Genomic DNA, 70,350 nt, shown 5'->3' on the forward strand with positions numbered 1-70,350 from the left:
GACCCAGGGGAGGGGCCTGGCACAGCCGCTGCTCGCTGTTATCCACCGTGTGCACATCGTCTGCCTCGGCAGGCTCGGGGTCTTGTTCAGCCGTGGACAATAACGACAGCCAGTGCCGTGGTCGCCCGGGCGGGACCGTGGGCTGAGTGCCTTACTTGAATCGCCTCCTTCAACCTCACATCGTGCGAAGCACGTGCAGGGATCTTTGGATCCAGCAGGAAACCCTGGCCGACTGAGCATGCGCTGTGGCCCACCCCACCCTGCCCCGCTCCCAGAGTCCCTCCCGAGATCCTGGCCAGGGTGCTGGGGGAGCAGCTGCAACACACCCACCTCGGGCCTGGGCTCCAGCTCTCTCAGTGACAGCAGCTGAATGAGGGCGGCCGCCTGGACAAAGGGCAAAGTGCGTGTTGGCCTTTAGAATCCTGCAGGTCCGTCCTGAGCAGGTCCAGGGGGGCGTCAATAGGGTTCAACGAGATCTAACTGTCCCCAGCAGGAGGCACCACCTGCACACCTGCCAGTCTCAGCGTGGGAGGACCATTCGCCAGGCTTCCCATCATGACCTCTCTGGAAAGTTCTTTTTCATTGTTTCACTGATTTCTCCCCTAACATTTTATTGTGAAAGTTGTCACACTTATGGCAAAGTTGAAAGACTTTTATAGAGAACATTTGTATACTTATCACCTAGATTCTTCTGTTAACCTTTTCCTATCCTTGCTTTATCACATTTCTATCCATCTATCTGTGCTCCATTGATTTTTGATAACCGAAAATCATTATAGAAAACAGTGCAAAAAAGTAAAAAATAAAAGTCCACCCCAACAGCTCTTCCCCTTTTCCCCTAAATCCTATTCTCAGGGTAACCACTGTTGCCATTTGGGAGCATATCCTGACAGACTTTTTCTACACACATATAAACATGGATAGATGGGAACATTCTAAACACACAGTCCCGCACCTTGTTTGCTCCTCTCAACGTCAGCACGCAGAGAACAACCCCATTCTTTTTAACAGCTGCATAGTGTTCTGCATTGTACGAACATAAGCTGACTTATTTTCCCAATTCCTTATCGATGACACCTAGATTTTTATTTTTCACTCTATAACAAGTGAGGCTGCAAAGACCTCTTGCACGTACATCCTTGCCCACTGCTGTAAGAATCTCTGCAGACGTAGAATTGCAGGGTTTACTTCCAGCTGTCTCAGAGCTGCCAACCTGTGTGGGATGGAGGGAAGGGCAGGGGGAGGCAGGAGACCTGGCTCCAGTCCTGATCCCGCCTGCTGGGGGACCTTGGGAAAGTCACTTTCCCTGTCTGGGCCTTGGTTTCCTCATGTGAAAAATGGAACAACTACATTAGATCTCTTCCAGATATGGATCTTAGGGTTTCACACTTCACCATTTACTGAGCACCACTGTGTGCCCTTCACAGAGTATACCATCCTTAGTCCCTGCCCTTGAAATGGTGGGATGGGGAACACGCAAAGTTAAATAAACAAACACACACTATACATACAGGTGTGAGTATGTTTATATATAACTTTACTCACACACATACGCACAGTGTGCTCAGTGTTCAGAAGGAAAAGAACAGAGAGAGAGGGAAGGCAGGGGTTGGGGGAGAGCTTTCTTTAGACATTTAGATGCGGTGGTCAAGGAGGGGCTCTCTCAGGAGGCGACATTTGCACTGAGACCAACAGAGGAGGGACAGCGTTTCAGGCAGAGAGACCTGCGTGTGCAAAGGCCCTGTGGTGGGGACCAGCCCCGCCTGTGAGGCTGGCGTGTAGTGGGTGAGGACGTGCGGCTGGAGAGGCGGCCAGGGCCAGATCACACAGGGCCCTGGGAGCTGCAGAGGAGACTGGACTTTGTTCCGAGTGCGGTGAGGAGCTGCTGGGGGCTTCTGAGCAGTGATGGGTCTGGGTCCCTCCCTCATCTGATCCCCTCGTCCACCTGGGACTTCCTCTTCTTGCAGACCTCAGTGTGTGCCTCCTTGTCACCAGTCAGGCCACCTCCTCAGAGATGTCTTGACTGACTGCAGCGTCCAGGGTAGCCCTCTCATCTCTGCCAGCCACTTACTGATCCATTGCTCTGCTTATTATAAGATGAATTACCTTATTTATCTGACTGTTTTCTTGTTCAGTTTCTATTCCCCCACTAGACTCTGAGCTCTGCAAGGGCAGGGACCCTGTGTGCACAGGGCCTGGCACACAGTGGGCCTTCAGTAAATACTTGCAGGGTAAATGAATGCAAGAATGAATGAAGGAAGAGAGGAATAACTGAGGAGCCTGGGTGTTCAGGGAAGCCCTCCCAGAGAAGGGGGACTTCTACACTGGGTTCTGAAGGCTGACTAGGAGTTCTCTAGGGGAGGTCCAGAGAGGGCAAGTGACTTACCTAGGCCCACTCAGAAAGCATGTCTGCCAGCTAGGCCTTGGTTTCTTCATGTGGAAAATAGAGCAATAAAGTTATGTGTCCCCTCCCTGCATCGCTCCCCTTCCTTGAGCACTCACTGTGGAGTCCTGGGGGTCCACGAGGTTCTCCTTGCTGGTGTAGAGGCAGGACAGGATGTCATTGTAGAGGAGGGGGTCTCGGGCAGGGCTAGGAAGGCCCAGACAGGCTGCGTAACTTGGAAGCTCAGAGAGGCTGCTTCCTTCTCGCCTGGTGTCTCTCTTCTCTCTCCTCACTTTCCTTTTCTGTTTTTCCCTCCTTCTTGCTTACTCTCTCTCTGACTTTCTCCTACAATTCTTTATTCCTTCTTGATTCTCCCTCTCTGCCTCTGTCTCTTTATTTCTCTCTCTGATAAAGATCTCTGGGAATATCAAGGAAGGAGAGATCACACCTGGCAGTGGAAGTCATGGCAGGCTTCCTGTAGGAGGTAGATTTTGTGCTGGGTAAATATAAGCATCGTAGATAGTGGCCACCTTATGTAGCGGGTTCTGTGCTAAGTGGGTCACATGGGTTGGCTCATCTCTTCTCCACAACCACCCCATGTTGGCTGCTTTCTGTGAACAATCCCATTGTACTGGTAAGGAAACTGAGGCTCCTAGACATCAAATAGCTTGGCCAGGGCCCCAGTGTTGGGAAGCAGTCAAGCTGAGATTTGACCTGGGTGGACGCATCATGCTCTTAGCCATGACGTTCAGCATGGAGGCTGGAGATGCTGGTGCGTGGTGTGTGCAGCTGTGGCCTGAGCCTTTCCCTGATGTCCTTGGTGACCGTAGACAGCGAGGCTGGGAGAGGCAGCCCCAGCCCTGCGTCTCAGCGAGGGGCTGAGCAGCCGCTGTGGGGCAGGAAGGCTGGGCACCTGCCTCTGCCCGGTGGGCGCACAGGAGTGGGCAGGTACTCACTTCTCCAGGACCTCGATGCTCAGGTTCCCTGGTGGGGTGTGGCAGTCGTTGAAGGCCACGCGGGTCTTGTTCCCTGTCTGTTCCAGCCGTACCCCGATGCGAATGTTCTTGATGACGCTGAACTGCAGGATCCTGCTAGGCCGCTCCAAGCCACAGCCCAAGGGTGAGGCCAGAAGTCACAGGCCGGTGGCCTGCGGTGGCATGGAGGGCTCAAGTGAGAAACTAGGAGAGTTCACTAAAAGTAGAGTTCACACTGTGGAAAACCTGAACCATCGGACAACACCGGGCCAGTGTCCTCACAGGTGGCAATCACCTGGGGCTGACGGTGACCTCGAGATGGGCCACAGGCTTAGTCTCAGCCCGGCACCTGCTCGGAGCAAATGCTTGTCTAGGTTTGGGTCCCCAGAAGCAGACCCTGAGACCAGGATCTGAGAGCGGGGAGCTGACTGGGGAGCTGATCCCAGGAGACGCTGGTAAGGGAGGGAAAGTGAGGCGGGGAAGGAGGAGCCCATAAAGGTGTGTCATCAAGCAAGTGGTCCCACAGGCACCTGGGGCTCAGGCCCGCTGGGGCGCTGTGGGAGCCAGTGTGGTGCTGTTTCCTGTCCCCGAGGGGGGAGAAGGCGGGGTTGTTTATTCAGCAACCTCCAGGAAGCCCCAGGACCTGGAAGCCGTGGCCGTAGCTGTTTTGGAGAAGAGCCCAGCTTGGCTGGTGTCGGAGCCACTTACCTCTGACAGCATCGTGTGGGCTGGGACAGAGATCCCTTCACTCGGGCAGGTGGGACCCAAGACCAGAGCCCCTGCCCCATCCTCCAGGCTCCTTGGAAGCCCCTTAGCCCCCAGCAGACCCTATATGACCCTAGGGAGCCAGAAGAGACCTCCCCAGACAAGATGGAGCTCGACGTTCTCATCTCCCTTGTGAGTGGGGGTCAAACTCAGATTTAATATGATTTAGAAAAGTCAAGGACTGTGATGTGTGGGACGCAGCCCACAGAGTGTGGCTGGGAGTCGAGGATACGTGGCCTGCACTGAGCAACTGCCCAGCAAGTGTTTGCGGGCCCTGGTGTAGGTGCCTCACTCAGGGTCCTGTCCTGGCCCCTCCGTGTCCCTCTCATCCCAGCCCGTGTCCTATAGATTGGGGAAGCTCATCCCACTGCCTTCCCAGGCCGCCAGCCGTTCTGACGCCTGTTTTTGCCCTGAAGTTGGGGAATGCCTTTTCCTGAAATGCCCACCCACCTCTTCCTGCAGCGCCCCTCGTGTAACTGAAGGGCTCTGTGTGGAGGCTGGAGAACAGGGGCCCTGTTGTCTGTCCTGAACCTGCTGGCATCAGAGAGGCCAGAGAGACAATGGCAGTCACACACTGTCCAAGTGGGAAGGGCCTTCAGTGATAAGGCCCAGCATCCCGGAGGCCAGGTAACAGCAGTGACGATGACGTCACCCACAGAGGACGTTGTCTGAGCACCTTCCATGTGCCAGGAGCCCTTCTCTCTCATTTCATCTTCACTGCAGCTGTCCAAGGTGGGGACATGATTCTCTCTATTTATAGAGAAGGAAACTGAGGCCCACAGAGGGGAAGCCACATCCCAGGGTCAACCAGCCATTGAGGGGCCAGGCCAGAACTCCAAGCCTGCCTCCAGAGTCACGCTGTTCAGAGCCCTCGACCCCCGACACCGCCAAGATCAACACAACGTGCATCCCCCGCCAACGAGGTTGTCCCACCATACGTGGTCTTGAGGCCAACACAGAGGGCACCACAGGCTTTCTTATTCCTGAAGCCCAGGGAGGTGGCCAAGACCCTGGACATTATCCACATGTGGTCTGATGTGGCCCACACAGAGCTCAGACATGGCTCCGACTGGCTCAGAGGGGCCTGAATGACCCAGATGTGGCTTGGATGTCCAGTCCCCAAGCCTGCTGGGGGCAAAAAGACTCCTGAGCTGGGACAAGGATGCACTCCAGACTACAGGAGTCACAGGCAAGTGTTTATTTTCCGCAGAGGGGCAGTCTACAGAGTTGGCTCCCACACTCCCACTGGGACCCAGCCCGCCCTGGATGGCCACCGTCCAAGTCTTCACTGGGAGAGAGGAGAGTGGTCCGGGGTTCTACGAGGAGGCTGGGGTGACCACGAGGGCATCCTGGAATCGGAGGAGAGAAGTCATTTGGAGATTTTTCCTCCTGCCTTATGGTTTATGCCCGTTGGTCTTCCACAAGGTGACCGCCGGCACTGGGGGTCATGATCCTAAACTCCCGCACACAGAACTCTGGGAAGGGTCAGAGGAGCAGGGTCTGCGCGTGAGCAGTGACACTCTGCCCGGGTCGGGGCACAGGCAGAGCGCCTGCACGCAGAGAGCGGGATTGTGCAGGGCTGTTGTCCCCAAGCCCGGCTGACCCCCAAATTCCTCTAGAAGTTGTGTAGAATGCAGACTCCTGGCGGATCCACTGGGACCCAGCAGCTAAAATGTTGACAACGGTCTGCCTCTTTTTTTTTTTGAAACTGAGTGTTATACAAGGAACTTAATCTATTAGATTTCCCCCAACGTTTTATTATAATTTCCAAACATACAGTACAGCTGAAAGAATTTGCAGTGAACACTTGCATACCCACCGCCTAGATTCTATTAACTTTTTAAACCATGCTTGCCTTATCTCCTGTCTATCCATTTATTCAGCCCTTTGACTCAATTTTAAAATATCATATTATTTAAACTATAGAAAGGAAATCAATATGCTGATAGCCCAAAACAAATGAAGAGAGCAAAACAGGAAATTTGGAAACAGATCCAAAGAGTGAAATGATACCTTCCCAACACAAACTGCACGTAATGGATTTTGTTACGCAGGTTGATTTTAAAAAGAGGAAAGTTGCGAAATGCCCCCCAAGGAGAGCTACAAGAAATGAACCAAGCTCCAGCCATCCAGTTTTGTGGACGCCACTTGTCCATCCAACAGGAATCCAGTGCAGTACGAGTCTGAGATAAACTGCTTACGTTATAATGGGACTATTGTAATGTCATCCATTAGTGCATGACCTGTGTTTTCGGACATCTGCTGGGTTTTATGGATGAGGAAACTGGGCTCAGAGAGGCCAAAGGACCAGCCTGAGGTCCATGGCTAGAGAGAGGCAAGGCTGGGATTTGAACCAGCCCTCTGGTCCCTGAGTCTAGACTCTCGGCCTCTGTACCATCCACAGTACCGTTCTCATTATTCTCCATCACAGCCAGCTGAATGGTGGACACGGTTTTTGAGGGTGGGCAGCTGATAATAAGTCAAATATTAATTTGCCTTTGAAGCTAGTTAACAAAACTTCCTACCCTCCCCCCAAATGTGACCCCATTGGGGGCATTTTTGAGACTTCCTTTCCTCTGTGGATTTCTCCAGAACTAAACAGCTCAGGGATTCAGTGGTACCAATCCACAGCTTTGGGAAAATCAGGACTAATGAGAGTTAAAGGTTTGGTCCCAAGTCCCCCTTGGCCTTGGGTTGGACACCTTGACCATGGAAGGGTGGGCAGTCACCTGTGGATTTTCGTACTTGTTGATGAATACAAACTCCAAGAGGGCTGGGGTTTCATCTGTTTTGTTCGCTGCTGTGATCACTGCCTGGCACACAGTAGGTGCTTAGTAACTGCCTGCTGGCTGGCTGACTGAGATGGCCCATCTCACCGTCATTGGCTCTTGCAGAGGTTGGGGCTCAAAGCAGGGGGTTCTCAGGACAGGTGCTAGGTGCCTGTCCCACTCTGCCACCTACTGGGGGTGTGACCTTGGAGATGGACTTGCCATCCTTGAGCCCCGGTTTGCCCATCTGTAAAATGGGGATTGTAACGGGATCCACCGCATAGGGTGGGTGTGAAGACTGTGCGAGATGCTGCCTATACCCCAGTGCCTGGTACAAAGTTACGGGCTGTTAATATTATTCATGATAATACTCAGGGGTTGGGGTGATGCTGCTACAGCTCCCCTCCCAGCAGCTGCCACGGAGAGTCATTTGCTCAGCAAGCATTTATTGAGCATCTACTGCATGCCAGGCCTTACTGAATGAATGAACAAATGAATGAATGAATGACAGGTAGGGTGGAAACAGCTGGAGGTGTATTTACCCCAGGCTAGGACAGTCGCACCCTTACACTTCCAGATGAGGAAGTGAGGCCCTGAGAGGAGAAAGGGACTTGCCCAAGGTCCCCCAGGAGTGATCAGTGGGGCGAGGATTGGAACACAGGCCCCACCTCCCTGCCCAGGTCTCTCCCAGCAACTCTGCCCTCCCTGGGGCAGGACATGGCTCTACTCACGTTGGTCAGAGAACATGAGGCTGCCTCGAATCCCAAGGCCTTCACCATTGACACTGAGATCCCGGAACTTAATTTGCCTGAAATAACAAATGTGGTCAGACACTGGTGGCCGGCGGTGGCATTGGGCAGCTGCGGGCAGGCTCACAGTTCCGAGAGGAGGTTTGGGACCTGGCACGCCTGATTCAGACCGTCCCTTCTGCCTCTGCTCACACATTCTCTGGCCCCAGCATCCCCCAGCCTCATCTCCCCACCCTTTGCCTCCAGCACTGGCTTCTGGCTGACTCCTCACATCCTCTCACGCTTCTGCTCCAGAGCCATCAGGAGCTCCCATTATCCACAGCAGAGGGATCTATGTTTTGACATTTCCCACTCAAATCAAATAAAGAAATGAAAAAGGCAGGGTTGGCCTAGGTTCCCAGTTCTCCCCATCCCCATGACCGGGGGCTTGATGAGAGTAATCCCACCTTTTCTCTTGGCTTCTACCCTAGTGACACAGATAACAATGTCAACATCAGCTGTGGCTAAGAAACATTGAGCACCGACTGCCTGGCACCCCTTTCTGCTCCCTGCAAAATCATCTTCTTTATGCCTCTGAGGAAGGTACTCTTATTTCTCATTTTACAGATGGAGCAAGTGAGGCTCAGGATGACAAGGCAGCTTGTCTAAGGCCAGGCAGCCAGCAGGAGGGGCGTCAGGACTTGAACCCAGGCCTGCCTGAGGCACATGGAATGTGCCCTGGTTGGCTGTTGACACTCTGTCTTCTCCTACTGTTGGCCTGTGAGGCCAGGCATTGCCTGATGCATCGTGGCATGCCTGGGCTCTGCCACGAGTAAAGGAGTGGGGCTGGGGAGTTGGAGATGGGAGAGGTCATTTCCAGCTGGATGACTGGGAAGGCTTCCTGGAGGAGACGGGATTTGAACCAGGCTCTGAGGCTGGACAGAAATGAATGCGAGGGACCCCACATGGAGAGGAGGGCAGCAGAAGGAAAGCATTGCCCGAGAAGCCCTGGGGAGCATGTGGTGGGACAGTAAAGGACGCACCATTTTCATTCGGCAGCAGGGCGGAGGTGAGCATCTCAGCGGTGATGTCTTTCAGAAGTTCAGGCTGTGAGAGAAAGAGCACCATCACCCTGACTGAATCTGGAGTCTTCCCAGCCATTCCATATCGAGGGCAGCCGGGGGAGATGCTGGGACCCAGATCCCCTGCTGGTCAGAGCTGCGAGGGCTCCCAGGGGACTGGAGAGGCTGGGGGTGGCACAAACTCAGCAGGCCCTGGGCCTGGGGGTGGGGGATTGGGGCACATTAGAGAGATGCCCCCACAGTCCCACACTCAGGGGCTCCATGGCTCTGCTCTGTTCTGTTCCACTGCTCTGTTAGGCTCTCAGTGAATGCCTGAGCCAGGAGGCTGGACTTTGTGGCTGATAATGGGGAAGCCAGCAAGCCCATCACGGGGCTGCCTGTGGGGGCCTCGTTCAAAGCAGATCCTGAGCAATATATCTTTTTGAAATGGCCCATCCTGGGCTATCCTCCGTGTCTCCAGGGACCGTCTGTTAATACTCACGTTGAACAGGCCAATGCCGGAGTTCATCAGGTGGATTCGATCGGTGCTGCAACAGAAGACGCCTGTGAGAATGGCCCCTCAGAGTCCATTCGTTTATTCACTTCACAACTATGTATCAGGAACCTACCCCAGACATGGTGCAGGCTCTGGAAATATGGCCGTGGACCAAATAAAATCCTTGCCTCATGGAGCTTACATTGTAGTGGGGTGGCAGGGCAAAGAGAGGAAACAAATAGTGGCTAAAAGAACAGAAAAATCACCCCCGGGAGTGAGGACCAAGGTGAACTGGGGAGCTCAGGCTCCTTCTAAGGGGCCCCTTGTTCCCAGTTCAGCTGTTTGCTGCCAGGTAGGAATGCAGACCCACGGTGGCTAGATATTCTGATTTTTATAAGTTGATAACTAGCTTATATTTAAAAAAACCTAACCCTATGCGGGCTGATCAAAACATATCTGTGGGCTCGACTGGTCCCAGGAGGCTCCAGTTTGCAGCCCCTGAACTCCCTCTGGGGTGGCAGGGGGACAGTGGGGCAGGGGAGAAGGTGGTCAGGCAGCTGGAGCCTGCGCTGCTGGCCTGGGCTCCATGGGGCTCAGCGTCTGAGCATGGCTGTAGCTGCCTCTGTCTTGGAGGCATCCAGAATGGGCGCCCAAGTCCAAGAAGATGGTGCTGGGCAGGCCGTTCCCATGGTCGGGGTCAGCCTGCCCCATGGCTGCTGCAAGGCCACCTCCCTTTCCTTCCCTTTCTCTCATTCAGTGCCCAACAGCAGGACAGTCCAGGAGGGGCCGCCTCCCTGCGCATCCTGGAGCAACTTTCCCTGGAGGCCCACAAGCCAGAGGCTGGAAGCACTGGGCATTTAAAGAACCTGATGGTCATGAGGCGAGACTCGTTCTCATCCCCAGAATCTTCATAATGATTCACCTATTTACCTGATTTGATTAAGGTTGAGCATAAGTCGGTCACCTTTGGTGTAAAACCATGCTTCCGAGCTGGCTTCCTGCAACAAGAGAAGCCCAGGCCCCGTTTCTTTTAGGAATATGCAGCAGGTGTGGGGTGCAGGGTTCTGCAAGGAGGCTCTGGGGTCAAGCTGGCACGTCTGAATCTCAGCTACTGGCTCTGTGCCCTTGGGAAAGGGCTGGACCTCTCTGGGCCTCACTCTCCTCATCTGTTAAATGGGACAGTACCTCCACCCTCTCCCCATTGACAGATGACCGCATAGGACTGTTGTGAGGAACGAGGATGAAGATGATGATGACAGCAGGCAATATGCATGGAGCCCTCACTGTGTGTCGGGCAGGGTTTTAAGAGCTTTATATGGTCATCTCCTTTGATCCTCACAACCTATGCAGAGGCTCCTATTATTACCCCATTGTAGAGGTGGGGAAACTGAGGGACAAAGATCAGTAAGCCTCTAGTAAATGTTAACCATTATTATCATGGGAAAGGTCAGAAGCTAAGCCAGGTCTCAAATGCGGGTGCCAAAGATAGACATCAACTTGACCTCGGGCTGCGGTGAGCCTGAGGGCAGAGGGCCAGGCTCCAGCTCCAGGCCAGCTGCACGCAGAGAACAAACTTCTGCAGGTTGCCCTGGGTGGCCTTTTGAAAAGTGCCTGCCGGTGGCCACAGAAGGGCCAGGTCACCAGGGAGTGGGGCTGGCCCGGCAGTCCACTCCCACTGCTGGTCCGGCGATAGGAGTATCCTTCAAAGCAGGAAGCCAGGGCATCGAGCATCCTGTAGTCTTGGTGAGTGGCACCCCTGAAATTGTGTGTGGACAACCCGCACAGCTGTACACGGTAACCCTGCTGTAAGGAGAGTGTCAACATGAGCCTCCTTCTGCCCACCAGGTGCCGCCCAGACTCCTTGGTTAGGCACGGTCCTGGCACCCAGCCATGAACCCTGCCTCGTCTCTCTCTACCCTTCGCTCTCAGTAGTGGATACAGTGGGTGCCCCGCTCAGACCCCTCCGTAGGACGGGGCATCCATTGCTCAGCTGCTGAGTGCTGCTGCTAACAGCTCACCGCTGTCCCTTCCCTGGAGAGCGGCCCTCACTACATGGAGCTGCCCTGCTGGGAGGTCAAGTTCCTCCTACCCCGGGGCTGTTGGTGGCCAATGACTGACTCAGAAGGTGGGTACACAAGGCCCGGCTAATAAGTCACAGGGTCAGAGTCGGGCCCCCAAAGCTCCTGATTCTTGGTTGAGAGCTCCCCCACTCCCTCTCTGCTGGGTGACAAGAGAGGTGGAAACATTTAGCAAAGCAAGAGGGCTGGACGGGAGCAGTGGACAGGAGGCTCCCCAGGATGCTCCCGACGTCTCAGACGACTGAACTCACAATGCCCAGGGTGAAGAAGGGGCGGCGGACTTCACTGGTGGCAAACACTTCCAGCACAATCAACTGGGCCACCTTGGCTCTGCCCTGGTCCAGAAGGAGCTCTGGGGTCTCCTGAGTTACGATCTTCACGATCTGTGTGGGTCCAAGCTGATCTGCAACCTGGAAGGACATCACACCACCTGCAGCCTCCCACATGCCTCACCGTGGCTCACAGGCCCCGGGGAGGCCTGACCTGTGCCCACCTTCCTGGCCTTCCTGCTACTTCTCTGCTCTCCAGCCAGACTGTCCTTCTCTCAGATCCTGGAAGGGATTGTTGCTGCCCTCTCTGTCTGGAATACCCTTCCCTCCAGGGAGGCCCTCTCTAGTCTTCCAGACTGTGTCAGGCGCCCCAGTAACGCTCTCATAACCCCTAGAAGCTGCCCTGTTTTCACCACACTTGCAACCGAACTATTATCTGTCCTATTATTTGATTCGAGTCAAACTGTTCTGTTAGACTGAAATCTCCGTGAGGACAGGGACTTAGTCTGTCAAAGTCACCAGTACTGGAAGGAAGGAGGGTGGACCTACACATATTTTATTCCCCAGAGGCCAGTGGACAGACCCCAGCAAACACCCATCAAGCTGCAGATGGGAACAGACCTACCGTTTCACTGATCACCTTAATGCTCGACTTTAGCCGGAGGGCCAGCTCAGGAAGCTGCAGATGAGAGGAGGCCAGAGCAGGTCAGCGGGCAGAGAGGCGAGACACACCTCCAGCAGCCCCACTGCTGGGAGCCCTGGAAAAGCTGGGTGGGCCTGGTGGTCCAGGCCACCTGTCTGTCACTGGTGGAAAACAGCCCTGTGTCAGCTGCTGTGGGGCATGGGGTCCCCGCTGGCCTGGACTTTCACTGTGGGTTGGTGGTGGTTGGGGTCTGTGGGCAGCTCTCTGCTCACAGAGGACATAGAGAAGTGACTGAGTTCTTACTGTGCTCATGAAGGTGGTTGCTGGTGACCACTCCTCCTTTCTCATCACCCCAGCCCCCTACCCTGAGTTCTAATCCTCAAGAGCTTGGTCACCTGTTGTCTATCAGTTGACCTGAAGTCCTGATGCCCTCACATAACTTTGGGCCAACCCTTCCCCCTCTGGGCCTCAGTTTCCTCATCAGTCACCCTGGAGGAGTGGCACACTCTGGTTGACATGAGGTACTGCCTGCTGTGCTGTGTTGATAAGGATTCTAAGGCTGTGCTGGCATCTAGGCTCCGTGGAAAGGAGTGCCCTGATCGATTAGCGATGTCTGCCGTGGGCCCCATAGTGAAGGGCAGGGGCACAACTGCCATGCCTGGACCACTCAGTATCTGACGCCTTTGGCTTGACAGGACTGTACTTGGTAGAGAAAGCAGGTGTATCAGGTTCCAGGGGGCAGAACTGGGATGGGGGATGGATGTCCCCAGGGAAATTTTCAGCTTTAGATGTCTATGTCAGAGGCAAGGTCTGTTAGAGGAGGGGGTGAGCTCTCCATTACTGGAGGTATTTAAACTGAGCCTGACAGGGGATTCCTGCTCAGGGGCTTAGGGGGTTCCTGTGCCCTGACTGATTCAGGATATTCCCATGATACAGCAGAGGTGGCCCCATCCTCTGTCCACGCTGAGGCTTACCACATAGTCCAACAGGACCATGAGTTCTTCCGGAGGGACCAAGGCAGCGACTGCAGCATTCACCACATCCTGCCTTATGGTGAGGCTGAAAGGTTCGCCTTCCAGGGTGGGCATCGTCAGGGAGACTGCAGACTCATTGAACCACTTGGTCACTTTTCCCTGTGAGTCCGACAACTTGGCCTAAGGAGACACAGAGCAGAGAGTTGGCTGGGAACTTTAACTCCACAACTTACCCAGTAACAACCTAGAAGGAAAAGACACCATTCAGTCTGTTTCCCTTTTTGCGTTTGCTGCCAGGAAGCTTAGCCTGGAATTCAACGCCTTGCCATAGGTGATGAGTTATCTCAGGTGCCAAGCAACATCTACTCCACCTGACCCCTCAGATAACCTCTGACTTTTTTAAGCCTAGATGTCTTATTTGGCATTTAGATTTCAACTTAGATACCGCACAAACCCTTTGGATGAAGGGAAAACTCAAACTTGCAACAAAATGGATGGAAGTGTTTGATGCTGCAGTTTTCCAAGGGGTCCACGGAAGCTGGTCTGGGATTCTCGCTGCCCAGGTTGGCCTGGTCCCTCAGGGAGGCCAGCTCCAGTGAGGGTGCAGCCCCACAGTTTGCAGGGAGCTGAGTTACCAGGCTCCCGTGCAGTCTCATTTCATCCTCTCCTTGGTCACTATTATTATCTACATTCTACAGATGAGGAAACTGAGGCTCAGAAAGGTGACGAAAGTTGCCCAAAGCCACACAGCCAGGGAGCTGTGGAGCTGGGAGACAACTTAGGTCTGCGTGATCCACAATGTCTTGAGTGATCTGTCTCGATCCTGGGCTCTTGGTTCAAGGTGACCAGATATTTGGGGATTGGCAAGGGGCTCGCCCAGGAGAAAGACCAAGAGCCCAGAGCACACACTCCGGCCCCGGCCTGGGAAAATCAGGGTGGGGGACAGATCATCGGGGTCGAGATCTGTGTGTGGCCCTTGGATTCTACCTGCCGCTTCCTCCATCAGAATGGTTTACACAGCACACGTTCAGCCTGTGAGATTTTCTAAATCAGCCTGTGTGTCCTTACTGTGAGTGGCGTTTTCGCCCCTGAAACAGACCCATGGCGTCTGACCCTTGGCACTCAGAGAAGGGCAGTGAGATCCCCACTTTACCCTCGAGGTCCCATGACACTCACCTGCAGGTGGAGCTGGATGACATCATGCTTGATGGCAGGAGACAGAAGGTCAAACTGCAAGTGGCCAGAGCTGAGGGAAACGGGCACTGCTCGGGACAGGAGAAAGTTCCATTAGGGCAGAGGGCACTGTCAGACAGGGCTGTTTGGGGGCTGCTTTCGACTGGGCTGCATCATTGCCCCGGGGGTGGGGGGTAAGTAGGGAGACGCAGGGGGAATGATGACACTGATGATGATCACGATGACATTCATGGAGCAGACGTGGAGTGCCAGGTACCGGGCTGAAGCTCTACACGTGTTAGCTCGTAACCCTCACAGTAACCTCAGGAGGTGGGTCTCATCATTACCCCCATTTCACAGATGCGGAAACCGAGGCTCAGGAAAGTGAAATGACTTGCTCCACGTCACACTGTGAAAGGATCTTAACCTCGTCGGTCCTACGCCAAAGTCCTGGTTTGGAACAAACTGACCTGTTGCTTATAACTCTCCGCCTCCCCCATCAGACTGATTTGCACCCCCACCCGGGCGGGGTCTGGGTCTGTCCATCACATCCCTTGCGGTGGCCTTGGCATTCCCTCCTCAGGCTCCAGGTGGCGGCAGCATCTCATCTGCCCGGCTGTTCTGCGGGGAACCCAGAGGCCCGCTGAGGGGCCCATGGCCCCCAACACCTCCTTTCCCTCCCCAGAACTCCAGCCCTGCCCCTGGGGGACAGAGGAGCCAGATAGCCTTCCGTTTGACCCCAGTGGCCTTGGCTAGTCTCTTCTCGCCCCTGAAACTGTTTCCTCATCTTACAATGGGGGTAAAATAATAAAACCCGCCTCAGGTTGTGCAGGACTGGTGCCCAGTAAAGCGGCTCAGATCGGAATGACACCAGACTTGGAACTAAAAGAGTTGAGTTTAAGCTTTCTCCTGTCACTAATTTCCTCTGTGAACCTGGACAAATGACTTAATTTCTCTGAGCCTCCATTTCCTTCTCTGTGAAGTGGGTCGTGATCACGAGCTCTTGGAGCTGTCTGCAGAGTCAGCCAGTGTCCATGAGATACCCAGCCCAGCGGGGCTCCGCGGGGGCTCCATGCATATCGATTCCGTCTCCTCTCCCCCTCCTCTCCGTCGCCCTTTACATGAGCTTCTTCAGATCCCAAGAGGAGACAGTAGAATTGTCTTCTTCCCACCAATTCTCTCTGAGGAGTCCGAGCACGGCAGAATTCCGAGGTGGGGGCAGAAGCCTGCGTCGTCCCATCTCTGCTACTCTTGGGGAGGGAGAAGTGACCTCCTTCCTGAGCACACATCTTGTCTCCTCCCTGGTTCCTTCTACAGTGCTGGCTGTATCATTCACTCATTCACTCATTCATTCATTCATCCACTCAGCACACACTTGTAAGCACTTCTCCATGCCCGGCAGAGCACCTGCTGTGTGCCTGGAACTTTCCCGTAATCTTTTCATCCTCGCTAACAATCTTGTGAGGTAGAGAGTTTAGGCCCATTTTATGGATGAGGGAACTGAGGATAAGGAAGTGGAGCTGGCTTTCCCAAAGTCACGGAGCGCGTCCATGGCAGAGTTTGCATTTGAGCTTGGGTTCAGCTGCTGCCCCCGCTGGCTCACATAGAAACCTGCACATAGTAGGCACTCATGAAGCCACAGTCGTGAATTCCCGTCTGCTCCTCCAACCTGCTGCTCAGGACTGCCTGGGGAGGCCTGCCCTGGGCAGAGGCAGGGCCGGGGGGCCGGCTCAGCAGCAACGTAAAAGAGACGGGAGAGAGTGGTGCACTCACCCCTCACCAGGCGCAGGAGGTCCTCACGCATGTCCTCAAAGGCTGCCTCGATCACGGGACACAGCTGGAACAGCACAAACGCAGGGCCTCCATCAGCGAGGGGCCAGAACACAGCCCCACAGTGACCCGTGCCCAGCCCACCAGGCCTGAGTCCCACCATTGTGCCCATGGCCAGCCAAGTTTTCATCCTTGGGGTTGAGGAGTCAGTGGTTCATCCCCCAGAGCCATCCCTACTGCTCAGAGCCCACCCTGGCCCCCAGTGTCACCTGGGACTTTTTGCAATGGTTTGTCCCTTGCCCTATGTCCAGGGTGTGCCCGGCTTGCCAGCTGCCCTTGACATCAGACTCCTTGTCTTGTTCATGAGATCCCGTGTTTTCCGTGAGAGGAAAATGGAGAATTCATTCCTTCATTCACTTACTCATTCAACAAATCGTTGCTGAGTTCTTTCTGCATGTTAGACTCTAGCACAGAAGCCAGCAAGACACACCCGGCCAGACTCACGGACTACCTCTTTGTGCCCATTGAGGGTTTCGAGCCCCAACACGTCCCTTTGCCCACTGAACTCTTCTCCCCTCAAAACTGCCAGCGGTTCTCAGCAGGGGAGGGTTTTGCTCCCCAGGAGACAGTTGGAAGTTTCTGGAGACAGAACTAAAAGTTGTCACAACTGGAGGGAGAGGGTGTGTTACTGGCATCTGGTGGGGAGAGGCCAGGGATGCTGCTAAACATCCCACAACGCACAGGACAGCACCCCCCAACAAAGAATTATCCCGCCCAAATGTCAGCAGTGCCGAGGGTGAGAAACGCTGGCCTAACCTAACTCTGGTCGCACCTGTTCTGCTTAAGGAGGGGCTTGCGCATTTGACTCACTTGCCCTTGGGGCCCAAGGGCCTCGTCCTCTGGTCTAGGCAGCCCATTTTCCAGGGCAGTGCCCTGAGACTTTGTCATTTTGTCTTGGGTACAATTTCCCTAGTGGAAGAACTTACTCTCAGGAAAGGACAATGCCCTTTGAGAAATGTTAACTTTTTCTCTGAGAACCCGTTCCCTGCTCCAGGCTGCTCTGCCACCCAGAACCCAGGGAGGGTGGAGGAGTTGGGCTCAGAGGCTCCCCGCATCCACTGCTGAGGGACCGCCTGCTCCCCGGGGGAAAGTCGTCCCTGGCCACCTCAGCACCTTCTCCCACAATTCCCCGTCCCTCACTTGCACCAGCGGGTCTCAGCTCTCCTGCACATCAGGATCTCCAGGGAGCTAGAACCCTGCGGGACACTAGGGCCTCACCCAGACCACTTACATAGGCGTCTCTGGGGTGTAGCCCAGATATCTGCGTTTTTAAAAGACTTCCCAGGAGGTTCTGATGTGCACCTGGAGTTGGGACCCACATAATTGCACTGAAAGGGGCTTCAGCATTTTCTAGATGGGCTCCTGCCAGATTTAAACATGGGGCGCCTGTTCCCTTCATGCCAGATGAAATATTCATATGACCGTCATATCAAATCCAGTGAATCATGCTGGGAAACCATGATCATTAACGGAATGCCAGTTTTCTCATGTTGTTCAATATATTTGGCTTTTCACCCTTGAAAACAGATATTAGGCAAAGAACATTTTATAATCCCAAGTTCTTGCCATCTTTTCTAGTAGGAAATACATTTTTAGCTATTAAAGTATGATGCCAGTTAAACTATAATTTTGCTGGAGGCTGGGAAAAAATTTCCTGCTGGGCCCTACTTTAAGAATCTCCCACCGTTAAATAGAAAAAGTGATTTGTTAAAAGGAAAAATACCTCACATAACAGAAGTCCAATTTTACAAAGTTACTTACTTTCAGATGCTATTATAAAGGCTCTCTAGAATGGCTTAGTAACGTATTAAACATGCTACAGTTATGACAATATTATGACTGTCGTACAATGGCATAGAAACTAGATATGACTTAAGGAATACCCAATAGTATTGATCCCAAGTGCAGCCACGTAAAAGTCTGCGTGCTTGTGGATGAGGATCGGAAGGCAAAATGCAAAAGGGAAAATAGCAGCCAAGTTACAGTGGAAGAATTCCACGTACTTTCCCCCCAAAGTTGTTTTAGTTATCACATTGTCTTTTCAATTCAAAATAGTCTTAGTGTAATAAACTTATCAATTATCTGAGAAGGTGTTTTGAACCCCAGGAGGCCCACTGCTGTGACTGCATCTTGGAATTTACAGTGGGAATCAATGGTCAAAGTGGGTGAATCCAACTTAAAGAGTTTTAGTTCACCTGTGACATAGAAGGGCCTTGTGAAGTGAGACTGACTTGTGTTTACTGACTCAGAAAAATAAACCCAGCAGGACTTGGTGGGCGACAGACCCCTGAAGACCACAGATTGGTGCGAGACACTGACTGGTATGCTCAAACCAGCTTGTACCAGTTTGCAAGGGCCAATGGCTACCTTTTGGGGAATTTCTGAGCTGGGTGCTAAATCCAGACATTACTAAAAATTAAATTATGTAAACTTACAACTAAATTAATTATGCTAAAAGTAGAGTTAATGAAAACTCAAAACTTATTCGTTCCTAATTTTTGTTACATTTTCCTATTATCTATTGCTCTTGAGGATATTTATGTCTATCGCATCTGTATGGTGGAAATACCATAAAGTAGCGTGCTGCTACGCACTTCTTCCCAACTCTGCTCAATGGCATCATGCTAGTAGCTTGAACTGGCCGTGGAGGTTTATACCAGAGAAATCCTCAAATGCTACCATCAGGGCTCCCTGCCCTCCAGAGTCAGCTGTTAACAATTTGTCAGCACATCACTGATCAAGGTCTCCTGGTGGACTTCTGGCAGCTCTGTTAGCTCGACCTCAATGATCCATTGCTGAAAGAATGATCCAGGCGCAGAAGTCCCCCCTCCAGGAGACACAGGTCCCTAAGCACCAGCTTGCAGTTCCACCCCAGCCCCGCAGGGGGAGCAATCTTTGCGGGCCAGAGGGGCCCTGACTCCACTCACCTGGCTTTTCACCAGCGTGGGCAGGGTTGGCAGCAGGAAGCTCATGACCTTGTCGGCTAAGGAGTTGACCAGGAAGGAGAAGCTTCCGGAGGGGAGAAGGGGAGAGAGATTAGGAAGGGTCAGAGATGGTCACCTCTCCCCCGTTTCACGGAAGGGGAGACAGAGTCCAGGGCAGGAAGGAACCTGCCCAAGGTCACACGACCTGTCAGAGACGGGCTGGGAGTAGAGTCTACACCCTGGGCCAGGTGTAGACGGTGGCAGCGTTCTCAGGGAGCAGGGGCTGGGCGTTGTCTCTAGAAGTTTGTGCCGCACACTGGGATGCTGGCAGCGGTGTTCTCCCCATGCTCCTGCTAAGGAGGAGGGGAAAGCACCTGCCGTGTGCCCCGCCTGTGCTGAGTGCTTCATGGCTGTGGCCTGATCTGATCCTCTGCCTCTGCTCTGGACGGGGAGGCACAGGGAGGCGGCTTGCCCAGCGTCAACCAGACAGGACATGAAGGAGATGCGTCTGCCTGACCCCTAGGCATGTTTTTTCCCATGGCCCCACCCAAGCTGGCCTGCGGTGCTTTGAGGGGCCCTAGGAAGCCCCTCTCCACGTCCTCTCCACGTTTAAATGTTTGCCCCACTTCCCCGCATGATGCCTGAAGTTCCACCATTATGACTTTCATCCTTGATGTCTTGAACTTTCTTTGGCATCACACATTCCCTGGAAGGAGCCCCAGATCAAGAGTCGGGAGGCCCTTTCTTTCTCTAGGCCTCAGTGTTCTCCATCTGTAAAATGGGTATGGCCACCACCTGGCTTCCCTCCCAGGCGTGGAGGGAGCCCGGCAGGAGGTGCCGGCACTCACCGACGGAGCAGGCTGAGGCGCAGGCTCCCCGGACTGTTGGAGCAGTTGCGGAGGACGAGAGTGCCGCCCCTCTCGCTGGTCTCCACTCGGATGATGGCCTGGGCCTCCGTCTCCATGTGCATCTCCACAATACTCTTGACCAGGGGCCTGGGGGTGGAGGTGCCCGATGCCGTGAGCACCATCCCAGCGCCAGGCTGGAGCAAAGCTGGTGTCCATCTCTGTCTTCCAGCTCTCTCACCGTCCTTCTCAAGCTCCTTTGCTGGGTTCTCCTCATCTCCCCAATTTTTTTTATCCCAGGCTGTTTTTCACTCTTCTCCTGGTTTAAATCCTCTGCATTTTCCAACAGATTCCAAACTTATACCCTACTCCTTACTCAGGCGTCTCAAATTTAACGTGTACAAAACGGAACCGCGATCCTTCCCAAACGGCTCCTCTCATGGCCTTCCCCATCTCGGTAGCTGGCCACTCCGTCCTGCCAGCTGCACAGGCAAAAGCCTTGGCGTCAGCCTTGGCTCCCCAGTCTTTCTCTCTCTCCCCCCTCATTCAATCATCTTGAATCCTGTTGTCTTTACCTACCTCCAAACCAGAAGCTGACCACTTCTCACCACCTTCCTGCCCCCAAACCCTGGGCCGACCTGTCACTGTCTCCCCCTGAATTATTGTGGATTCTTTAAAAATCTTACATCACATCATGTCTTTCCTCTGCTGAAAACCCTCCATGGCTCCCATCCTACTTGGTAAAACCACTCCTCACCTCGGCCCCCAAGGCCCTGTAAGATTTGGCCCTGGCTGCCTGCTGGCCTCACCTCCCACCTCTCTCCCCCTCCCCCCTGCTTTGCCATTCTTTGAAAAATACAAGCTCATTCTTGCCTCAAGGCCTTTGCACTTGCTATTCCCTCTGCTTGGAACTCTCTTTTCCAGATACCTCCATGGAGGAAAGGGAGGAATGAGTGGATGAACCTACCAGGCCGACTGTGCCTGACCGAGGGGACACTCACGTGTTGAATCCAGCTACCATGTCCAGGGGGACCTTGACCACCAGCTCCTGGCCGTCGGCTGAAGGTTGTATCTGCAGCTGAAGGATGTTGGCTGAGGTGACTTTCAGCCTGGATGGGATGCAGAGAGATGAGATTCACACCTCACGCTCAATTATCACCCCCAAACCTGCTCTCCTCCATCTTTCCTGTCTGCCTGTTGCCCAGTCAGTAGCTGGACCCAAGTCCTGTCCAATGACTCCTCCCCAGCATGGTCTTTCCATCCCTCCCCTCCACTCCTGCTCACAGCACCCCTTGGCTCCCTCCATTCCACTTAGGAGAGGAATCCCTGCTCCTTGGGCTGACCTGTAAGACCCTCTGGGATCTGGCCCTGCTGACCTCTCAGTCCTCACCTTGGGGTTGGAGCTCCAGCCATCTGACCAACTCTCCCCCTCTCCCTTTGCCCAGGCTGGTCCCTCTGCCTGGAGCGCCATTGTCTTCTTGTCTCCTGGTGAGCATGGAGTCATTGGCTCACCTGTGACCTCCATCCACTAGGAAGTGTCACCTTATCCCTTCACCCTCCCACCCCAGGCGACCCTCATCTGGGGTCCCCCGTTAGGGTTCCTGTGTCAGTCTCTAATGGTTTGTTAACTCCTCTGGGAGCTTCTCAGGGAGGGACTTCGTTGCTCCGTTCCTCACGGTCAGGCACAGGGCTGACACTAGTTGATGCTTGTGGACTGATCGATTGAGCAGGCAAAGCGTGTCCTGGGCAGGGGTGTGGGGAAGGAGCCAGCTCCCAACGTGGTTCCGCTCCACCTACCAGATGATATACTTCATGAGGAAGGTCACCAGGCTGCCTAGAATGGGGTTGCCCCCGGCCGGCTTCTCCCGCATGGTGCTGAGCAGCGGCAGCCGCCAGAGGATGTCGACAGCATCATGGTCCTCCAGCTTCTGTGTCAGCTCTGGAGGCAGAGTCCAGGGATTAGGGCCCAGCAGGTGGGGCAGGAAGGATGGCTTGGCAGGGGCTCAGGCTGGGAGGGGGCATCACTCAGGGCTACTCAGACTTGGGCAGAAGGCGAGGGCATGGGTGGCTCCATCCTGACCATCTCCACTGTGTACCTGTGGCCTCTAGGATGATGGCCCAGATGGGTCATTTTCACGTGAGGACTGAGGCTGGGGCACTGGGGGGACCGTTCATGCCCCTGAGCATTGCGAGCATCGGGCTGGCTCATTGGCCAGTACACCCAGGACACGGACCTGCATCCCTCCCACCTGCCAGCGGCAAACACTTCTGGAGTCAAGAGGTGGAGGATCCGTGAAGCCCTTTTGGGGACCGTTTTGCCACCAAAACACGCTTGCTAACAATATTCTGCATCCACATCCTATGGGCCCGTTGGCCAAAGAGCCTCAGGTGCTGAGCAGAGAGAGGTCGAAATAAGAGCCCTGGGGTCTGATCCCTTCGGGGCTTTTCCCCTGGCAGCCAGACCCCATTTGGCTTTTGCGCAAAGCAGGTCAGAAGCCTGGAGAGGTGATGCTCCGAAACAGCCTTCAGCCACTGACTGATGGGAACTGGTCATAAACACCCAGCTCTCCGAGCTCTCGGGCAGGATGACTCAGATGTGTGTGCCCCGCTGTGCCCAGAGTCCCTGTGTGTTTTTACTTCTCAGCAACAAAGCCACACTTTTTGCCTGCCTCATGACAATGACACTGGGCCCTGTCAATAGTCCTCCTTGGCCAGCTGGCACAGTGTTAAGCTGTGTCACTAGAGGCTCTGGAAGGACAGGAAGGAGGAAGGAGCTTGCCCTCCTGGCCCTGGGTGCTCCTGTCCCCAGGCTGCTGTGGTGTCACTGCCCAGGGCTGCGTGCTCTGCAGCTCTCCTGAGGGCAGCTTGTGACTCCTGCGGGCACCCAGCTCCCCCAGGCAGCTTCACAGAGAGCTTCCCAGGGAGCCGACGGCAGCCCCTTTCCTCGGGGCAGCTTCCCAGAGAAGCCGGTCAGCGCCCTGGTAGGCAGTTTGCCCGCTAGCCTCAGCCCGCCCCCTGTGGGCCAGCTCTGACCTGGGACGGCTCAGGGCGTTTCTCCACCATCAGTGGGCTTCAACCACACTCTCCCCCTGAGGCTGGGGAGGGTTCTGCCCTCCAGCTTTCTTCTGTCCTTTGATTAGACCCCATCCCCCATCCCTAGGGTATCCTTTGGACCCTTTTATCCTTCTCAGCCAATTCCCCATTACTCCATCCCCTGCTCATAATTCTTTGTACAAACTTATATGCTGGGCTTACTGTGTGGGTCCTGCCTCCTGACGACCCCAACTCACTCATCGCCCAGACTTCCAGCTCCCGGTGGCACGTGTCTTGCTCTCACCTGGCTTGCTTCCCACTCTCCTGCAGGGTTTCCTGGAGTCACCTCCCAAGCCACCCCCTTGTCCACAGCTCCTCAACGCAGATTCTGCTGCTGGGGAAACCTAACCCACGGCTGCTCATCTCCAGGCTCCTTCTGGCTGAAGTTCCCTGTGCTTGTGATTCGCAGCATGGGCCCAGGGCACCCCTGTCTCTCTGCTCCCCGTCCCTGCTCAGGGATCCCTCCTCTGGGGGCAGCGCCTGTGTGGCCCTACAGGACCGGGCCCTGCCCCTGCCCATCCAGCCCAGGCCTGGCCCACTGCATGCAGAGGGCTGGTCTCTGAGTGCTTTACATGGACCTCCAGGGCCGACTGATTGTCATCCTCCTGGGGGACAACGTTCTGGAGCAGAGGTTCTCAACTGAGGCGATTCCATGCCCTAGGAGACATTTGACAACCTCTGGAGACATTTCTGGTGCTCACAACTGGGCAAAGAATGGTGCTAAACATCCTAGAAGGCACAGGACAGCCCCTGCCCACTGCAGAGCTATTTGACCCACAGGGTCAGAACTGCTGGGGTCAAGAAGCCCAGCCTTAGAGTTCACAAAAGCTTTTGTCACTTCCTATCCTATTGGACGATCCCAACAACCAGTGATGCAGCCCCTCTTATTTGTTTCCAGAGGAGGAAACCAAGGTTCAGGGAGTTGCCCAGGGCCACAGAGCTGGAGGGCGGCAGAGCTGCGCCTGAGCTGCAGGCCACCAGAGTCCTAGCTGAGGGTCTGCGCTCCGGGACTGCTTGCACACTGGGTCCCCCTCTGAGGGGGTGTGCTGGCGGTGGGCTTAGAGGACAGCAGTAGGGGGACAGCTGCACTGTCGCACGCAGCGCCACACATCCCTTCTGCAGGCCACGGAAGCTCACAGTGACTGGGTTTGGAATCATGGAATTTAAGAAGGGATCTTGGAATTGTGGACTCTTGAGACCATAGACACCCCCAACCTTTATAATTCATCCGCTGAGTCTCACTGTGGACCTGGGAACCCAGCTGTGCCTTGCATACCCCCAGTGATGGGGAACTCCCTCCCTCCTTTGGAGGGCTGCTCCACCTGCCCCTTGCCTTATGGTGCTGAGGACTGGGTGACCAAGACTTACTTCCTTCAATGACTTCTGGGCTGAGGCTGAGAACCGCAGCGGGGCTGAGGGTGGCTCGGACCAAGGTGGCTGCCAGCAAACCACAGAGGGCGAAGGTCCACGGACCGGCCATCTTCCTGGGGTCAGTGGTAGCAGGTGGCAGGCATCGGAACCTGGGGTGAGCACAGAGGGCCCTGTTGGACAGCACAGAGGCCAAGGGCAGGCCCACCACGCCTGGTGACGTGGGGCACGGAGTCCAGGAGAGGCTGTCTGTTGAAGTGGTTAGGAGAATGGGCTCTGGAGCCCAACTCTTTGGGTCTGTGTCCTGCCTCTGCTGCCAGGTGCTCTTTGTGTGGCCTTAGACAATCAGCTTAACCTCTCTGTGCCTCAGTTTTCTCATCTGGCAAGTGGGCATAATGAAGTAGTGCCCTTCGTCATGGCGTTTGGACGTAAACCCTCCCTGGCCCAACCTCGGCCAACCTCACCTCCTGCTTATTCCCCTCTTGCTCTCTAAAGTCCCCGTCATTCCGACCTGCCTGAGGTTTCCAGAACCCACCTGTTCCCTCCTGTGTCTGTGCCTTTGTGCCTGCTCTTCCTGCTTCCTGTAATGCTTTTCCCCTTTCTTATCTGCCTGCTGAACTCCTATTCACCCTCAGGACTCTGCCCACATGTCCCTTCTCTGAAAGCTCTCCCTCTCCTTCCGCCTGAGACCCTGGACGGCACTTGGAGAGATGTTGCCCTGGGCCGGGGGTGTGCCCAGGACAGGAAGTTTGGTGGCAGGAGGGATATGAGAATTCAGGTGTAGGACGGCTGTTTGCTTAATCTGCAATCCTAAGAGGCCTGAAGAGGGAGCAGGCGGCTGTCTGGAGGCAGGGAGAGAAAGGCAGAGAGAGGGAGAGGCCTGGGCATCTGCTGGGAGGGGAGCTGGGCTGTTCTGGCCCCTGGCTGCTCTGTCCCCTCCACGGGGCGGAGTGGCAGCAACTGCAACCTGGTCCTGAGCTCCCACCTTGCGCCCTGGCTCTGCCTCCAAGCCCCCATGGGAGCTCTGCCCTCTGTGGACTGTCCTGCTTGGGGGAGGGAAGATGCTGACTTGCTCGGCTCCCACGTGGTTCTTGTTGCTAAAGACGACGTGGTGTCCCGATGACACATGTCTCCGTGAGCTGGAGCAGTGGGGGCCCTGTGAGACACCTGCATAATGACTCCACATTGGCCTCCTGACCAGGCCTTGAACTCCAGAAGGGCGGGTGGGTCCACTTGCCACCACTGTGTCGCCAGCTCCCGGCATGGGGCCTGGTACACAGTGGATGTTTAATAAACGAATGGTTGCTGAATGACTGAATGGCCTCCAGGAGCCCTGAAAAAGGGGGATCTGAGTCTGCTACATGGGGGAGGTCTGGGTCGTGGGGACCCTGTCAAGTCACAGGACCCCCATCCCTGAGTGTCAGGAGGCCTGAGGGTGCAGGAGAAACATCGTGGGCCTGGGAGTCAGACAGACTCGAGTGGAGGCCTCTACCACTTGCTGTGTGATCTCAGACAAGTAACTTACTCTCTCTGAGTCTCAGTTTCTCAGCTTTAAAATAAGGAGTAGTAATAACACTTACATCACAGGGCTGTTCGAGGATTAAGTGAGACAGTCCGTTTGTGGCCCAGCGATCCACAAGTGCTCAATGACTATCAGCTGGTATTACAATTATGGCAGCTCTTACTGCTGATGCTGGGCCAGAAGGAACCACCTTGCAGTCAAAGCTGGAGAAAGAACTGACGCCCGGCACTCGGCTCTTTTGTCCTGGGAGCCCCCGCCCCCCACTCCATAGTCTTTTTCTTTCAAGCACCATGACCCTCTTTTCCCTCCGTTACCTTCACCCACCACTCTGTCCTCTGCTCAGAGGTGCTCAGGGAACCAGGAGGACAGTGGCGTTCCCTCCTGTGGGAAGGCATCTCCTCCCTGAGTCCAAGCACCGTGCACACACCCACCACACGGGACCTCACTTTCTGGCCTTTGCTTATGCTGTTCCCTATGCATGGGATGCCTTTCTCTCTTCCTTTGTCCAGCCAACTCTTACTCAGCTTCTCAACCGATATGTCACTTCCTCCAGGAAACCTCCCCTGACTGCCCTTCACCACCATGACCCTGGGCTTTCCTTGAGCACAGCATGTGCCACATTCGCCCACATGGGGAGTTCCTCCAGGGCCATGACTGTCTGATGCTTGTCCCCAGAGTCACCCAATCACAGGGCTGGCGCAGGGCAGTTGGCGAGTGCAGAGTGGGATCTTGTCATCGAGATGAGGTCAGAGAAAGACTCAACTGGTCCGAGTCCTTCATTACCACCCTTTGGTCTTGTGGGCGAGGGAGCTGGGCACCTCTCTACCTGCCGGCTCTGACCCTCAAGAGGGTCGTAGTGGACCCAGGGACCTCACCCTGGGGCCAAGCCTCCCTCCTGCCCCTGACGGGACCCCAGCAGGTGTCTCCAGCCCAGAACCTCCCTGGAGACTAGGCCTTAGCCCCTTCCCCGCACTTTCACCTGGACATGCTGGAGTCCTCGGCTGCTCCTCTCCCACCTGGACAGCGGGTCTGGAAGTCGTCTTATGTCCTGCACACGCTGACTGGGCAGCCACCCCCTGCACTTGGGCTGAGGTCTCCAAGGTAAATATTTGTGGCTTCCAATGAACCACAGCCCTGTCCGGAGGCAGCCTTGGGGCTCCAGCTTCCTGAGGTTGGAGAAAGGAGGGTCTGGCTGACTTGAGAGGTGGGCGGGGTGCAGGGCATGTGTCAGGGGAGCTGGACCAGACACGGTGAGGCCTGTACAAGGGGCTCCCTGCCTTCTGGACAGTCACTCCCAAGGGGTCAACGATGAGAACAGTAGCAGTGACGATGCGTTAACGCCTAGGATGTGGCAGGTGCTACCCCAGGCTTTACATCAGTCCTGTCGGTGGAGCCTCATTCTCACCAGGGTCAGCGCTGTTATCCCAGCTTTGCGAGAGGAACTAGCCTCACACAGTCAGCCAGCGGCAGAGCCAGGATTCAAACAAGACCTCTGACTTCAAAACCCATCTAGGGGTGACTCCACAGCTTGCTGGACACAGGGGGCTTCTGGGGACAGACTGGGTTCAAGTCCTTGCTCCACCATGTCCATGCTGTGTGACCTGGGGCACGTTCCCTAACCTCTCTGAGTCTCAGTTTTTCATCTGTGAAATGGGAATGATGGTTGCACCTACCTCCCGTGGTGCTGAGAGGAACATGGTGGATATGGCTTAGAGCATGGGTCTTGGCATAAAGTAAGTACTGGAAAACGTGAGCAGTTGTTGCTGTTACTGCATATAATAGGACAAGCCTTTGTTGAGAGGTTATCATCATAGGTGTGTAACTGTGGGCAAGATAATTCACCTCTCTGGGCCTTCAGTGTCCTCATCTGTAAAATGGGGATAATAGTGCCCCCCAGCCCCAGGCTGCTGAGGTGCTCACAGCACTTAGCACAAGCTTTTCTTCGTTCATTCGGCAGCAACTAGCACCTGCTTTGCCTTTCCTGCGTCTTCAGGAATCCTGGTGACGATTTGTGGAGTGGATGAATAAGGAGGCAGGACCGTGATAAAGGGGGCAAATGAACAGCCCTGCAGGGGCCCTGTCACCCACTGCCCGGTGCAGGACTGGGCTCACTTAATCCGCACCCTCCCCAGAGGCTGGTCTGCAGCCCTGGGTTTACTGAGGGCACCTGAGGCTCAGAGAGGTGAGTGACTTGCTCCAGGTCCTGCAGCCAGGGGTGCCAGAGCTGGACTTGAGCCCACCTGTCTAGTCCTGACCACGTGCCCTTTACCACCGTGCTGTCCTTCCCCTGCGACTCTGGGTTACTGTTGACGGTGGGATCCAAATGTGGCCTTTCGGCACAGTCTGGGGAATCGTCCTTGTAGCCCCACTCAGTCTAGAAGCCGGGACTGTGGTTCAGACCTGGGAGGGCCACTGCTGAATCCTGTCTCCATGTGCAGGGGGACAAGTGGGGGCAGTGAGTGCCACGAGGCCACACAGTGTGTGGCGGGGCCCTGGCTGGTCTCTCCTTCCTGGAGTTGTCAAGGGACTAAGGCAAGAGCATCTGCCACTCTGCCGTGTTTGTGAATGCGCCAAAGGCCCGGAACACCGAAACACCGATGCTTCGGGGGCCAGGGAGGCCTCCAGGAGGGACCCTGCCAGTCCTCTGGGCACCTCTCCAGAGAGACGAACGTCCCCTCCTGGGCTCTCCAGCTGGCCGCGCCTGCCACCCGTGGACAATGCCTCTCTGTACGATGCCTCCGCCCAGCGCCAGGGCCTGGACCTGCATCAGCTCCTGCTTCCTCCCTCTCGGCCCCAGCACACTCGCCAGGGCAGCAAGCGTGACTGCGCCTCTGTGGCCCAGCAGACCGTGGAGCCGTGTCTCATGGGAGCCCTGCCCTCAATGCCGCTCGGCCCCTCAGGCTGATCAGGGCCTCTGTGTCCTGGCCTCGCCCCTCTGGCTCCCAGGCCTTTGCCTTCACTCTGTCCTCCTCCTGGAGCACCTCATCTGCCCCCTGCAAACTCCATCTTCCTGTGAGGGCGGCAGGAGAGGGGAGGCGGCTGGAGTCCAGCAGATGTGGCACAGTCCCTGCTCTCATCTTATCAGGTCTGCGGCTGTGGGACACCGCCTTCTCTCTGGAAGCTTCTCTGTCCTCAGTGGTAAAACGGGACTGTTTTGAATGTCACATAAGATGATATGAAATTCTTGGAGCGCCAGAGAATTTAGTAAATGATAAATGCTACTATTATTATTGGAATAGTAGCATCCCTGACCTTCAAGGCCCAGTTCGGAGGAGCATCTGCAGAAAGCTGCCTGATTGCTGGCCCCCGGCCCTCCTATCTTCTTGCCCTCCTGGGAGCCCCCAAAGCGCTAACCACTTACTCTCTTGGGGCTCAGATCCCCTCTGTCTTGAGGGATATCCATTTTATCCTTCCATCCATCCATGCATGCATGCAATCATTGTTCATTCATTCATTACTCATTCTAGTCTCCTTTCCACCCTAGTCCCTTCTACCAAAATTCAATTTCCACCCAACAGCCCGAGTCAACTTTTAAAAACATTGCTCAGATCTTGTCATTCTTCTGCTTATTAAAACCCTCCAAAGGCCTCTGCAGCTCTTGCATGAAAATCCAGGCCCTAAGAGGCCCTGCGTGGTTGGCTGCTGTCCACCTCTCAGCCCTCATCTCTCACCATTGTGCCCCACTCTCTTCTCATTCCTACCTCGGGGCCTTTGCATGTGCTGAGCCTTCCCCCAGGATTGCTCTTCTCCCTGCTCTTCCCCCGGCTGGCTCCACATTCACCAAGTCTCAGCTCCGTGTCCCTTCTCTGGAGAGGCCTTCCCTGGCCGCTCTGTCTAAAGCAGGGCTCTTCTTGCTCTTCTCTCACTGCCCCCTGGTGCTGTCCTCACCAGCACTTACTCGAATCTGAATACTCGTGTCGTCCGAGGCACCACAATACCACAGATGCTGTACACCAAGAAGAGGGGCCAGACACGGTGCAAGCAGGTGGTCAAGAACTGATTGCAGAGCTCGTGGGTCCCTCATGTGGGGGCTCCTGACCCAGATCCAGGCAATGAAAGGGTCAAGGGGGCAAAGGAAGAAGACCTGTGAAGACAGGAGGCAGCTGCGGTCCCCTCTCCACTCTCCCGGTGAGGAGAGCAGTGAGCGTCCGCACCCAGTGCAGGCCCAGACGGAGGGGGCTTTCCAGGGACAATTTAGAGGCTTGAGGAGTGTGTCCCCTGGAGTTGGGAAGTGCAATGGACTGAATTCTGTCTCTTGCCTGAGAGAAGCAGGCCGACGAGCTGAAGTCACGGTGGGCAGAGTGGCTCTGTGCGTGGAAAATCATTGCTCTCTGCTCCCTTTGGACGGGGTCGAAGCTTGTGTGTGTGTGTTTTCCAAGGGCCTAGTGTGGGTCCTGCAGGAGAGAGATCCGTCTGTCCTTCCTAGTACCATCCCCTGGGCAGATGGGCGGATGAGGAAAGGGTGCCCTAGAACGAGGGGTGGCATGCAGGGCGCTCAGCCGCTGGAGAAGCTCTGCCGGCGTCTGGGGTTGCAGCTTGAGAGGTCAGGCAGGAGGTTTGAAAATACCCCCGTGAAGGTGCCCACGAGACTCAGCTCTAAACATTTTTGGCTCCCCAGGGAGTAGGGAGCCGTCTGCCTGTGCTCCAACCCTGCATGGAGTCAGAGAGAGGGAAAAGGGGTGTGTGGGGGGGAGAGAGAGAGTGAGAGAGAGAGAGCGCCTCCTCTCCTCTGTTCCTCTTAAGCTGGTCTGTAGAAGCCTCGGTTAGGGGTGGGGAGAGAGTCTGATGTTAAATCAAAGCTGGGCACTCCGACACCACAAAGTGGCAGAGTGGAAAAGACCATCTCCATTTTACAGGTCACTAAAATGAGGCTCAGAGAGGAGAAAATAGGGTGTCATCACCCCCATTTTCCAGATGAAAATGGTTCCTGAAGAAGGGAAGTGACTTGTCCAAGGTCCCACAGCTGTAAAATGTGGAGCAAGGATGTGGACTCGGATCTGTCTGAGTCTGGAGCCCACACTCTGTCCCCTCTGTCCCATCGCCTCCAGCTGGGAAGAGGGACATCCTCTCCTGGGAAGTCTGTGATCCTGCGGAAAACCAGGAAGGGTCTCTGAGAACACGGCAGGGTCAGACAGATAGAAATCAGGAGGACTCGCCGACCATTAGTGTTTCAGACGGCAAGAAGGAAGCCACTCTTGGGTGGGCTCAAGTCTTCAATTTAAAAAGGCTCTTTGTTGGCATGAAAGATGCCACCAGAATGGCAGAAACACTTCACCTCTTGTGCCAATTCCAGTTGCTTGGTAATGGCTGTTGGAGAAGTGCTCAAGCGTCTGGACTCAGCAGAAGAGCATGTGATGATCGATTAGCAATGTCTGCTGTGAGCAGTATAGATGCTGCCTCCTTGCTCCATCCCACCCCGGCATCCACGTTGAAGATTTGGATTCCCTCGAAAAATATCAAAGAGATAACAGAGTGGGGAGGAAATCTCTAGACCACGTGGAATTTGCCAATGCCTTTGGATAAGTCAGTTCTTCTCTCTGGGCCTCAGTTTCCCCAGCTGTAAGATAAGCATGTCGGGCTCCGTGATGCTGTGGGTCAGGCTGAGTCTGATAACCTCTGCTTCTAGCAGAGGGAGCTTGGCAAATATGCAGCGAGGACTGCCCTGTTCCTGAGGACAGATTTGCTCTTGGGGATGCTCATACCCATTGACCAGGGGTGTGCATAGATTCTGTCCAAGGGGATTGCCCAGAGGTGCAGGCAAAATGAACTGTTAGGATCCCCGCTGCAGCCTTATCTGTAACAGCCCTGAAGAGGGACCAGCTCAAATGTCCAGTAACAGGGGATTTATTAAATAAATTGTGGGCCACCAGGTAGACATCACAAAACAACATAGAGAAGCCAATGGAAGGTTCTTAGCAGTGAAACAGTTTTTTCTATTTTTTATTAATTTTTTAAATCTAGGAAAAACATTGCAAGAAAATGTAGCAGAATGGTAACAATGCTTATTTCTTGGTGACATCATCACATATGACTTTTGCCATTTTCTTTGTATTTTCAGAATAAAAAAAATTTTGCCCTGAATACAATCTTTTGATCAGCAAACAACCCCATGAAATGGCTTGAGAATGAGTAAATAAAGCTTGGGCTGGAGACAAGGGAGTGGAGGAAGCCTCATTCCTCTCCCAGAGCTGGACCACAGCCCCCACCAGCTCAGGATTCCAGGGAGCCGCTGTGATGACAGCTGACAGCCGCAACAAAAGCCCAGTCATGCAGTCCCAGAACCACCCAGAACCACCGGGAAAGAGAGAAAGAAATGCGTGCTGGAAGCTCGTGGGCGTAATCCCTCAAGTGGAACAGGAACAGATAAGATTCAGTGCCAACCAACCTTGGCTAAGCCAGACTCATGGCTCTGCCAGGAGACAAAGACCAGATATGCTCAGTGAAGTGTATGGGGCTCTACAGGGACAGAAAGAACAGACTTGGGTCACGATCAGGGTCAACGCAGGCAGAGGGCTAAGCGCTGTGATTCCCATCGACTTGGGCAGCGCGTGATCAGGTGGAGGTCAGCTGGCGGTCAGTTGGCATCAGTAAGTGCTCTAGGAATGGGAGACGCAGCCCAAGTGCTGGCGCCGTACCTGCCCCACGTGGGAAGTGTTTGATGGAGGTTGCACAGGGATTTTTACCAGGGCTGGATTAGTGAGACAAATGCTGGAGGAGCGTGGGACATGGGAAAAGGTGTGAAATGATAGAGCAGGTGGTGTGACCATGCTGTGATGGAGGTCCACACCCGCCTAGTGTGTGACAGTTGCCAACAGCCCAGAGGCCCTGCAGCACCTGACTGGGGAGGGGGATAGTTCAGAGCAGGCCTCATGGCAGAGGAGACAGTTGCGCTGGGTTTCGGGGGTGATGATAAGAGGCAGACAGGGAGGGTTAGGAGAGGGGGGCTTTCCAGGTGGAGGGGCAAAGGAAGGAGGGTGGGAAAGAGTGAGTCTGGAGGCTCATCTGAGCCTGTAATGGAACAGAGCTGGTGGCAGGGAAGTTTGCTGGGGCCATTTCCAGCAGAAGTCAGACCCAGGGTTGGAGGTGAGGTGGGGACAGGGGATGGGAACTGAGCGCCTACAGGGCTGGGGTCCTCGTGGCCCCTTGCATGCCCCAGAATGCCACAGGCTGCAGTGGAGCCTCCCTTGGGCAGGGGACCAGCAAGTCTGAGCCCCGAAACTAGGCCTCCAGGACCCTGCTTGTCTCAACACTCTCGTCTCAGCTCTCTTGGGGGCCTTTCTCTCTCACACACAAGCTGGTTTCTCCACGTCTTTGTCTCTTTCTTCCTGTCCCCTTCCCTCTGTGTCTCTCTGTGTCCCCATCTCTGTCCATCTCTTGGGTGCCCCCTCAGAGGCCCAGGAGGGAGCTGGGGAGCCCTGTGGAGACCATAGGTGTTGGCACTTTGAGAGGTGACCCCCCTGCTGTGTGGCCTTGGGCAAACATCCTACCAGAAGTGACTTGGGCCCTGTCATTGAGCAGTGACTGACTTTGGCTCAGCTGTGGACATTGGAAGAGAACCACCTAATCATCTGAGCACTTACTCCCTTCCAAGGCCCTGTTCTAAGCACCTCTTAACTCATTTCACCCTCAACACAGTCGTGCTGCTGGGAGATGTGCTAGGACGGTGCTCAAAAAGTGCTTATTAAAGCAGGGCCTGGAACTGAGTCAGGGAGCTCCTAATGTTAGGATTTCTGTTATGATTATTGCAGGTGTTATTATTGATATTGTGTAGCTGTGACTGGGTGAAGGAGAATTAAGAGGTTTTACAACCCAGGGGATGTGATGATAACTGTCCTTTAGGAGTTTCTGCCTGTCCTTGGAAACAGGGTCTGGCTGTGTGTGTGTGTGAGCTAGAAAATGCAAGGGGTGGGTCCTCTGGGAAGTGGGGTTCCCTAGATCAAGCCTCTGGAAGCATCTCAGTCCCCAAATGGGGAGCCTCAGTTTGGGGGGCTCAGAGGCTCAGCCTTGCCTCCCCACAAATGGCCATCCGCGGAGACAGACTCTGAGCGGCAGGCCCCACCACAGCTCAGCCTGGCTCTCTCCAGGTCAGGAGGGTGGGGACGTCCTCACCAGCAGCCCAGGGCAGGGTGAGGAGGTGCCTACACCTGAGCTGAGACTGCCGTGTGGGGGCCTGTGCAGTTTTAGGGGTCTGTCCCCAGTACTTCTCCCTGACTCCCTCATTCTCTCTGGTAAATCAGGACTGCTGGGACAGACAGACGCAGTCAGCCAGCTGGTCTGTTGGTCAGTCAGCTGATTGTATGACACAGCCTCTGTGTGCAGCCACAGTTCTAGGTGCTTGAGACGTAGCAAGGAGAAAACAGACAGCCCCTTGCCCTTCTGGGGCTCCCATTCTCCTGGGAAGACAGAGGGTGATCCAGAAACAGGCAAAGAAATAAAAAACACGGGGCTCCATGGTCTCAGTTGTGAAGATAGAGAACAAAAATAAAGAACACGTCTGGAATGCCGGAACTACGCCGCCAGAGCGTCAGGAGGGCTGAAGGGGTTTCATGAGAGTGGTTAAGTGGTTTTATATACTAAAGGAGGGGCTGCCCAAGGGAAACAGGATGCCCTCCTTGAACACCCAATGTCCCCCACCCACACATCCTCCGACATGCACATCCAACACACATACACACACCCGCACCCAACAAACACACCCCCAACACACACACACTCCCAACACACCTACACACACCCATCCCCCAACACATAACACACATACCCAACACACACACACTCCCCCATGGCTCTCCACATAAATATCTCCTCGCTTGACTTTTACATTTCACATTTGACTTTGGAACACAGTTTTAGAGATTAATTGTGTGTGAAGGAGGGGCTGCCTGAAGTACAGAGTAGGAATGGCCATACCATTTCTGATTTCTTACTACCTTCCAGACTGCACCTCCAGCCTGCAAGTTCACTGCTGTCACCTCCATTGTCCAGATAAGGAAAGGGAGGTGCAGAGAGGCAGGGTGACCTGCCCGAGGTCACACAGCATTTGAACTCTGGTCCCTCTCGCTCTGAAACTTGCGCTCTTTATCTTTCAGCCATCGTCTCCCAGATGTGTTTTCGTCCCACCTTCACCTGCCACATCTGCCTTAGCGTTTTGCAATGTCTGCCAACCCCTGGGATTACTGTTTACTCAACACGCGTTTTGGTAAATGGAATCATGTTTGAAAACTTAAATACATTTGATTTTCTATTTCTAGCAGCAAATTGTATAACACTACTCAAAGTGAGAAAACAACATCACTTCCCGTAAGTAGGAGGTGACCTCACAACTACAGTGACGATAACAATGGCTCTAATTAGACTTAATGAGCACTTAAGCACCCTTGGCTTCTATTGACCCATTTCACCCCACACCGATGCCTGGAGGTGGGCGATGTTTTATCCTCATCTGGAGAATGATGTTTGGATGACCCCCTTCAGAGGAGCAAAAGACTTTTCCTAAAATCACAGTGGAAACAACAGAAGCATGTTGCTGGACTCTGGCTAGCAATGTTGCCTGCTTGAGGTGCCTGGCGAGAAGGGCCCCAGTGGTTGGAGAGGTGTGGATGACATGCCAGCATTCCAGCGAGTCTTTCACACTGGAAGAAAGAGTAGGAAGGCCAATCACTTTCTCATGCCCACCCATGATGTGGGAGTAGCCCTGCTTCTGGAAAACCCGGCACCAAGCTATCTATCCTGCACCAAGAAATGCTTTGGAGCTCTTTCTAAGTGTGTGTGTGCCAGATGACAAATCTCTCACTGTGTGGGTGTTAGTGCTGCCTAAGTAGCTGAGATAAATACAGCCCATGGTTAACATAGGTTAGCATAAGGAAAGCCATCTTGTAGAAGGAAGCCATGTTGGAACTGTAAATGACCCTGATCCGCCAGAAACCCCCCTGACTTGTCAGTAATGCTTTACTTTCCAGATAGCCTAGATGAGTAAACACCTGCTTGTGAGAAATATGCATGCTCTGCTATGTCCGTAGCCCTGGCTTACACATTAACCTCCCTATTGTGATATGGCAATAACTTTGCTCTTCAAGTTTTCTCAGGAGTGTAACCACCTCTAGAAAAGAGCCCTATGCTGGGATCAATCACCAGTGACAGGAGAAGGAGATGGATGTGGTGTCTCAAGTTTTGCTACACCAGATGGTCAACATTCCAAAAAACCCCTTTTCAGCCCATTTGCCCTATATGACTGCTTCAAAATTTTGTGGTTTTAAGACAGTTCTTTGGGACAGTAGTCTACCGTCTTCCCCCTTGCTAGCAAGCTATAATAAAAGACCCTTTCTCTCCTACCACCCTGCCTCTTGACTGTTGGCTTGTGTTTGTGGTGAGTAGAAAACCCCTTTTGGCGGTTACAAATTTGGCAGCTCAGATGGCACTATAAGTCCTGTTCATGTCTAGTCAACCTCAAACAGGCAACCTGGTGGGTAAGTCCCTAGCAGCTGCTGAGGCCCTTTTGTCTTGGGGATTTGCCTTTCCTGCTTTCCTGTACGGACGCCGGCTGCCTCCTTATGCTGACTGTGGCACAGAGAGAAACAGCTACGTCTGGCAAGTCCACAGGCTCAATCAGGAACAGGGCAAGTTGCCTCGGGGATGCCTGAGAACTCCCTTCCCCTCCATTTTGGATCTTGCCATTTACAGTAGGGCCATCGGGGTGCACAGTTGGAGTGGGAATAGTTGTAGGACTTTACCTGAAATCTGGGAACTAGTTCACTTTTGTCTGGTTTACCTGGTGCTTACGGTGTAAGTGTGGGACATGTCCGATTTTGTGTAATAATAATGCGAAGTTCACCATTGGTTCCCCGAGAATGCCCATTGGGGCAAATTTTGAATAATTGGTTTGATGATAGCTATGAACCACTGACTAAGAAAAAGATGATTTTTTTAATTGCAACACTTCCTGGACACAGTATTCCCTAGGGTCAGATGAAGACCGGCCAATGAATGGCTCACTGAATTGGCACACCATCTTACAGTTGGAATTGTCCTGTAAGCAAGCTGGTAAAGATGATGAGGTCCCATATGTCCCAGCGTTTATGCTGTTATATCAGGATAAGAAAAGGCAGGGAAAGATTTCCTTATGGTACAAAGAACAGAAGGAGAAAAGGGACCAGTTTTACAGGAAACTCAGGAGGAAGAAGAAGATATGACATTCATTCAAACCCTCAACCCTCCCCCAGCAGGATGAGCACAGGTTCCTGCTGCCACCCTCTCCTGCACCTCAGCCCCAGATGACGGAAAGGGGTGTTTGTTCTGACGAAGATTGAAGGGGCCTGGGGCTCCTTTGAACCTAAAACAACCTATTTATGTTTCCCCACAGGAACTCCAGGTACAATTGACAGGTACGGATTGATTTTCTAGTGGATACTGGCACCACCTATTCTATTTTAAATAGAAAACTGACCCAAAAAACAGCCAGTTCAACTCCAGTAACTGGGGTTTCTGGTCAAGTCTGAGATCTGTCTTTTTGTTTGTTTGTTTGTTTGTTTTGGTGAGAAAGATTGGCCCTGAGCTAACGTCTGTTGCCAGTCATCTGCTATTTTATGTGGGGTGTCATCACAGCATGGCTTGATGAGCGGTGCGGGGTCCACACCCAGGATCCAAACCTGTGAACCCCAGGCCACCAAAGCGGAGTACATGAGCTTAACCACTATGCCACCTGGCCGAACCCAGATTGGTCATTTTTATAGCCATTAGAATGCCAAGTGGGAGACTGAACTCTAAAACATAGTTTCATGTACATGCCAGAATGTCCCATCCCACTTTTGGGCTGGGATTTTCTTTGCAAACTAGACATAAAGGTAATTTTTACTCCAGGACAGCTAGACATGCAAGTCCCTTTGGAATAATCTCTAAGATTACAGATGGCCTTGCTGGGAATCTCTGAATCAGACCAGAACTATTGCCACCTGAAATGTATGGGCAAAGGGGACCCCAGGTAAAGCAAAGAATGCCCAGCCAATACAAATACCATTAGAGGAAAAGACAGCCAAGCCTAATTTAAAACAGCATCTGCTCAAACAAGAGCCCAAAGAGACATCCAACCCATTGTTAAGAAATTCCCGGAGACAAGACTGATTAGGCTCTGTCAGTCTCCATATAATACACCTATTCTCCCAGTGAAAAAACCTCATGCCAATGAGTACCGCTTTGTCCAGGACCTACATGTCATAAATGAAGTGGTTCAGGACTTACACCCTGTGGTACCTAGTCCCTATACTATATTGACAAATATTCTGGTAGAATATTTGTTGGTTGGTTCCCAGTTTTAGACTTAAAAGATACACTCTCCTTTGTACCACGGGCTGAGGAAGCCCAGCAGCCGTTTGCTTTTGAATGGCATGATACAGGACACAACAACATTGTTGGACTGTCCCCTCCTAGGGCTTTAAAAATCTCCCCACTTTATTTGTGGAAACTCTGGCTAGAGATTTAAGTCCTTTAAAGCTAAAGGATGGACTACTGTTACAACGTGTGGATGACCTGCTAGTAGCGAGCCCCTCTTAGGAACCATGTTTAACAAATACCATCAAAACTCTAAGTCACCTGACCGAGTGCAGATATAAAGTCTCTCAAAAGAAAGCTCAAATCTGAAAACATAAGGTCTCTTATTGGGGTTCATTATTTCTAAGGGAAAAAGAGAATTATTGCCCAACCAGAAAAAGGCAATTGCCTGCCTGGGCCCTCTCAAAACCCCCCGACAATTGCGAGGGTTTCTGGAATGGTTGGCTTCTGTTGGATATGGATCCCTAATTATGGACTTATAGCAAAACCTCTATACGAGGCCTAAAAAGGCTTAGACTCAGAACCTCTGGACTGGACTAAAGAATGTCGATTGACATTTGACACCATCAAAACTAAACTGGTAACAGCCCCAGCTTTAGGTCTGCTAGACCTAGAAAAACCTTTTAATCTTTACGTGCATGAGAGGCTGGGCATAAGCCTAGTGGTGCTAACCCAATAGCTAGGGACCCTTCCGAGACCTGTGACCTATTTCTCCAAACAATTAGATCAAACGGTAAAAGGCTGGCCTCCCTGTCTCAGAGCCGTCGCTGCTACTTGTGACATCCTGCAAGAGGCTGAGAAGGTCACTCCAGGCCAACCCACCACTGTCTATGTACCCCACCTGTCCTCACCTTACTGGAACAGAAGGGAGGAAATTGGCTCATGTCAGGCAGAATGGGCAAACATCAGGCCATCGTGCTAGATAACCCAAATGTCAGGTTGCAAGTCTCTTCAATCCAGAATCCGGCCACCTTACTCCCCAACGAAACTTCACAAGCAACAGGCCATAACTGTTTACAAGTCATAGAAATGGTTTATTCCAGCCAACCAGACCTAAAAGATCGACCATTTGAGGACCCTGAACTGGAGCTGTTCACAGACAGCAGCAGCTTCCTGGATCGGGGTAAGAGATGCGCCAGATGTGCAGCTGTGACTTTACGAGAGACTTTAGAAGCTGCAGCCCCGCCTCCAGGAGCCTCAACTCAAAAGGCAGAAATCATAGCCCTAGCCCGAGCCTTACAACTATCTTGGGGAAAAAGGTGACTGCTTATACGGATGCCGGTTATGCATCTTCAGTGGTCCATGCCCACAGGGTGATCTGGAAAGAAAGGGGACTCTTAGCTGCTGACAAAAAGAAATTAAACATGCTACAGAAATATTACAGTTATTAGAGACCTTTAATGAGCCCTCACAAGTGGCCATAATACACTGCCCACGTCATCAAAAGCGTAAAGCCTCTATCGCTAAAGGAAACGGGCTGGCCGCTCAAGCAGCCAAGAAAATAGCAAGAACAAAAGGCTCTGCCATAACTGGCCCTTTGCTTCCTCAAATAAACTTGTCTGAGTATCAGCCAACTTACTCAGAAAAGGACTCAGAATGTGCAAGAGACTGAGGTTTCCTCTCAGACCCGCAGACAGGCTGGAAGATGAACGATCAAGGAAGAATTCTTGTGCCTGAGGCTCTCCTCTACCCGCTCCTAAAACGGGTGCATGAGAGCACTCATTATGGGAGAGACGATACTTTACACTGGGCTCAAAAATGTATTGTGGGACCTAATTTTAAAAAGACTGTGCAACAAGTAACTAAGAGTTGCATGATTTGTGCAAAAAATTACCCCAAAACTGCTCCAGGGCCTCCACAATGAGGAGTCTGACACACAGGGGAATGGCTGACGGAAGACTGGCAGACGGGCTTCACCCGAATGCCCCGCGCTGCTGGAGATTACCGATACTTCCTGGTACTGGTGGATACGTTTTCTGGGTGGGTGGAGGCTTTCCCCACCTGGTCGGAGAAGGCTGCTGAAGTCATCCAGGTTCTGTTAAAGGAGACATTCCCAGATTTGGCCTGCCTAATACCACACAGAGTGACAATGGACCTGCTTTCGTGTTTCAAGTCACTCAGCAGGTTTCCAAGACATTAAATATTAGATGGACGCTACATTCAGCCTGGAGACCCCAGTCTACAGGAAAAACAGAAAAGATGAACTCTAAAAAAGAACATTGCTAAAATCCATCAAGAACCTCATCTCACCTGGGTCAGAGCATGGCTGTTGTCCTCCTGCGGATTAGGGTGGCTCCCTGAAGTGGCCTTAAATTGAGTTCTTTTGAAATTTTATACACTCTCAGGATTTTCTTTTTCAGGTGAATCACCTGAAGCTCTAACAGATGTTGCAGTCACAGCTTCTGTCAAATCCTTAAGTGCTGTACTGACTTCTATTCATGAGTTTGCCTCTAACAGGGCAGCTTACCCATCTGATGTGCCCCTCCATCCTTTCCATCCTGGTGGCCAAGTACTGCTGAAGACCTGGAGGGAACAAGGACCTGAAAACCAGCTAGCTGCCAGATGGACGGGCCCTTTTGACATACTGCTGACCATGCACTCCTCTGTTAGGTCGCCAGAATAAAACCGTGGGTACATCACTCTCAGATAAAGGCGGCTCCTATCTCACAGGAAAGTGTAGCTCATAATAAAATGGATACTTGGCAAATTGAGCTGCTAAAAGAGTTAAAATATGTATTCAAGAAAAAACCTTAGCCTTTTCTATTTGTTTTCTTTCCTTACCATCACCTTAGCTTAGAAAGACAATGCTTTGGTCCGTATCTCTCAGGCTGTTGCATCCTCTACGAAAGTCACTAATTGTTGGACTTGCCATCCCAAGTCCTCTTCCATTCTCGAACATGGGGATCCACTGGTCCACCCTGTATATAATTTTTCCCAGATTCCTCCAGGTTGGACCAAAAGGCCCATAGACAAAAGAGTGATATACTGGGTTAGAATAGCCCAGGTCTCCAGTGGAAGACAGGGGACAATTCCCTCCTTGCTGTATCCTTAAAAAGAAACCAACACAAATATGTATGTCTTCTCTAGAAAGCAATATGTTGCCCATATGTGCAACTTCCCCAATTGAAATCCCCGCATAAGGATTTGGTCAGCAAGAATTAAGAAATTCCTTGCTGTTATTTTCAAACGAGAGCTCTCCCCCATGGACTCAAGTACCAGACACTTGGGATCCCAGATAATTCAGCAAAAAAAGGAGCTCAATGTAACACCTGACAACACTGTCACCCTACACTGTGCCTTAACTTCTGCCTCCCCCCTGGGCCCCATGATATGCCTTAGAGAAACTTAAATGGGCCCAGAACTGTTTTTCCTTTTTGCTGGGCGCCATTTCCCTCGGGTCACAAATGTTGCACATACCACTAGAAGAAATAATTTAGACTTTCAATCTGTATTAACACGTCACTTCCCTGGATGCTGGATTTTATTTCTGCACAAAGTTTCAAAAGGGCAATCCAGACATCATGATTAAAGCTGGCACAAGTGCACAACTTATTATAAAGACCAAACCATCCTCGTCTGTAATCCAAATCGCCCCTGGAGAACCTACTGACTCAAGTTTTCCAGGTCGCAATTGGGTGGAAAGGCTGCACTGGCTATCAGTATAGACATTGATCATACGTACTGTCCCCCTGGAGAATATATATTCATATGCAGTCATAATGGAATACCCTGGGCACACAACTGTCTGTGGAGTCCTGCAGACTCAGGCCAATGTCTGTTGGGCACCCTAATAATGCCTTTTAACTCATATTCTAATGAAGAAACTAAACATTGGACACATTCCCTAAAACTACTCAGTAGAGTCAGCCGAGATTTATCTGGTGGAATTCCTGAGGGGGACGCTTATTTCTTTGGATAAACTCTGCCACCTTGGTGGGGAGTTGCAGCCCACCAACATGTTCTTTGAAACTTATCTTGTACTCTTGAAATTATAGCAAATGAAACTGCTAACTCTCTTGCTAATTTACAAACTTCTCTTGACCTTTTAATCAAAGTAGTCTTGGGTAACAGAAAAGCTCTGGATTACATCCTTGCGGAACAAGGTGGTGTAGGCGTGGTGGCTAACTCCACCTGCTGCGCTTGTCAACACTTCTCCCCAAGTAGAAACCAGCACTAACAAAATAGGAGAACAAGCCACCTGGATAAGATAAGCTTAAGTCATCAAACTCCTTTCCTGTTAGGAACGGGTGATTGGTTTACTAACCTTTTCTCCTGGATGCCAGCTGGAATTCAATCCATTCTTGCGGGTATCATAAAAGGTGGCCTTAGGCTCACTAATATACCTAGCCATTAAAATTGGAATAAAATGTATATCCACCTTAACCACCAAGGTCGAAGTCAACAGCAAGACAGTTTCCCGTTAGGTACTCCCCGGCTCGTTTTAAGAAGAGAGTAAATCTCTTCCATGCCTTGGTTCCCTCACATCACCCAACTTCAGTTGGAAGTAGCCAGATTGGACACGCCGGCTCTATTCCCAACACCAGCATAGGATTATGCTGGGTGTAATAATCTGACAGGAGGTAAATTGTTAGCACCATCTAAGTAGCTGAGATAAATACAGCCCATGGTTGACATAGGTCAGCATAAGGGAAACCATCTTGTAGAAGGAGGCCATGTTGGAACTGTAAATGACCCTGATCCACCAGACACCCCCCTGATTTGTCAGTAATGCTTTAGTTTGCACATAGCCTAGATAAGTGAGCACCTGCTTGTGAGAAATATGCATGCTCTGCTATTTTCATAGCCCTGGCTTAGACATAAACCTCCCTATCATTAAAAGGTGATAACTTTGTTCTTGAAGTTTTGTCAGGAGTGTAACGACTTCCAGGAAAGAGCCCTATGCTGGGATCAATCACCGTGACAGGAGAAAGAGATGATCTGGTGGCTCAAGGTTCACCACACCAGATGGTCAACATTCTGAGACGCCTCTTTTCAGCCCATTTACCCTATACAACTGCTTCAAAACTGTAGTTTTAAGATGGTTCTTTGGGACAGTAGTCTGCCATCTTCCCCCTTGCCAGCAAGCTGTAATAAAAAACCCTGTCTTTCCTACCACCTTGCCACTTGACTGTTGCCTTGTCTTTGTAGTGAGTGGAAGATCCCTTTTAGCAGGAACATGGGTGGCTTCATCCACTGTCATCAGCAAAGGCTCCGAAACCCAAACGAAGTGAGTTCTCGAAACTCTTTGCACGTTTTCTGGACTCGAGACCTCCCTGGACTGTGAATGTCTTGCTTTCTGTTTATCTCAACTTCCTGGGGGCCAGGAGGGGAGCAGGGGACCCATTGGGCCCCTCCCTCAAAGTCACCCACACTAGATTAGGTTCCTGTGCTAACATTCACTCACTTAGTCACTCAGTCCTCCAGGAGAGAAGAGGTAATCAGGGGTGAAACACAAGACCTGCCTGAAGTTGGGGCATTGCAGGAACTCTCTTCAATGACTTCCTTCACCCCTGGAAAGGGACATTCAGGACTTCCCCTGCCTTCCGTCCAGCTTTGCTTCTCTGCACTTTCAGCATCTGCTGCTCCTGAGAGAAGTCTTTCCAGGGTTTCCTCAAACAGCAGCCCTGACTTCTGACCTGTTTCCACTCATTCCTCACCTCCCCCTCTCACCTCCTGACTCTCCCCGCAAATGGTGTCTCTGGCTTCCCTCCTCTCCACCCCCACTGTGTGACCTCGCTTCAGGCCTCATCATCTCCTGCCTGAGGCAGTGGCCACAGCCTCCTCACTGGCCTCCCTGAGTCTGGCCTGGCCCCATCAAATTTCCTGTCCACACTGTAGCCAGAGCTATCTTCCCTCCCCCTAATATTTTCTTATGAAAGTCATCAAGCACAGAGCAAGGTTAGCTTTCCCAATAACACTGTCTATCTACCACCCATATATCGCCCATCATCTTATCTGTTTAATGCAATTCAAACAAAGTTGGGAGTGCCAGGACCCACAGAACTTCAGCACATGCATCATCACCTAGAGTCCAGCATCAGTTTGCAGCTGGGCTTTTGGCTCAGAGGAGGCCAAGGTGCACCTTTCTTTTGTCATCCAGCTTTGGGTCCATCCAACACTAGCTACTCTTTCCATGACGCCCAAGTTCAACCCAACGAGATCAAAGTCGTGTGCTGGTGGGAAAGTGGGTGTCACATCCGCCCTGGCCCCCAAGATTGGCTTTCTGGGTCTGTTTCCAAAACTGTTTGGTGATGACATCACCAAGGTAACTGGGGACTGGAAGGGCCTGAGGATTACCGTGGACCTGACCATTCGGCACTGACAGGCCCAGACTGAGGGGAACCTTCTGCCTCTGCCCTGACCATCACAGCCCTCAACGGTTGAAAGAAGCAGAAAAACATTAAGCACAGTGGGAATACCCCTTCGGATAAGACTGTGAACATTGCTCAACAGATATGGTACCCATCTTTAGCCAGAGAACTCGTGGAACCATTAAAGCGATCCTGGGGACTGCCCAGTCTGTGGGCTGCAATGCCAACGTTTCGATACACAATGAAAAGCACAGATATTAAGTGTCCATTTGCTGAGATTTGACAAATACATACGCCTGTGTAACCCAAACCCCTAACAAGTCACAGAATTTCTCCACCAACCCAGAAAGTTCCCTTATGCCTCCTTCAAACCAATGCCCCCGAGCTCCCACGGGGTGGGTGGAAGTCAGTTCTGATTTTCTTTTTCCCCCATAGATCATCTTTGCCTGTTCTTGGTGTCCTGTAAATGGAACACACGATATGTTCTCTACTGTGCTGGCTTCTTCCACTCAGCCTGGGGCTGTTGATACTCACCCACGTCGTTGCGGCTGTTGGTGGGTCATTCCCTTTCATGGACACACAGTATTTCATTGTATGAATACCTCTCAGTGCGTTCATTCACTCTCCCTCCTGTTGATGGAAGCTTGAGCTGTTTCCAGTTTGGGAATATTATGAATATAGTTTCTACTCAACATTTCTGGACAAAGCTTTTTGTGAAAAAATGTTTTCATTTCTCTTGGAGTGGAATTCCTGAGTCATAGGGTAGGGCTGTGATTACTTTTATGTGAAACTGCCAAAACTCTGTCCAAAGTAGTTGGACCATTTCACACACTTCTACCTGCAGCGTATGAGAGTTCTGGATGCTCCACTCCTGCACCAACACGTGGTGTTGTTGGTAATTTTAATTTTAGGTTTTCTCCTGGGTGTATAAGTGCCATCTTTTTATAAAGCTTGTCCCTGGCACCTCGTGGCTCTCAGGAGAAAGTCCAACTCTTAGCCTTAGCTCTGAGCCCTCCAAGATCCAGCCCTTCTCTGTCCAGCCTCACCTTCTCTGCCTGCCTTTAAACTTTTCTACTGTATTCACGTGAGTGTGTTTTTCCCACATGCATGGGGTCAGTGGATTTTTTGCTGCTTTTACATGGGCTGGTTTTCCAGCCTGGAATGTGCTCCTGCCCTCACTCATCTGATGACATCCCAATTGTCCTTTCACACTCACCTAAGCTGTCACCTCCTCCAGAAGCCTTCCTGGACATCTCACTCAGATGAAGTCATTCCCTCCTTAGTGCCATGAGGGTACTTTCCAGATATTTCTCCTGCGGCTCTGATCAACCTGTTTGTAATTGCCTCACCCTCTAGACTGTGAACTCCAGGAGGGAAGACCCCCATCTGACTCACCCCTGTGTCCCCAGCACCCAGGGCAGGTCGGCACATAGTGGGATCTCAGGATGCATTTCACAGCCTCGACAGCAGCAGCAGTGACAACCGGAATAGTCACTGACAGCTGCCACGTGCTCATGTGTGCTGGGCCCTGTGTGAAGCACAGCAACTCCCTCATTTAATCCTCAGCACAACCCTATGAGGCAGAGACATTACCATCCCTATAACACAGACGGGGAAACTGAGGCTCCGAGAGGTAAAGACGCTGCCCCAGGAAACGGCCGGGATGTGTCCAGACATCTTCCTACCATTTGGGCATCTGCTCAAATGTTCCCTCCTTCCAGAATCAGTCTTGCATTTTCTTCCCGCACTCCCCATCCACAGCCCCACAATCTCTCTCCGTTACACGTGCCCACTTTCAGGCCTTCATAGCCCCTAAACAGCCTGCAGTGGTCTTATTTACTTATTGTTTATGTGCCTATCATCTGTCCCCGCCCACACACAGTGAGGTCTTGAGAACTGGAACTTGTCACGTCCACCACGTCGCCCCAGGACATGGCCACACTGTGTGGCACACAGTCAGGACTCAATAAGCACTGGCTTAAAGTGGAACGGTGTACATCAGTAGCACATGGTTTTAAAAAATGTTTAAGAAACAGGGATAAAAATGATACATAGATAAGTAGATACAAAGATTTGCATTTTGTTCTATACAAACTTTATCTTAGAGTTAAAAAACAAACAAATATTGAACTTTAGTCAGTGAAAAGCATTGAGTTGTGTAAAGTGAACTGTGATCTACAATTTACTTTGAAAAGTGTCCAAAATGAAGATGGTTGGATGATGGAAGGATGGACAGACAGGTATGTACCTGAGAGGTCAAGCAGAGCAAACCGTTAATTACAGAATCTAGGTGGCGGGTGTGTGGGTGCTCACTACACAATTATTTCACAATTCCTGTATGTAAGAACATTTTTACAATCAAATGTAGAGAGGAAGTCACACAGGTGCAGGATAAAAATTCCACCAGTACAGCAGGATATGGAGTGAAGCCCAGACATACAGTATTTTCACCCCAATCCACTCTATTCCTGCAATTTTAATCTCTGTGAACACGTCCTTATCTGTCCCTCCAGAAGGGCTTGTCCTTTTACAACAATCCCAGAAGGATCAGACTACACTGTGTTTTGCACCTTGTTCCCCAACCCTTGTTAACATGTCTTGGAGATTTTTCCAAATCAGCATATATAATTTTAATATTTCATTCCACAGGATGTATTATGCCATAACTTTTCCCCTCGTCTCCAATAACGGGCATCTCACCCACATGAATCGCTCCCTCCTCAGTGCCCTGATGGTGCCTTCCAGCTGTTTCTTCTGCAGCTCTGATGACCCTGTAATGAAAGAGAGCATAAGAGCACACCACAGACGTTCCACCTCGAGGCACAAGGGCTGGCCTCTTTCACCCTCCTATGGGTCAGTCACTGCTGTGGGCTGTCCCTCAGGAGGGTGAGGCGGCTCCTGTCAGCTGAGGCAGTTCTCGAGAGAAGGGGGAGGCTGTGAGTTGCTAGTGGCCAACACTGACTATGGCCGGGGGTTAGGGCCATGCAGAGGGCATCTGGGCAGGGAGCACCAGTGTCTACACTCCAGCCCTCGCACTGCTCAGTGCACCTGGCTTTTCATAGGAAGTTCGCTCTATCTGGGCACAGCTGCTGCAGGATTCTGGTTGATCATTGCTATGACTGAACTGTGTTCCCCCCAAATTCCTGTGGTGAAGCCCCAACCCCTAGCACCTCAGAATGTGACTGCATTGGAGATAGGGCCTTTGGATAAGTGAGTAGGTGAAAATGAGGTCCTTAGGGTGGACCCTAGTCCAATCTGACTAACGTACTTTTAAGAAGAAGTGACTAGGGTACAGAGAGACCCTGGAGTCATGTGCACAGGAAGATGACCATGTGAAGAGGCTGCAAGAGGGCAGACATCCATGAGAGGCCACAGAGGAAACCAACCCTGCTGGCACCTTGATCTTGGGCTTCCAGCCTCCAGGACTGTAAGAAAATCAGTTTCTGTTGTTGAGCCACGCAGTCTGTGGTACTTTGTCATGGCAGCCCCAGCAGACTGACAGTCATGATTTGTGGGAAACTTACAAGACTTAGTCCCTGACGTTGCAGGTCATCATGAGACCTTAACTCATCATCTCCTAGTCTCCTAATCTCCCTCTACCATCCATCCTAAATTGCCCTAATCCTCAGCACTTCCACTGGTCCAAGCAGCTGGCTGGTCATCTGAATGGATGGTACCATGTAAGGAACTCAGTGTTGGTCCCTGGTGTTGACAGGTCATACGTTCAGTGGCAGTTACTAGATCAGCCTTGGCAGCCCCAATCTTTAAATCTGGTTCCCTCCAGGTCCCTGACTAAACTGTTAAGCCATTTGCCTCAGCCCATGAGACTATAAATATTTGGCCATTTCTCTCTTTTCTCAAAGTGGTTGACAAAGCACGCAGCCTATAGCTTTTCTCCCTGGGAGGATTTCCCCCCATTGCTGTCCTTCAGGGTCACCCCTGAGTGAGGCTGTAGTGAAACTGCCACCATTTCAGCTTATACCAACACACTGAGTGGACCCATTCATGAACCAAGCTCAGGTTTTTCCTCCTCCATCAGCTGGTCATGGGGAATGTCTCACGTGGCCTTAGGTGTGAACTGAGGGAAGTGTTAGTACAACACCACCAGGTGACAGAGGTGACCTGGGAGGTCTGGACCACCATGCAGTTTTACTTATGCTTCCTGGACCATCTTGCACCCAAGCCAAATGTACCACTTTTGATTGATGATGGATTGCTGTTGGTCCTGATGACCTATGGCTTGGTGGATAACAGTGCCTAGTGTATGACGGGCAGTTCTGGTTACTTGATGCCCTATGGTCGGGTGCCCCTTCTCTACCAGGGCCCAGGAGCACGTCAGGAGCTGTTTTTCTAACAGCGTAGTTCTCTGCTGAAGATGGCAGAACTCTGCTGGTCTTCTCTCTGAGACTCCTTTACTGGGGTTTGTCAGAAACTCCACATGGCATCTTTTTCTATCACAGATGCTTCTAGTACCATGAAGGCGGCCTGGGCACATGGCTGAAGCAACAGCGCTGCTTGAACTCCAGCCTGGAGCTGCTGCAGAGCCCATCACGGCTCTGGGCCCCACTCAAAACTAGCACAGAGTAGATGTTCAACAAACATTCCCCTCTGTGGGGGATGCAGTGCAGAGCAGAATGAATTACAAATACAAGTGCCTGTGGGCTGAGGTTGTCAGATAAAAACAGGAAGCCCAGTTAAATTTGAGTTTCAGATAAAAGAGGAATAATTTTTCAGTTTAAGTATGTCCCATGCAATATTTGGGACATATTTACATGAAAAATTATTTGCCATTTATCTGAAATTAAAATTTAACTGGATGTCCTGTATTTTTATTGGTAAATCAGGCTACTCTTCCTTTGTGAGCCAAGCTTTTGGTAGCATAAGACAAGTTGGTGTGATGAGGACTGGGTGAAATGTGAATGCATTTACAATCAGCATCCAATTGGAGAATAATCAGCATTCAAAGTAATTTAAAGAAAAAAGGAAAGATAATGCGCAAGATTTGCTGGAGGCTCATGAGTTTGCAACCCCGGGGAAAAAGCTTGTGGTCTAGAGTTTCAGTGCTGGGATTCAGAACCTGGATCCACTGCTCACAAGCTGTATGCCCTTGGGCCTTAGAGTCCTCATCTCTGTGAGGATTAAATAAGATCCTGCATTTGAAGGGTTTAGAGTTACTGCTAAACACGTTAATCTTCAAGACAAAGGCAAGGTTGCCTTGCAACAGCTCCCTCTAGTGGTCACAGGACATATCTCCTTTAAATCGTCCCTTTCAAAGAAATCTGTTAAAATAGGAAACCTCACAATTTTCTGTTAAAAGTCCCAGCATCAACTTTCAGAAACAGAAGGAAACAACAAAGTAGATGCAAGTGAAACAGAAAAATGTTAAGTTTTCCTGGATAATGTGGTCAGAAGAAGAATTGGAGCGTCTCTCTTTCTGTTCTTTGTTCTCTCTCTCTAAAGCGAGGTTACAGTAGCATCACCCAAGGTATTAAAGAGACTTTCTTCTCGCTGCAATCAGAAGAAGGGAAAAGAATTTAAGAGAGAAGGAAAGCATTTCGCTTTCATGATTCAAAGTTATTTGTCTAAAGTCGTCTCACACAGCAGGGGAAGTACCTGTCAACACTGCAGGAGACCCTGACAGAGGGCAGGGACGTTGAAACCGTGCCCCTCAGCTCCACTTCAATTAGAGCATTTCTGCTTTTTCCTGGTTTGAATGTAGTGGGAAGGGAAAATTGCTATTAAACAATCTCAGCAACAACACAAAACCCGAACCCTGGACTGCAGCCACTTCCACTTTCTAGGGAGGCTGAAGAATTGGCCTGAGGAGAAATGTCTCCTTTGCTTAGGAAAACGTGCCCCTGGGCCTTTGGCCATTGCGGGCAATGCCCAGGGCAATATCTGGAATGGAGAGGGGTAGAGGGTTAGAAACATGCCCACAAATTCTTCCCGCCTTGGGTGAGGGGTGGGTTTAGTGATTCACTTCAGTGAGGAGAATACTGCAGACAGTGATGGTGCGGGACCTTCAAGACTAGGTCCTAAAGTCTCTGCAGCTTCCCTCTGTCTCTGTCTGGGATCACTTACTCTGGGGAGGCCAGCTGCCATGTTGGGAGGACAGTCAAGCAGCCCGAGGGAGACATCCAGTGGCAAGGAACAGAGGCCTCCAGGCAACGGCCATGGGTGTGAATCATCTTGGAAGGGGATTCTCCAGCCCCGGTCAAGCGTTTGGAAGATGCAGCCCTGAAAACATCTTGACTGCAGCTTCATGAGAGACCCTGAGCCAGAACCACCCAGCTAAGTCGTTCCTATATTCCTGACCATAGAAACTATGAGATAATAAATGTCGCTTGAGCATAAGCAAAATGATGCCCTTCCTGTGGAGAGAGTTTTCATCTGAAACCAGGACTCAACTGCTGAATGTCTCCCATTTCATAGCTTAGAGGACTGAGTCCCAAAGAGGAGGATGCCATGCAGTGGGTTCTGTGCCACATTGCTGTTAATGCTCAAGACGGCTGTGGGACCGTGACTGGTCTTGGCTCCTTTGCATTCAGGGTCACACAGGAGTAGGAGCAGGTCTGGACCAGACCCAGTCTCTGGCTCCTGCTACACTGTCTTATCAAGTGCCCAGGGTCTCAAGTGCATCCACCAGAGGAGCAGGGACCCTTCCCTGCATCCCTCCATCTTCTACTTGGAGGCTTGGAGGTGGGGAGACACTGATGAAGGTCCCAGTTTGTCTTTGTTCTTCCCTCACTTCACATCCATCTTCCCTTCCTGTCTGCCTGCCCTGCTGACTTCAGGCTCCAACACCAGATGCAAAGACAAGAGCCTAACAGAGCCCATGTAACCAATTCCCACAGCTCAAGAAATCCCTTGTTGTAGACGTCACTCCTGGTGCTCTGTACTGATGGAACCCTGACTGACACTGATACTGATTCTCTCTTGTGTCCCACTCCTGGATTCTGGTTGGTCTGCATGGGAACCAATGATTCCTTCTGGAAAGATTTGGAAGCTAACTCAGGACAACAGCATTTCTTCAGCACCTGCCATGTGCTGGGGCTTCTACACACTATTTTGTGTTCATAATCATGCTGCACGTGCCACTATTATGCTCCCTTTCCTTTCCAATGATGAAATGAGGCTCAAATGATTTGTTTGAGATGCTATTATGGGAAATAACTGGCATGAATGATAACTGGCTTACATTTCTTGAGCCCTGACTATGTGTCAGGCACTATGTGTCAGTCACTATCACAGTGATGAGGAATTGGGCTCAGAATGTCTGATCAGTGGAGTTTGGAGGAAGTAATTATACATCACTTTCTGCCTGGCCCTTACTGACTTCTTACCTACCTGCCAGTCCTCAGTGGCCTGAGCTGGTGACCACGGAGATCTTCATTCCAGATGGTGTAACTCGAAAATGGAACATGCAGTGAGTGTGTGAGTGAGGAATCACACTTTATTGCATTAGGCCACTGAGGTTTCAGGGCTCCACTGTTACTGCAGCACAGACTTGCTCTGTTCTAACTACTACCATGAAAATTTAGATTCCAATTTTTAAAAAGTGAGCAAATTTGGAGACATCACTATTAATGATAATTAGTAAAAGAAGGAAATAGGGAGTTTGGAATATAAAAGAGAATGAAACAGGTACCACAGAAACGGATGAGGTTTTATGGTGAGACTTGGGAAAGAAGCAGGATTCTGAGTGACAGTGGACCCAGGCTGTTGGGAGTAAGGTGGTGGGGGTGAGAGAGAGAAATCAAGTCAAGTTGTTGAAGTTTGAAATTAATGACCAGAGACATGAAGCATGTTGTAAGGGCAACATCCCAAGGACAGTCCCTCCTCCTAATGGCTGACGCTGGAGGCAGGGGTGGCTCTGAATGGCTGGTCACTGTGAGTGAACTGCCTTCCTCCTTTCCTCCTGAGAACACCTCTGCTGGGTCTGACTCTGGGCTTGAGGGGCCAGCGCCTGCCCTCTAGTGGTCCAGAGTGTTCTTGGCTAAGATGAGCCCTGCAGTCCTCAGTCCCCCTAGTGGATCAGCTCCAGCTCATGGCACATCTTTGAGATTTGCCATGTTTGTCTGTCAGAGTCTTCAGTGGCCTCTGTAGAATACGAGAGGCAATGCCACTGGAAAAAGTAGGCTTGCAGAGCCTGGGATGAAGGACAAGGGCTATGAGCAAATTTATCCAGAGACAAGACAGAGCCTACAGAGTCAGACAGCCTGGGTTCAAATCCTGGCTCCACACTTACTAGCTGTGTGTCCTGGGCGAGTGACTCCATCTCTCTGTCTCAGACTTTCCGTCTGTGAAATGGGGCAATAATGACTCAACCTTCAAGGGTTATTTGGAGGATTAGTCAAATTAATCTCAAAGAATGCTTGGAGCAGAGCCTGGCACAAAATTGGGGCTCAATAATGAGTCTGAAGTCTCCTTGGAACTCCTGTGGGGGGTGTGGGATCACCTTGGAAAGCAGAGTGGGTGTGGTATGGGGAGGTTGACAGAGGATGAGCGACAGCTCCTCTGATCTCCCTCCTGCGGGTCTGGCTGCCTAGCTCCTGCTCCAGCCCCACTCTGGCCCAGCTGGGTGATTTTAGGGATTTTACTCAACCTCTCTGTGTCTCTGCAGAGGGAGGCGATTAATAACAGTACCTACCTCAAAGGGCTGTGTGGAGGGTTAAGTAAGTGATTACAAGTAAAGCTGCAGTCACATGCAGGACTATGAACCACAACTTCCCCTGAGCCTTCCTAAATTTCTGACTCACAGACACCATAGAATATCATGAAATGAGTGTTGTTGTTTAAGTCACTCAATTTTGGGATGATATATTATACAGAAATAGTAACTAGAACACAAATAGGGAGGACTCCTGCACACTATTTTGTGACAGAGAGCAGGGGCGAGACTGAATGCATGCCATTGTCCATCACAAGTGAATGCAATTTGCTTCTGAACTCATCATCTGATGTGTATTGAAAAGAACACATTTTCCAGATCAATAGCTACATACCAAGCACCAGGGGCTGCAGTCAACTGTTCTAGTAAGTATACCACAACTGTAAGGGCACTTGGTTAAATTTCTGGTAATCCATACTCATCTGCCATAAGCCATCTGGTTTGGCAGATTGGAGACTTGAAATAGATGGAGTAAGCATAATCCATTCTTTCTTTCCTACTGAATGAAACTAAAACCTGGGACACAGTGAATGAGGTAGCTCTCTGAGGATTCTGAAAAGTAACTGATGGCAGGTGAATGGGGAAGGAAATCATAACCTAAAGAATGAATGATCCATAGGTGAGTTTCCTGGGTTTTTATGTCCCCTGTATCTTTCATCCTGGACTCAATGGCAGCATGAATCATGGAACTACACACAGGTATGAACACAAAGAGCTTCAAAAGAAGTCCTCTCTTTCTGATCCAAAAGGTAGGAATGAGGGACCACCATGAGTAAAGACAGTGGAAGAAATCTCCTTTGAAAAACACAGCCCACAGAATGTGGGTTGGAACTTGAATCTAATGGGTTATCCTAACTCTAACAGGGTCAATTCCATGATAAAACAAACACCCAGCCCCCTCAATGTTCTCCATAGGATTTATACAAGATCCAGATTCCCATAACATAATATTAAAAATGTCTAGCATACAGTCCAAAATTACTTGAAATACAATTAGGTAGGAAAGTCTGGCAAATTCTCGGGTGAAAAGACAACCCATAGGTACTAACTCTGAGATGATCTAAATAATGAAAATAACAGATTGTGACTTGAAAGCAGCTAGTATCATCATGCTCCAAGAACTAAGTACTAACATTTTTGAAATAAACCGAAACATAAAAGTCTCAGAAGAGAAATGGAACCTTAAAAAGGAACTACGTGGAAATTTTGGAATGTAAAAGCAAAAATAAAATCAGTGGATAAGCACAACAGCACAATGGAAATGGAAGAGGAAGTGGTCAACTAACCTGAAGATAAATCAGTAGACATTATCTAATCTGAATAAGACGAAGATAAAAAAGCTGAAAGAAATGAACATAGCCTCAGAGTTTGTGGGACTATGACAAAAGGTCTACATTCATATCATCAGAGTCCTGAAACAAGAGGAAGAAAAGGGTGGTGTAGAAAATAAATTTGAAGAAATAATGGTGACAACCTCCAAAGAAGTCTCACTTTCAGGATGGCAGTATGAGGGGCTCTGGGGGCCAATTCACCAGTGAAACAAATGTAACTGGTGAAAATTATAAAAACTCCAGACTTCCAATTTCAGTTTTGACATGTAAAGAGCTTGGAAGCTGTCACTCCTATCCTCACAGCAAGAAAAGAACTCAACAAACTTAAAATCAAACACTCTCTCAGGTCCATCAGAGAAGTGTGGTCCTAGGGCAAGCTGCCATCCTGAAATCTGGAGAGATAGATGAACACATAGAATTACAGGCAAGATCAGCTTACCTGAAGGTGAGGCTGCTGAAGCCAGTAACCAAGAGGGACCCTTCAAAGGTCATTATGACAAATTGCTGAAAACTGAATGTGGACTAGCTAGAGAATTAAAAACTCCTGGGGACCCTGTCTTAAGGTCTGTCTACTATTTTGTCAGAAATCCTTGGGGAAAGGCTATTCATACTGACTGGGCGAGCTCTGAGTCAGATCAGGTAAAGACAGCCTTGAGAATGGGGTCTTCCAGGGAACTATCAGGCAGGTCAAATAATGACCATTCTCTGGGAACGTGGCTTTGAATTTGTCCTGACCCCCTTCTGCCTCCCCCCAGTGGCTGCCAGGAGACTGATTTTCACCAAGATTGTGGGTGTTTGGTTTTCAAGTCTACTGTGGAGCTGGAGAGTGGGAGATGGGACTAAGCAAAGCTAAACACCACAAAGCTCACTGTTCTCACCAAGATTCAGCAATTTTTATTGAATAAACACCCCCTAGATTGCTGTAAGCTTTGGTTAATTTCACAAGTTCTGAAAATGTTTGCTCTGACTTTTTTTTTTTTTTTGCCAGTTTTCTCATTGCTTTTATGGAGGAGAGAATTTCCAAGGTCTTTAATATGCTATTGTCACTGATATCCCGTTAGAGAGATTTTAAAATGTGAAAATATTGTCACTATTTAAGAGTCATAAATGTGTTCTGATAAACCTTGCCACCTGCCAGACTCTTTCGTATCGAGGGGGGTCTTAGACTAGTTAGTTAGGAATTGAAATTGTTAGGGGAGGGAAAGACCCATCTGTGGGCTGTAGGAAGAAGTCCAGGGAACAGTGGGAAATAGTATCCAGAGGTCGGCAGTGGCTGTGTGTCCAGGCAGGTATACAGTTTGGTGCCACAGTCACAGGGCAGCGGGACCAGTGCTGATGGTCCCAGGTGTGTGTGCCTGTCCTAAGCATTTTGCATCTTGGGGCCTCAGCCATGGGGGTGTCTCAGTCCTGAAGTAATGCCTGCCCAGAAAGGACATGACAGTAACTAATGCCTGAATTCTCCCTAAGCCCAATCAGTGTTGACTGCTGGTTTCCAGTCTGCAAATTCCTTCTGTCCTTCAGGTCACTGCTGAGGTGACATTCACAATGATCATTCAGCTGCTTAGGGGATTTAACTACTCATCCTCAGCTCAAAGATCTCGTGCTTCTGTGGGCCTGGATGATGCTTCCTCCCTTATATCCTCACCAGAAGACACAAGCTGGTTTCCTACGATAAGCCTTCCGGCAGTTCTGAACTATGGGACTGTCTCCCTACGATGCCATGTCGGTTTCTGGCAAGAGTAGGTGGAGAGTGATGGCTCTGGGCCTGATGACAGATGTTCGGCAGGGGTTGAGAATCACCAACCTGAATCTGCTCATTCTCACAAGGTCAGTGGGGTCTCCCAAAGAGAAACGGACATGGTTTTCTGTGAAGTCTTGGATGTTTCAGGCCTTGATTTGCCTTTTTGTCACTCTGTGACCTTGTGCAAGTCATTCACACACACCGAGGCCTCAGTCTCCTCATCCGTGGGGTGAAAGGGTTGGGCTGGTCCTCTGAGGACCTTAAACAATGACAGTGTATTTATTTTTTCTTTGAGGGGACAACCTTCCCTAGCCCGAGCAGCCCTGTTCTTCTTCTTTCTTGCCTCCAATTTTTCATGAATCTTATCTGCATTCAGTGTCAACTTCCTTACATCCCTACCTCTTCCCACTTACTTAAAATCAGACTTCTTCCTCCAAAAATATGACTCTCATCCAGAACATCGATAATCTTTTTATTTACAATTCCAAAGACACCTCTCTATGCCTATCTTTCTCAAGACTTTAGTAATGAACACTTTGGACCCCTTTGTCCTTCCTCTTACACTTTCTTGTTGTTATCTTTCTCATCGTCTTGCTGGGAACAGAAAAGAGGTCAGTACAACTGGATGCTTGTAAGCACAACAGAGCAGTAGATGACTTGTGTATCCATCAGCTTCCTGGACGTCTTCCTCGGGGTCTCCCAGGCAATTCCACGCAGAGTGGCCACAGCTAAAGGCATAACCTTCCTGCTGGAATCAATTCATCCTCCCACATTTCCAGTTACCTTCAGGCTCCCCAACCTGAGACATGGATAGGAGCCTCACCTGCTCCCTCACCCTTCCAGGTTCACCTCCTGAACATCTCTCAAATCTGCCATTTTCACTTCTTGTGTAGTAACCCATGTGTCATCATCTCTGCCTAGAGTGTTACATCTGCCCTCAACCCCCTGTCCACCCTTCCTAAGGACAGCAGAAATCCACACTCATCTGGACATGTCCCTGACATGCTTAAGACCATTAAGATCTCCAATGTAAGGCCCAAACTCTGTTCTATGGCACAAACTGCCAAGGTCTGGGCTCTTTCCAACCTATGAAGCCTCAAGTTATGCTTAAGAATAACAAGGCTCCCGGTGCATGGGAAGAGCAATTTTATTTGGTGAGGAATATGGAATATAACAAATGCCTAATGGGAAAGGATGGGGAGCAGTTCTCTCAGAGAGAATGCTGCCTTGGTGTTCAAACAGCAGCCATGTCATTTTCCAGAACATGGGACATCCTTTTGTGAGCCCTCATAAGCTGGGCAGGGAGTGGATTGAACAGCAGGAAATGGTTCTGTTGGGAGAAGACCCCAATCAGATTGGAAACTCAAGGTTACTGGCTATTGTCGGCATTGGCCCATCATCAAACCCACCCTCCAGATGCAGGGGAGGAGGCTAAGACCCTGGGGATAGGGATCTTGTCTCAGTCACAAGGGTAGTCCAGGCCTGGAGTAGAGGGCTTCTTGTGCATGTATTTGATTCAGTGTTTGTCTGTGTATCCATGAGTACTTGCACGTCGTGAGTCTGCAAATGTGTGCACATGTGTGTGAGCATGCTGGTGTGAGAGTGTGCCTCTATATGTCTGCATAGATTTCTATAGGTCTGAGTGACCACGTGTTTAGGCATGTGTGTATGTGTCTGTGAGTATCCATGACCATCTGTGTTTCTCTTTGTAGCTATGATGCAGTGCCACCTGTGTCTCTCCATCTCTGTCAGCATTTCTGTGGAGGTCTCTGTGCATCTCTGTCTCTCTCTATGTGGCTCTTTGTCTCTTTCTTTGGATGTCACTGTCCCAAAGTCCCTGCTGCCCCCTACTGGGAGCCAGCTCCCAAATCCTGGGGAGTGGGGTACAACACTCACCAGGTCAGCAGAGGCCGGTCCCTTCCTGGAAGCCTACGCATTCAAGGCAAAATCCTGCCCATAGATAATCAAGTCTGGAAAATTAAAAAACCACCACCACCATAGACCAGAGTGATGATCTCAGTGTGAAGGAGTCCTGGGTTACCTCACATGCCCCTGAGGCCTGGGGCCAGGAAATGGGGACTCTGGCGATCCGTCCAAGCCCACGCAGGGGGGCCTCGCCTCCTCCACCAACCAGCCCAGCTGTTCTCAGTGTCAGGGATGATGGGGGAGACAGGGTCTATACCTCAACACATATGGATAAATCAAGGCACAAAATAACTCAAACTGGGGAGAGTTGAGGCTGGAGGGAGCTAGCATCCTATGGTGTGCAGGGACAGATCTCCTCAGGGGAAATCACTGCTCCTGCAGAGGGGGAGCCGGGGCTTACCCACAGTGGCCTCGACCAGGGTGAGTTCCATGCTGCTGAGAGCCCCTGTGAGCCTAAGGCACAGCTGACCCAGGGGAAGAGAGGAGAGTTAGGCAAAGTGGCACTGTAGGTGGATCCTGGAAGCAGCAGCATCCCAAGGATGGATTATCTGGGGAGATTTTCTATCATTTCTCTGTGTCTGAGAGTGTTTGATTCTCAGCAATCCCACATCCACACTGGGCAGAGGAGAGACTGAAGGCTTGTGTGTGAAGTGCCATCACACAAGGAGCCATTGTTCACTCTGTGACATGACATCTGTTTCTAAACAGGGTGGACTGCTCTGGGAGGGGTGAGTTTCTGGTTATAGGAGGCACCCAAGTATGGGCTGGAAGAGTGCTCGTCTGTGCCATAGCGGGCTGTGCTGGGAGCTTCTCAGGGCAGAGGCCAGTCCTGTTGACTTGTAGTTGGACCAGCACAGGGCCTGGTCCAGAGCAGGCACAAACCAATGTATTTTGAAAGATGGGAAGAAGAAACACGCACAGATGGGTGAATAGAGAGATAGACTGGTGGAAGGAATTTACTTATCAAGCTGAGGGACTCAAAAAGCTCACCCCAGGGGCCTCTTTCAGCCTGATAAGCTCTAAGAGCCAAGGATCAGGAGCCCCCACTTCTACCCACTTACCTTGTCCTGCACCAGCCCAGGAAGGATCTTGCCGAATCTTTCGGAGAGGCAACGAAAGGGGACGGGGACCCATCTGAAAGGAAAAAGCCATGGGGTGATGCAGAGGCGTGGGGTTGGTATGGAGAAGCCTTCAGAAGGGCCACTGTGCCCATGGCAGTCTCAGCACCAAGAAACTGAGAATGGGCCATGTCCATCCACACCCACATGCCAGCAAACACCAAGGGGCCTATCCAAAGGGAGTGACACCCTACACAGCAGTGTGCACAGTAGGTGTGTGTAGAATAAACACATAGTTCCAGTACACAGTAGGTGTGCAATGAGACTTTGTAGAATCTATAGATGGTTGAACAGTGAATAGTATGCAGTTGTCATGAGGATTCAACGAGATGATACATGTGAAGCACAGTATATGTGTCCAATAAATGTGAGCCATGATGAGAACGACTCCTCCATATTGTGCCAGACTCAGTGTCCCTTGTGACAATTACTGAAATCCGTAACCCAGTTAAGCTCCAGAGCTATTTTACCCCTTACTGGGACAAAGCACATTCAAACCGATTATCTTAGTGCATTCTGTCAGCAACCCCGATGTAGCTCCATATTACTGTTATCTGAGGAAGCTGAGACTCAAGTTGAGAAGCAGTGTCCAAGTTCACACAGGAAGCCCTCCACCTCTCTCCATGCCCCTCTGGTAGCTGGAACTTGAACTCAGATTTCTTGTTGCCTAAACCAGCATAAAATTAGTCAATCCAGCCTCAGAAGGGATAAGTGACTATTTACCCATCCGCTTACCTTCTCATCTACCCCTCTATCCTCCCATCCATCCATCTTCCCTCCCTCCTATCCATCTTCCCACTCTTCCATCCTCTCACTCATCCATTTTCCCATTGTTCCATCTTCTCAGCCATCCATCCGTCATCCCATCCTATTGTCTCTGGGCAGCAGAAGCCACCTCTCTGGCCTCACCTTTCAAGCAAGATGATGTGCAGGCTGCCAGGGGAGTGAGTGCAGCTGCCAAGGACCATGTAGAAGTTGTACTCGTCATCTTTCAAAGGTAAGAGTTGTGCGGTGACATTTAGCTTTGCAACCAGCTTTAACAGACTTCCAACCAGGGGCCTGCAGAGGAGACAGTCTGCTACCACGTTCCAAGGCAGAGGAGGCTTTTTCTTCTTGCTAAGAATGCCACCCTCACCTCACTCCACATAGCCCACATCTGTACTCCTCTCATTTCCCAGTAGGGGAAGCCAAGGCTCAAAGAGGTTAATTGAGTTTCCCAAGTGACCCAAGGTCACTCAGTATAGGAGCAAAAGAGCTGAAGTTGGAGACTCATGTCTGTTAAACTTCAACGCCCCCTTTTTGGTTCCCCATGGTCATCAGAGTCTCCTTTGGTGAATCATCTTCTGATCCTGTCTTGGAGCCCACTCACACATTCACATTGAGGGTCATGCCCAGAGGAATGATGACATAGAGACCACGGGCATCACGGCTCTTCACAAGGCCAAGATCCAGCATCTGGGGATTAGTGACCTTCACACTGCCCAGGGAGCAACATTGGAGGAAGAAACATTAGGTCCTCCAGCCCAAAAGCTAGAAACACATTTAACCAAACTTTACCCACCCCAGAGGTGGAGCTACCCAGAAGGGGTGTCTTGCAGCAAAAGCCAGATGGGTTTTGAGTCGTACATCAGTCTTTCTCAACCTATGCACTGAGTCAGATCCCGACACACACATGGCCCTCTCCTCATCTCAAGTCCACGAGCTATTCCAGGATAGAAACTGTGTTTGGGTTATATTTGTATCCTGTATGCCAACTTAGAGACTTACAAAGAAAGGGTCTACTCCACGTTGGTTGACTTTGTGGATTGATGAACAGGTGGGTAGATGGATACGTGGGTGGGTGCATGGAAAAGTAAGTGGTTAGATGTAAGGAATGATGGTGAATGGATGGACAGATGGGTAAGTGGATGAGTGGATGATATACGGGCAACTGGAGTAGGTCTTTCATAAACATTTACCGTTAGGAGTCACTCATCCTGCCATGACCTTCAATGGCAGGTCAATCAGCCATGTTTCTCATGGAGATTGAGCAGGAAGTCAGAGAGAATGGAGAGAGGATGGAAGTAAGCCTCTTCTCTGGGCCGGCCACTGTGCCATGAGATTTACATTCCCTCCAGTCCCCCCAACAGTTTCTTTCTGTGGGCACCATAATCTTCTTTTTACAGATGGAGAAACCAAGCACAGAGAGACTGAGTGCCTTGTCCCAGGTCACCCAGCAAGTACATGGTGAATTTAGAAATCAAACTCGAGGCTATCTGTCTCTCTTCAAGTCAGGAGCAAGCACCTGAGTGGGAAGGAATCTTGGAAATGGCTTTGATCCAGCCCTCTGAAGGACTCAGACTTCTCCAGCTCCCTGGCATCAAGCTTTCCATTATTGCTCCTCGCATGGAGACCTCTCAGGTGTCTCGTGGGAAACACTGTGTTAGATTATTGCATGGACATCACATTGACGATATAATTGAGGAGAGAAGCTTACACTTTCTTGCTTATATCGAAGGCCACGTATGTTCTAAGGGATTCCACAGGCGAGGAGCACAAGATTATCATGTGTGATGGAAAAAGCCTTGACCTGGACTTGAGTAAATTGGAGTCAGGTCCCTTACTCCACATCAGTCAAGTTGTGTGAGAACAGGCTCCTTTCTGTGCCTCAGTTTTTCCATCTGTAAACTGGGGTTTATCAAATCAACCTCAAAGGGCTGTTGGGAGGATTATAGATGATACTGGGGACTCAGGACATGCTTCAGGACTGGGGGCAATTACTGGTTCAAGAGGGCTGTTATTCTCTACCAGACTGTGAGAAGGGTCTCAGACTGAGTCCTGGGCTCATGTTCAGACCACCCCCGCCCTCCTTCAGGACAACTGGGTGGGCTGTCAGATCTCCACTGGGGGTTTTCTGCTGGGGACAAGGCCCTATTTCAGGGCTACTCACTCAATGATGTTCAGGAAAGGCATTGCTGAAACCATTTTCCCAAGCAGGCCCCTAAACAGGCTTCTGGAAGTGACTCCTTCAGCCTTCAGAGCATCCGAGAGTGGAAGATTTTCGAGACTGCCCAACAGACCCTCAGAGAGCAAGCCATGGCTGAGAGCTGGAAAGGGGTATAGGGGTCCTCCGGGGTCAGATCGGACAATTCCAAATCCTTAGCCCCACTCCCCCATTCATCCCTGCCCCCCTCCCTCCACTGGACAGCTGAACACACACACAGCTGAAACAGGAAGTCACAGACTCTCACTTACCACTGCTCAAGCTTCCGGGAACATCTGGGATACTCACTTCCACGTCCGGAATCATAGACGAGGGCAGAGTTGGGTCCAGGGGCGAGGGCATGGCTTCCAGCAGGGCTGTGGTCTGGGCCAGGAGCCCACAGAAGACAATGAGGGCCCCAATTCGAAACATCTTCTCTCTTCCTATCTGAGAACAGAGCAACCAGTCCAGCATGACACAGATACCAGAGAGGAATTGATCCACCTGCGCCCTCCCCCAGAACACCAGGGAGAGAAGATCCATAGCTAACACCACTCCCCATTTCCTCCGAGCCAGGCCTCAGGGTGAGCACTGCACACTCAGTAACCGATGTCATCCCAACCACACCCTAAGACGTGGGCACTCATCACTCGCATTGCACAGGTGAAAAAATGGGGGCCTAGTGAGCTTAGGTAACCTCCCCCAAGGTCACAGGTACACAATGGAGATGGGATTTAGAGCCAGATCTGTTTGACCCAGAAGCCTCTGTTTAAACTAAGTGACCATCAGATTGACTCTCCAATTGAGCTTGCTCACAGTGGTTTGAATTAGACAAAGTCAATGAAAAGTTAAACACAGATGTGGCTGAGGAACTAACTGCTTTGCCACTATCCCCATTACATCCTTCGGTCTGGGTCCAGCCCTCAATGGTTTGTGGATGTCCTTGCAAGTCACAGAATATCAGAGTTCACACCTCATAGCCACCATCTCATCCAGACCAGCGCTCAGGAAATCCTGTGGCCGTCCAAAGTCCTCGTTGCACCAGGAAAACCAGGGAATCAGAGAGGGGTAATGACTTTCCCAAGGTCACACAGCAAATTGATAGAAGAGTTGTGGTCAGAGGTAGGTCTCTGAACCCTCCCCTCAGCCCCTTCCACACACACACACTCCACACACACATTATCTTTCTTACACTTTCTCTTTTCTCTTCTCCCACAAGCAGATCTGGACAAACTTCTGGGGCAACCCCTGACGTCTGACTGCCTTTTGCACCATCCTCTCCCAGATGCCATCAACCCTCTCAAGGGCCTATTTGACAGCCAGCAAAGGTGCCCAAAATTGGGACTGATTCTTACACTTTGGAGACACCTGTTTTGGACAAAATTCCATCAACTGGCTGATTTCTCCAAAGCACCATCCTTGTTGTGGCCGGCTGGGATTGAAAGAGCCTGTTGTGGCTTGCCTGGGGAGGTAACTTGGATCGGGGCCTCTGAATCCCTTTTGGGAAATAGATCTTTTATGGATCTAATGAAAGCTAAGGAGCCTAGTCCCAGAAAAATGCATCAGAATGTACAAAATTGGGTTATTTTAGATTTGTGGATCCTGATCTGAATCCACAAGTGCAAACTCAAGCTAAAACTCCTACTGTAGAGATTTTGATTTAGGGCATGAAGAGCAGACACATGAGAGAACCCGAACGTGGAATTTCTGCAGTGTCCCCTGCAGCCATGAGCTCCCCATCACCATCAAATTCCCTGCTGCTGAACATTTCTACTTTGAGGTTTCCGGTCTCTTAGGGAAGCAGAGTGAATGACGATCCCACACCCCCCAAAATGCCCAGCTCTGTTTCTCTTGAAAGACCCCCAGTGAGTGATCCTAACTGCAGTCAGCCAAGGCCCGGCCCACAGTGAGGAGCCTGGGACCCCTGCCGCCATGGGCAGCGGAGCAGAAGCAGATCAGGCAGGTCTCACCTGGGCTTCTCAGAGGTCCTGGCGGCTGTCCTGGTCTCCTCTTCCCTCTCCTGTTCGCTTCTGCTGAGGAGGCAGCCTCTTTTATAGTGTGGGAATCAGGAAATGTGTGATCAGATGAAGGGTTTCTAGATAATTCAGAATTCTGCAGTCTGGTGGAGTCCTTCAGGGCTCTCTAAATTAAATAATTGCCAATCACATAAGTAGGTGGGACAGTTAAGACATTTGATCGGCAAGATAAACAGAGAACAACTTGAGAAGGGGCTGTTGCTCAAGACTTCATGTTCCATGAGTGGGGCTCAGGTTGGGGACCCATGCTCTGAGGTGGCCTGGAAGATCAAATTTGGAACACTGCGAGAGGCAGCCAACTGTAACCAGGAAGGGATCTCGGGCTCATATCTAGGCTCTTCCATTCCTGGTCCTATTCTTTCTCTCCAAATTGTCAAAATGTCAAAAAGAGCATCTGTCTCTGATTTCCCTACTTCTGGGACATCTGAGTCTCTCTTGCATGACAGTTCCATGCTGGGGGTGATACATCCTCACCAGAACGCTGGGAGGAAGGGGCTGCTGCTCCTCCTCCACAGATGAGGAAACTAAGGCACAGCAGGGACAAGTGCCCAAAGACACAGGGAGGATGTGGCAGAGTCAGAACTCAACTCACTGGATACTAATAACCATACTAACAGTGTCAACAGCTGACACTTGCTGAGCTCTTGCTGTATGCCAGGCCCGGCGTTGCTTTTCACATACAGCATCTCATGAATCCTCGTAAGTTTGTGTGAGGTGGGAATGAAGACCCCCATTGACAAGGGGAAACTGAGGCTCAGGGTGTGAGTTGACACATCCAGAGTTGTACAGTGGGATGGGGCCGAGGCATCTACACTCCGGTCCTTTCTCTGAGTCACTGAGCTGAGGGACAAAGATGCCTTCTGAACACTCACTGACCATTTTGCTTTGCTGCATCCTTGAATTTCACACTTTCCTGAAATTTCGCTTTTATATCCTGGAAAAGTCTTTCCAGCTTCCCAGGCCTGAGGGATGCTGTGCATCCTGGTCTCTACCTTTACCCTTTCTTCTTCCCTTCCACACAGGAAGTAACAGCATTTGTCCACACCAGTTGGGTCTTGGAATCTGTTTTACAGGTGAAAATACTGAGGAATGGAGAGATCAAGGTCTTAGAGCGTCAAGAACATGTCTTGCCCTGCTGAACCTAATGCCTTATTAGCAAAAGCAGAGAGAGAAGGTGGAAATGCACATTTCTTGAGGACCCACTATGTGCTGGGGGCTCTCCATATTTGAATCTTGTCTTGTCAGGAATGCTTGGTATGGTTTTCCCTCAATCATCAGATAAGGCAACCAAGGTTCAGAGAGGGTGACTACCTCCCAGGGACACACAGCAAGTGAGTGATGGAGTCAAAATTTGCCTCCGTGTCTGACATCCCTGTAATCAGTGGGCCACGCTGCCCTCCCTCCAGGTCTTCACTGGAAGCCCTCCCACTTCCTGAAAGAGTCTGGCCAATGACTCCAAGGGCTGGGGCGGTGGCTTTGAACTCCATTATCCATTCAAGCACTCGCTAGAGTCTTCCCACAGCTTGTATGCTGTCAGTCATCCTCAAAGGGGTCCTAGTTTTTGTTATCTTGGTGCAATTCTGACACGTCCCAGTTTTTATCTTGGCGCAACTCTCATGGGTGGGGTCAAGTTACTACTGTCTTTTGGGGAAACAGAGGCAGATAAGTCAGGGGACTGATTAAGTCTGTGCGGCCAGTTACTGGGCTCTTACAGCCTCTGGTTTGAAGCCAGGATGCGGCTTCTGTTATTCTGGCAGAAAGGGGACGGATTAGGGCACAGATGGCCCTGCTTCAAATGCTGTGACCCAGTCAAGTCTCTCCAAGTCTTGAGCTCCAGTTTCCACATCTGTAAAAGAGGAGGGCGATATCTACCTCACAGGGCTGTGGGGGATAACGTCGGGGGAGCTGGTGGGAATCCTGTCCATAAACACATGATCTAGACGTTTTTCCTTCTAATGTATCTACAGTTTTGTTATCATATCAAATGCCATTTTGCTGGGTAACAGAAACTTCCCCATTTTGCCCTGGGCTTTTATTTTTGTTCTAGAGACTTCATTTCTGCTGAGGCATCTGAAGGAGGCTGCCCTGTCCCTGTTCTGACTGGAAATACAGAGACATCCACATGCCATCTGGTCCCCGATGGAGGAGACCCTGTGCTTCCCTCCTGTCCAGATGCCTCTCTGATTTAGCATTTACTTCTCATTTCCTTGTTAGACACCCTGACTTTCCTACTGTTTCTTAATTCCTTGGGCAGGACCAGGGGAGCCAGCCCAGCCCCTCTGCCTGGACCCCTCTAGACCGTCCAGTTAATCTTCTCTCCCTGAGGTCTCATCCTCTCTCTTAGCTCTTCAAGGGAACATGGGCAGAGATGCCTCCTGTTCCTGAATCCACTGACTTAGGTTTTCTGTGTCCCTCCTCCCACGCCAAGTTTTGCCTGGGGAGCCGCAAGGGCATGAGACACTTTCCAGAACCCACCAGAACTATGTTCTCTTCTTTTCTCTTGGATCCTCACACTCCACCAACCCAACGTGGGGAGTTTTCTAGTCTTGGGGACAGGAAACCTTGCTTCAATTCACTGTATGTGTGCTATCCTTGATGTCGCCTATGCTCTGAGTTTTGAAATTGAAAAACCTAGACAAAAACATTTTTTTAAAAATTAGCCTACTGTAAAGTTAGCTTTTTCTCCTGGTGCACATTTCTATGAATATTAACTCTTGTGTGGGTTTATGTAGCTGCCATAATGATGAGGATATAGAACAGCTCCATCACCCCCAAAACCCCCTCTTCCTGCCCTTTTATAGTCACACCCTCCCCCACCCACTGATCTGCTCTCTGTCACTACCATTTTGTCAAAGACCCGGGCTGTGGAAATTCAAAAGCATTCTCTCTGCTTCTGCCAAAGTTGCCCTTCCTTGAAGCCACAGGGCTGCATGTTCCACTGTCCTGAACAGGGCAGGAGTCGTGGGGCGTGAGGAAACGTGGAAGGACACGCCGCTCACATTTGGAGACAGTGTTTTCCGCGTTGGTGACGTCAATGCCTTCCCTATATGTTCCTCAGAAACTGGAGGGGGTGCTCCTTTCTTCCTGCATATCAGATTGTGGCTGTGGTTGAGAGCCTTTACTGGTATCGTTTTTTGAATCAAGAGATACATTTTTAAAGGGCAGAGCTAATTTCATTTTTCAAGCGGCTCTGACCTGCGCAAGGTCTGTTCTCTAGAACGTGGGAGTGGGTTGCTGGTTCTGTTTCCTGGGAGGAGGGTCAGGAGGGGGCTGAGTTGGAGGGGGTCTTCCGATGGCTTTAGAAACCCCAGTGGTTTTCTTGAGGGGCAGAGGGCAAAAAGGGTTCACAGAGAGCTAGGTACTCCAATTTTGATGAGAAATAAATTTTCTTAAACAGAGTTTGCTTAAGTCAAGTTCCACTTACCTTAGAGATTAATCTTCCTCCCTACATTTACAGCTAATAATAATGATACCTTTCTACAAGACACTAACGCTTTATCCCATCTCTAAGAATCCTGTGGGGACACTGAGGCTCATGGAGGACAGTGACCTGCCCCAGGTCACCTCAGAGGGAAGAGATGATGTCAGAGTGTCATTAGGGCTGTCCAGCTTCAGTGCTCTCAACTTCAGGAGCAAGTTTGCATCTGAGAGTCTTCAGTTCAGAAAGTGCCCGCTCATGTTCTCTGGAGCCTCCCCACCTGAGAAATCAGGCAGCTGGGGTTCCAAGTCCAGGTCAGCCAATGACATTGAGCACAATTCTTCTCCTCTTCAAGCCTCAGTTTCCTCACCTATCACGTGGAGCTGACAGCACCCACATCCCGGGGCTGGGAGAGAGTTAATGGGGCTACAAGCAGCTCGTAGCCCAACCGCCGGCACAGTCAGAGCTCTGCAGTGGAAGGGCCTGGAAGTTACAGGCACAGACAAGGAGCGCTGGAGCGATCCTCTGAGCACTCAGGGCTGAATTGATGGTTAAATTACCCCCCACCCCAGACTCAGTATCATAATACAGGTCCATTGTGCAACAAGCTCTTTCAGGAGAAAACACGCTGAATCCTCAGCTCTGCGAACCTTAAAATGGAAGCAAAGAGAAGGGGAGAAACCCAAGGAGGCCGCTTGAAGAAGGAGGCCCCCAATCTGCCCTGGAGGATTAGGGAGTCAGAATTGAAAGATGGAGACATGGGGCTCTCTCCATATTTTCATCTCTGACCTCTGGACACTTCCTTCCCTGAGCTTGTCAATCCAGCTGAGCACGTATTTCATCATTTCCCCTCAGTGTGTGGGGAGGTGTCAGAAGGAAGGGAGGGAAGGCTGCAGGGGGTATTCACAGTGTTCAGGAGTGTGGGCTCTAGAGTGTGGCTGCCTGAGTGCAGTCAACTTGGTCTTTCCTGGCTGTGTGACCTTGGGCGAGGGACTTTCTCTCTCTGAGCCCAGTGTCCTCATGCATAAAATAGGATAGCAGGTTTGTACTTCATGGGGTTGCTGTGAGGATTTGCTGAGATGCTGAATGGAAGGTCCCAGCACCCAGCTTGGCGCACATCATGTCTTAACATGTGTGTGCTCCTATTATTAATGCGTCCATGTTATCTGCCCTTGATTTCTTAGTATGGTTTCCCTGCCCTTGGGTAGAGGAGGGAAGGATCAATATTTCAGAATTGAAGAGTCATTAATCAAATAATTAACAATGAATCAAATAACTTTTAATAAGCATTTCCCATGGAAATAGCACACAATAAACATTGCAAATTTTTCCACATACTCCTACAAACATCCTGCATGGTAAATATTTTTTATTTTAAAAATTTTTGTTAGGGCCTGGCCCTGCAGTGTGGAGGTTAAGTCCTGTGTGGTCTGCGCCACCTGGTTTGATAAAGTGGTCGTACGACTCACCTCCCACCCAAAGTGTGAGGGCCCCTGTTGCTCCACATCCTGTGAGATTTCTCTTCCCACTTTGCAGGTGAGGAAGAGCAAAAGGGAAAGTGCCTTGTCCCAAACCTAGCTAGTGAGTCATAGGACCAGCATTCATCCATCATTTAAGCTCACATATTTGCTGAGCTCACACGCTGTGCCAGCCCTGCACTGGGGAGGGGTGCCATTGGTCTCCCCAGTGCACGTGGTCCACACCCTCATGGAATTGCTCTTTGGGCTGGGTTGAATTTGAACTCAGATGTGTTCGGTGCCAACATTTATGCTTTTCCACTCCATCCCCCTTTCTCTACGCTCCCTTGGAGCCCAGCAAAGAGCTTGGCATGTAGGAGGTGCTCAATAACTGTAGGTGGACTGAATGAGTGAATGGGAAATCTCCACAGGGCCTTACATGCATTGATGAGCAAACCCATAGATGGGCTTCTGGCTGCAAATTACTGGAAAAGAAGAGTGTGTTCTTGGATATTTCTGGGCTGATGAGCAAACCCAGATACACTTATTCTCAAGATGGACCTTCGTTAAGTCTGACTTCTGGAACCTAAACCTCAGGACCCAGGCCGGGAGACCTCTGCACCTTCAGAGGTAGAATTTATTATGGGAGAGGACAGGACGTCCACAGGGTCTGTGGCAAAGGTCTTCGGGGCAGTGGAAGCCCCTCTCTGGGGAATGTCCTTCCAATCATCACTGAATCACTGGAGGACACTAAATCTGGCATGTGGAGGGTTGGCTGGATTCACAGTTGGTTGAGTTCCTGAGCAGCAGCCTGTTCTGTAAGGAGAAGAGGCAGTGTCAGTCACCAGCATGTCTGTCCCTCCAAATCCCAGGTCCACACTGAAGGGGACTCTCATGCATCCATTTGTGTTAGAAGTCTTTCCAAGGGCTATAGTGACATGCTGCTGCTGCTTCTTTTTTTTTTTTAACAATTTTTAAAATTTGAATTCATAATAGCTTACATCATTGAGAAATTTCACTTGTACATTATTTCTTGACTGTCACCGCATAAGTGCTCCCCTTCAACCCCTGTGCCCACCCCTCACCCTCCTTCCCCTGGTCACCACTGAACTGTTCTCTTTGTCCATGTGTTTGTTTATATTCCACATATGAGTGAAATCA

At 51.0% G+C, this 70,350-nt stretch overlaps 2 protein-coding genes across 3 annotated transcripts; both read right to left on the bottom strand.

The window, feature by feature from the left end:
- Window positions 1–5,305: 5,305 nt before the first annotated feature.
- On the bottom strand, window positions 5,306–45,191 carry LOC106781244 (BPI fold-containing family B member 1). Of its 2 annotated transcripts, none has more exons than XM_023626357.2 (16): window positions 45,064–45,191; window positions 24,373–24,524; window positions 21,709–21,850; window positions 20,913–21,020; window positions 19,915–20,061; window positions 19,070–19,151; window positions 16,086–16,149; window positions 14,316–14,401; window positions 13,140–13,319; window positions 12,148–12,201; window positions 11,505–11,663; window positions 10,106–10,173; window positions 9,182–9,227; window positions 8,662–8,725; window positions 7,622–7,698; window positions 5,306–5,471 (listed from the first exon to the last, which is right to left on the bottom strand). In XM_023626357.2, the coding sequence occupies exons 1-16, from the start codon at window positions 45,090–45,092 to the stop codon at window positions 5,439–5,441; spliced, it is 1,491 nt and encodes a 496-aa protein (XP_023482125.2). In that variant the 5' UTR covers window positions 45,093–45,191; the 3' UTR covers window positions 5,306–5,438. The 2 variants fall into 2 exon arrangements, with proteins under 2 accessions (XP_023482125.2, XP_023482126.2); XM_023626358.2 differs by lacking the exon at window positions 45,064–45,191 and adding an exon at window positions 26,874–26,997.
- Window positions 45,192–59,247: 14,056 nt separating this feature from the next.
- LOC100068982 (BPI fold-containing family A member 1-like) lies at window positions 59,248–62,710 on the bottom strand. Its single transcript, XM_023625935.2, has 5 exons — window positions 62,551–62,710; window positions 62,246–62,402; window positions 60,686–60,793; window positions 60,226–60,375; window positions 59,248–59,332 (listed from the first exon to the last, which is right to left on the bottom strand). The coding sequence occupies exons 1-5, from the start codon at window positions 62,708–62,710 to the stop codon at window positions 59,248–59,250; spliced, it is 660 nt and encodes a 219-aa protein (XP_023481703.2).
- Window positions 62,711–70,350: the final 7,640 nt, after the last annotated feature.

Source organism: Equus caballus, chromosome 22, assembly GCF_041296265.1.
Source record: "Equus caballus isolate H_3958 breed thoroughbred chromosome 22, TB-T2T, whole genome shotgun sequence".
NCBI classification, from domain to species: domain Eukaryota; kingdom Metazoa; phylum Chordata; class Mammalia; order Perissodactyla; family Equidae; genus Equus; species Equus caballus.

Coding starts and splice junctions, on each gene's coding strand:
- LOC106781244 (XM_023626357.2), bottom strand. CDS start 45,092: ATGACCCACCAACAGCCGCAACGACGTGG. Junction 21,851..24,372: donor CCCAGAAGTCATTGAAGGAA/GTAAGTCTTGGT, acceptor CTCTGCCTCCAG/AGCTGACACAGAAGCTGGAG. Junction 16,150..19,069: donor CCACGCTGGTGAAAAGCCAG/GTGAGTGGAGTC, acceptor GTGCTGTTCCAG/CTGTGTCCCGTGATCGAGGC.
- LOC100068982 (XM_023625935.2), bottom strand. CDS start 62,710: ATGTTTCGAATTGGGGCCCTCATTGTCTTCTGTGGGCTCCTGGCCCAG. Junction 60,794..62,245: donor CCTTTCCTGAACATCATTGA/GTGAGTAGCCCT, acceptor CTCCCTGGGCAG/TGTGAAGGTCACTAATCCCC. Junction 60,376..60,685: donor ATGACCCTCAATGTGAATGT/GTGAGTGGGCTC, acceptor TCTCCTCTGCAG/GCCCCTGGTTGGAAGTCTGT.